The sequence below is a fragment of the Dreissena polymorpha genome, chromosome 7 (genome assembly GCF_020536995.1).
Source record: "Dreissena polymorpha isolate Duluth1 chromosome 7, UMN_Dpol_1.0, whole genome shotgun sequence".
Classification (NCBI taxonomy): domain Eukaryota; kingdom Metazoa; phylum Mollusca; class Bivalvia; order Myida; family Dreissenidae; genus Dreissena; species Dreissena polymorpha.
In genome coordinates this window covers 47,691,079-47,746,078 of record NC_068361.1, presented here as the reverse complement: position 1 = coordinate 47,746,078, position 55,000 = coordinate 47,691,079, and the positions used below count along the sequence as shown (strand labels likewise).

At 36.3% G+C, this 55,000-nt stretch overlaps 2 protein-coding genes and 2 long non-coding RNA genes across 14 annotated transcripts in view; 3 read left to right on the top strand and 1 right to left on the bottom strand.

Moving 5' to 3' along the window:
• Positions 1-9,211, top strand: part of LOC127839032 (uncharacterized) — a 9,268-nt gene extending 57 nt beyond the window's left edge. Inside the window, exons 1-2 of the mRNA XM_052367168.1 lie at positions 1-70; positions 675-9,211. The exon at positions 1-70 is cut by the window's left edge and continues 57 nt beyond it. Coding sequence (XP_052223128.1) covers positions 706-2,019 — 1,314 coding nt within the window. The 5' untranslated portion in view covers positions 1-70; positions 675-705 and the 3' untranslated portion in view covers positions 2,020-9,211. The remainder of the gene's footprint in view (positions 71-674) is intronic.
• An 18,707-nt stretch (positions 9,212-27,918) lies between these two features.
• Positions 27,919-36,432, top strand: LOC127838028 (uncharacterized). Of its 11 annotated transcripts, none has more exons than XM_052365534.1 (6): positions 27,919-28,152; positions 28,971-29,100; positions 30,261-30,387; positions 34,258-34,291; positions 35,166-35,303; positions 36,342-36,432. In XM_052365534.1, the coding sequence occupies exons 2-6, from the start codon at positions 29,079-29,081 to the stop codon at positions 36,423-36,425; spliced, it is 405 nt and encodes a 134-aa protein (XP_052221494.1). In that variant the 5' UTR covers positions 27,919-28,152; positions 28,971-29,078; the 3' UTR covers positions 36,426-36,432. The 11 variants fall into 11 exon arrangements, with proteins under 11 accessions (XP_052221494.1, XP_052221492.1, XP_052221498.1 ...); XM_052365532.1 differs by having other exon boundaries at positions 30,236-30,387; XM_052365538.1 differs by having other exon boundaries at positions 27,921-28,152; positions 28,971-29,088.
• Positions 34,747-51,087, bottom strand: LOC127838031 (uncharacterized). The gene is made up of 3 exons (XR_008029616.1): positions 50,941-51,087; positions 50,624-50,719; positions 34,747-35,262 (listed from the first exon to the last, which is right to left on the bottom strand). It is a non-coding gene; the product is annotated as an uncharacterized LOC127838031 (long non-coding RNA).
• LOC127838030 (uncharacterized) lies at positions 36,430-41,177 on the top strand. The gene is made up of 2 exons (XR_008029615.1): positions 36,430-38,310; positions 39,167-41,177. It is a non-coding gene; the product is annotated as an uncharacterized LOC127838030 (long non-coding RNA).
• Positions 51,088-55,000: the final 3,913 nt, after the last annotated feature.

The following is a 55,000-nucleotide window of genomic DNA, read 5'->3' as shown; positions in this document are numbered from 1 at the left end:
TTTGCTGAAAGACGTTGCAGCTAATTTTATAGTCAAAACAATGACAAAGGCTTTATAATGTCATATCAAGGTATGTTGTTAACTTTTTTTTATAAATCTTTATGTTGTGCACAAATGCATTATAACGTCCGTCTTATTTTGTGTAGGAATTTGTGTTTGCCTGAAACATTACAATTTTCGGACATAGTTCGTTCAATCGGATTCCTGCTAATTGTTGGCTGTCACGAAAATTTATCATGTGTTACAGTACTGAAAATTTATCATGTGTTACAGTACTGAAGTCTTGATTGTTTTCATTAAAAAATTGCTGGAACTTTGAAAATATATGTATATGATTTGCACAGTTACTGAATATCTTGATTTGTACCTTATATTTTGACATAACTTCCTGAAAATAAATATTGACTTTTATTCAAGGTTCCTTTAACGGTCTCACAAGTTGAAAACATTTCATGTCCCCAGGGGGTTGATGTTTTAAGTTACATTAAATCACAAAATGGTCTCGGCACAAAATTTTCCATCTAGAAGGAGTGCTGCATCTGCAGATTTTTTCCTTAATCTTTTTATTTTTGATACAGAGTAAGCAAAGTTAACATAATATTTCTGCCATTTATTTTTATTATGTTTACCTGCCATGCATACACGTACATAAACATGGTTTTGTCTTTTTTCAGAATACTGGTGTAACAGAAATATATTCTGAAAATGACTGTCTACCTGTATGTGTGCACAATATGCAGGGTGATTTCAAATGGATTTGCTACAGCGAAAGAGTTCGTCAAAGATGTCTTAGAAATTAACCACTCATTAATGCTGCAACTGATAAAATTTGGGGTGACATTATTTTCATATTTGTGTACTGCTCTCAATTTTGTGTTCATTATTACTTACACAGTGGTCATCTGTGTCAAAGATTTCTTTTTGGACTTCCTTAATTTCTTGACTGCATTGGCATACTTGCTGTGGAAGTTTGTGGTTTTGCTGTATGGAGTTTTTGATTTAATATTCCGTTTGCTAGAAAGCCTAGCTTTTTTCTTGTGGACAGGGGGAAGATGGACTGCTCAAACCATTAAAACATCCGGGCACAATTTGGCTGAAAATGGTCTTGTAACCTGGAAGTTATTTGTTGCATCACTAAAGGAATTTACGCAATCAGTAATTGAGGGTGTTTCAATGGTTGGTTATGGTTTTAAATGTGGTGCTATATTTTTTTATGAAAATCTGTGCATAGTATATTCTGTTGTTTGTGATATCATTTATAGCATTGATGGTATGACGAGAAGTGTCATGCGCTATTGCTATGATGCATGTTGCTACTTTGTCAAAGAATGCCTGCTCAACTTGTCACAAGATGCATATATTGGCATTATAATTGTCTGTCTCACATTCTACATTTTCAAGAGCATGTACAAGATAATGACCACAGAAGGTTTAACATTCCCAGTACCTAGGTGGCGTGGAAGAAGTGTAATTGTTATTGACGACAATCATGATTACATTGATGATGGCTCAAGGGCAGAATTTTCAGATGACGAAGATGTGATAGATTTGACAGTAACAGATGACAACGATTTTGATGAAGAATATAGTGTAGTCTCTGACTATAGCGATGATTCAGATGGCAGTATGGATGAAATATCGACAGACGGTGAACTAGAAGTGGACTCTGAGAGTGATAATGAAAGCAACGCTCAGAGCGATAGTGAAGTGAGTGAGATAAATATTCAGTTACCAGACATTGGCAGCCATTATGATTTGAGGAGATCAATTACACCATCTAGATGCAAGCCGAAGGATATGAAGGCGGAAGATTCGGAAAGATTGATTGAATCAGAGAAGGAGCGTCGCATGTGCGTTGTGTGTCAAGACAGAACCAAATCTGTGCTCATTTTGCCGTGCAGACATATGTGTCTATGTATTCAGTGTGGAAACAATATCGCAAGAACGAGAAATCGAGATAGACGAAAATGTCCCCTCTGTCGATCAAAAATCAATACTATCATGAATGTTTATGTTTGAATTTTAGGCTTTGTGTAAAATACAGATACTACTGCACGAACCACTGACTCATCAGCTGGGAACTGCCCATCAACAAGTGTTTCTATGGAATATGTTTATGTGGAAACCTTAATGTTGTAACAATTTGTCGAATCAAACATGTCATATGTACCACATGTAATAAATTAATGTTTGGCATAACTTCCTACAGTTTCTTTATCAAGAGATATGCAATATAATAGAGACATATTATGTGGTCATGCAAAGATTGTTATAACCACTAAATAAGTTTGGGGTTTATTGTAACAGCGATGAAAGTTTATGTTCGATAAGGTGAGCGATAGCTATGAATCATGCGGGTTGTATTGGAGTATAGTGTGTATGGATAGATCTATATGATAAAGAATAGATAGAGTTCATTGTAGGGCTTTATAATGATAAGTACCAAAAGGAAGCTATTATACAAGACATGTTAACAGTGTATCATTTATAATTTATCAGTTCTCATGCCATTGGAATGGTATTGGTTGTGTGTTATGCGGTTTACAATTTGTGTGGGTGTCTGTTTTGACTTCAAATATTTGCATAAATTTTAAAAGCAAATCAATTGCTATTATGCTTTTGGAATGGTATTGGTTTTTGTTTTGCTATTTTGTTGAGCAGTTCCTGATTTTTGGTGGATGTCCGTTTTGACTTAAATATTTGCTTAAATTGGGTGACACTTTAAAAGCAATGCTAACAGGCTAGACGATCTGTCTTTTCTCATTGGATTTGTAAGAGGAAGGTTACATTTGTGAAACTTTTGCTGGTGCTGAATGAAATATGTTTTGCTAACTCATTCATAATTGTATTTGAATTATGTTCATAAAATATTTTGCTTAACACTGCGACAAAATTACAATGTGCCAGTTTTGCCTCAATTGTACATTTTTGTCATCACCATATTCTCAGTAAATAATATTGTATTAGTGTTAAGCCTTTACAGACATAATGATATTTGTTAAGCTTGAATTTATATTCTTTAATTTTTTACTTCAATCTTTTTTAATACTTATTACCCAGTTTATAAGTGACATGAGACAGTAGAGTTTTGATAACCATTTCGCAGTGGTTTGGGAAAGCCAGGCTAAAGGCATGTGCATAAAGGGTTGTTTCAGATTAGCCTGTGGATTCAGCACAGGCTTACGAGGTGCAACACTTTTATGGTATTTTTTGTTTAATGGAAGTCCCTTCTAAGTCAATATCTTGTTGAGGCAGACAGTGTGATCCCTTTTAAGCCTGTGTGGACTGCAGAGGCTAATCTGTTACGACATGTCACATATATGCATTAGGCCCGGTTTTCACAGAGCTCTGCTAATTTATAACGTGTTTTTTTTTTTCGCTATGAGAGGTATTTCAATAGAAGTAAATTCAGCTTAATATTAGCTGGGCTGTTTTCGGAGAAAACCCGAGGTATTGTCATAGTCAGCTCGTCTTGTCCGTTGTCGTCCGCCGTCCGCATTGTGCTAAAACCTTCACATTTTGCTCTAAAATCAAAGTGCTTCCACCTACAACTTTGAAACTTCATATGTAGCTGCATCTTCATGAGTTTTACATGCCACACCCATTTTTGGGTCTCTAGGTCAAAGGTCAAGGTCACTGTGACCTCTAAAAAAGAAAAATTCTGGCAAGCTTTCGCAGCCAAGCGTGGCACCCGTTTTGCGGTGCACTTGTATGTCATAATTGTTTATAATTATTTTACTATTTCTGTGAGTGTTAAGTAAGGGACCATACATTGTTTTCTTTCTATATTTTTCTGGTTAAAGAACCAATTCTGAAGGCCAATATGATAAAATTGTTGATCATGAAACAACTATTCACCAAAGGTGGTATATTAAGACTACCGTATGTAAACACATATTTGTACCAATATCACACTAAATATGATTGTTCATTATTTAAAACATTATTTGCTAATTGAAATAACATGTACTACCCGGTATTTTTATTAAGTGTTTCTCAATGTTTGTGTTTTCACAAGGTGGAATTCCATATATTCATGAGAATCAGAACAAATTGTTGCAAAAGCAGTTTCAATTTTGTGTAAATACTGTAACAATTTAGTTTACCCTAACCCCTTTCCCGCTCAGCAGCTCAGTGGAAAGGGCTTATGAAACCAGTGCAAATCAGAACAGCCTGGGAGTAACTGTTCAGGTTGTATGTTGTTTGATGCTCATCAGTATCTTAGGGTTGGAAAAGAAGCCTTTAAAACAAATTGAATCAAGTAAGAGAGGTCTATAATTTAATTTAATTAGATTTTCTAAGAGACTTTAAATGTGTAAAAGTGTGTATCTGAGTAGTGAAGGGTTTATCTATCAGATAAGCCTAAGATATATCTAGGCTCTTATATTGAGGAAAGTAAATATTAACAGTGCAGATCTGCATACATGTACAGTAGAAGACTAAAAGCAAACATTATTGTTTACTTCTATGTTTGATTGAAACATTTATGTATCTATTTTGACTATTATTCTCAATCACTTATACTTGCAGATATTTATAATATATCCATACTTGCTTATTTTTTTATGCTTTTTATTTGACGTGATCATTTCATTATTTCATGATTCATATTCTTGCAATATCTGTTGACATTATCATAATTAATGTTTGTTTCATGCAGATATCATCAAATCTTGCAGCAATGCTTTACATTTACTGTTTTAAAGCCTGCCTTCTTAATCATATGAGCCTCAATCTGGGAAAACTGGGCTTAATACATTTGCGTAAAATATTGCCCCAGATTAGTTTGTGCAGTCTGCACAATGTAATCAAGTATGACATTTTCAGTATTTACTGGAATTTTTTGTTCAGTGTTAGTCTCTTCAAATGAAAATCCACTGCACAGTCATCCCTGATTAGTGTGTGCACACTGCACATGTCATCCCTGATTAGTGTGTGCATACTGCAATGTCATCCCTGATTAGTGTTTGCACACTGCACCTGTCATCCCTGATTAGTGTGTGCACACTGCACATGTCATCCCTGATTAGTGTGTGCATACTGCAATGTCATCCCTGAGTAGTGTGTGCATACTGCAATGTCATCCCTGATTAGTGTGTGCATACTGCAATGTCATCCCTGATTAGTGTGTGCATACTGCACAGATGTCATCCCTGATTAGTGTGTGCATACTGCACAGATGTCTCATCCCTGATTAGTGTGTGCATACTGCACAGATGTCATCCCTGATAAGTGTGTGCATACTGCACAGATGTCATCCCTGATAAGTGTGTGCATACTGCACAGATGTCTCATCCCTGATTAGTGTGTGCATACTGCACAGATGTCTCATCCCTGATTAGTGTGTGCATACTGCACAGATGCCATCCCTGATTAGTGTGTTCATACTGCACAGATGTCATCCCTGATTAGTGTGTGCATACTGCACAGATGTCATCCCTGATTAGTGTGTGCATACTGCAATGTCATCCCTGATTAGTGTGTGCATACTGCACAGATGTCATTCCTGATTAGTGTGTGCATACTGCACATATGTCCTGCCTGATTAGTGTGTGCATACTGCAATGTCATCCCTGATTAGTGTGTGCATACTGCACAGATGTCTCATCCCTGATTAGTGTGTGCATACTGCACAGATGTCTCATCCCTGATTAGTGTGTGCATACTGCACAGATGTCATTCCTGATTAGTGTGTGCATACTGCACAGATGTCATCCCTGATTATAGTGTGCATACTGCAATGTCATCCCTGATTAGTGTGTGCATACTGCACAGATGTCATCCCTGATTAGTGTGTGCATACTGCACAGATGTCTCATCCCTGATTAGTGTGTGCATACTGCAATTCATCCCTGATGAGTGTGTGCATACTGCACAGATGTCATCCCTGATTAGTGTGTGCATACTGCACAGATGTCATCCCTGATTAGTGTGTGCATACTGCAATGTCATCCCTGATTAGTGTGTGCATACTGCACAGATGTCATCCCTGATTAGTGTGTGCATACTGCAATGTCATCCCTGATTAGTGTGTGCATACTGCAATGTCATCCCTGATTTGTGAGTGCATACTGCAATGTCATCCCTGATTAGTGTGTGCATACTGCACATATGTCATCCCTGATTAGTGTGTGCATACTGCACAGATATCATCCCTGATTAGTGTGTGCATACTGCAATGTCATCCCTGATTAGTGTGTGCATACTACACAGATGTCTCATCCCTGATTAGTGTGTGCATACTACACAGATTAATCTGGAACAGCACTTTAAAGAGGCCTTTTCACAGATTTTGGCATGTATTGAAGTTTGTCATTAAATGCTTTATATTGATAAATGTAAACATAGGATCTAAAAAGCTCCAGTAAAAAACATAAATACTATTAATGAAAGAAAAAAAAGGTTCCCAGCTCAACAGGGCTCGAACCACTGACCCATGGAGTAAAAGTTGAACCCTTAGACCAATCGGCCATCCATTCTCATAGAGAAAATGATATATATTATACTTAACATAAACAATCCTTGTAGTGTCACAAAATTTAACGACAACAACAGAACTCTCCAAATTATTAAATCTACAATGAAAATTTGCGAATCTTAAACATTTTTTTCAATTTTGTCAGTTTACCAAAACGTGTTAAGGTCCCTTTAAGCACAGTTTTCTCAGAATACAACTCTTATTAAAAATCATTGATATTTTTTCTTGGCTTTACATAACTTTTGTCCAACTTATTTGTTTATAAATGTAAACTGGCAGACATGATATAATAATTAAATGAAAATGCCAATCCAACTATGTTCAAAGGCTTGCTGATTCTATCTGCTGTTGCTTTATTTAAACTGAGATACACTTTCCATACCTTAATCACCATGATTGAGCAACAAGTTGTTTCCTGGTTTGTCTGCATTATACTGTAGGCCACTTTATAGCCTTGTGTAAACAATAGCACCTCAAACTTTGTCAATATTGAACTTCGACCTATACACTTATGACCACAGGTTCAGCCATTATTTAAAGGGACCTTTTCACATTTTGGTAAATTGACGAAATTGAAAAAAGTTTCAGATTTGCAAATTTTTGTTGTAGTTATGATATTTGCGAGAAAACAGTAACACTGAACACTAGTCATGCTCTTAAATATCCCATTATGTGCATCTTTTTACGATTCAAAAACCATAAAATTATGAAGCGTTATAAACGTGAAACCATTGAATAATTTGAAGAGTTCTGTTGTTATTGTTATATTTTGTAACATTACTAGCATTGCTTATATAGAGTATAAAATACAATAGCAATTGTATGAGCACAGATGGCAGAGTGGTTTCAGTGTTAGACTTTTACTCCAAGGGTTAGTGGTTTGAGTCCAGTTGTGGAGAACTTTTTTTCTTTCTTTCATTTTATTCTTGTATTTAACTTGAGAGCTATTTAGTTCAAATGTTTACATTTATCAATTAAAAGCAATTAATGAAAACTTCAATACATGCCAAAATCTGTGAAAAGGTCCCTGTAAGCTGTTTTTATGACAAGTGAATGAACAAAGACATGTTTTGCCATTTTCACAATTAATATGCGTTTCAATTTAAGTTATAGGAATAACTAATTGTAAGATCACTCCATTCACAAACTGTTCGATGTTATTTTCCACTGTTTTCTCAGCAAAATTCTGAGTTATTTTCTTCATAATGTAGTAAAGGTAGTAAATGTAGTAGTAGTAGAAGTAGCGGTAGTAGTAGTAGTAGTAAAAGAAGCATTAGCAGTTGTTGTAGTATAAATAGAAAAACAAGTATAAGCTTCAGTAATAGTAGCAGCAATAGGAGAAGTAGTAGTAGTAGTAGCGATAACAGCAGCAGCATTAGTATTACTTGAAACAGAGGTAAAATCAGCAGAACAAAAATAATTGGGCCGTGCTGTGTGAAAAAGGGTTGTATACATGTGCGTGAAGTGTTGAACCAGATTAGCCTGTGCAGTCTGCACAGGCTAATCAGGGACAACAATTTCTGCCTAATCTGGATATTTTCTAAGAAGAGACTTAATAAACGGAACAAAACATAAAAGTTGAAATTGTCGTCCCTGATTAGCCTGTGCGGACTGCAGAGGCTAATCTGGTATGACACTTTACGCACATTCATTAAACCCCTTTTTCACAGAGCAAGGCTCAATTATAAGAAGTAGGTACTGGTATCATAAACCAGATCAGTTGTACAAAGTCTAGAAAAGAACTACAGTAGAGATGTAGATATGTTATCTAGTGGTAAGTCACTTTTGTTGACAACTTAAAGGACCCTGGCTCAGCGGCATCACCTTCTTACCCATTTTTTGCACAAGACAAATAGTTGCTTCATTGACCTAACATAATGGATATAGGCATACTTTACCTTCTGACTCATTCACATGGGTCTTTAACAAAAATACCTTTTAAATATGTTAAAAGTATGTTACATGTATTGGGTATTTTTGAATAAGGCCTCTGTGATCACAACCCTGACTTATCATGTATATTGCATCATTTCTTCCCTTGGAACCCTACAAACAAGTGTTTTGAGAATAAACTAGATTAAACTCCCTCATAAACTCACAGAGAAAATACTGTCAAGGAAGTATATTTATTTATTTATCAAAATTTGCAATAAGGGCACAGTTATGTAGAATAAGTGTGGTAACCATCGGCTAGAGAAATATTAAGCTGTGCTCTGGCAAAATGAGGCTTAATGCATGTGCTTAAAGTGTCGTTCCAAATTAGCCTGTGCGTACCGCAGGGACTACACCTTCAGTTCTGCTGTAATTGGATTTTCATTTAGAAGGGACTTCTTTTAAACTTACAATGCCTTACAAGCGGACAGTGTTGTCCCTTATTAGTATGTGCAGACTGCACAGACTAATCTGGGACGACACTTTTCACACATGCTTTAAACCCCATTTTCCAAAAGAGAGGAACTTATGTTTGTGCGTTTTGATTTTATTTGAAATGCTTGTTCATCCAAGTTTTGACCATTTTATGTTTATAGTTGGTTACATTGGTTATAGTTGGTGACCTGTTATAGAAAATGGGAATAAGAAAAAGAATTTCACTCCTGATAAAGTTTCTGGAGTTTCTATGTTATCTATATTAATATTTATAACATAATTATATACTTGTATTACTCTTGTATTATCTGTTGATATTATGTGTGTCTCATCCAGTTATATGTTAACCGCACACTTTATGACAATAAAGGCATTTTTTATTTCCCGCATTATGTTTACTATGCTACATGTATGTGTAAATGATATCTGCAATACGTTATGCTGTGACTTACTAAAACATAGCTTACTATTATTCCTGTTTAATAGGGTCTATAATATATATGTATGTGCATTGTTTTGTCCATGTATCAAGGGAGGTAAAACAATAAGAACACTACATTTCATCATCTGCGTAGTTTCCTCCCTTATAACATTGATAACGTGTGTTCGGTAGCGGGTTTGTCGCAAAAAACGTAAATGGACGTTAAATTATATCAAACATATCATGAGAAGCTTGGAATGGGACCTTGCTCACAAGTCGGGCACAGTACACTAAAGTAAACTAGATTAACTTTTTGAAAATGAACTTAAACAAAGATTGTGTCGCTTAAGAAATGTAACCTGTGACTTAAACCCAACCCTAACCTCGATTGCAATTGAAATCTGCTCATTGTTGGGGGAGGGGGTAAAGGTCATTGCTACATGACATCGAACAAATGTTATGAAGTCCATCCGCGCATTATTTTAGGACCCGGGGTGTTTCCTAACACTCTACATAATTAACTTAAGTAGACTCGAAAGTAGCGACACATTTTGAAGTTTAGCTGCAATTTACGGCTATTTAGTTCTTACTGTAAGAGTTTCAACTTGTGTGTGGTATTGGATTGCGGGGGTGGGGGTGGGGGGGGGGAGGTTGGGCGGAGTACTTGGACAACGAAAGTCACATGCTTCCGGAAACGGGGCTGGAATTCTGGTCGCCTAGGTGAGAAGCTCGTGTGTCAACCACTGAACTAAGCGGACAGCCACTGTGTAACTCGGGGACAAGTTCAGCCACTGTGTAACTCGGGGACAAATTTTGGAATGGTGCTCTAAATTATAAGGTCACTGTCTTTAAATTCAGTGAAATGCAATTCACTCATCTTTTATCTATCATGGTCTCTCAGGTGACTTACCAATGGTTTACTGTTTACTATGCATCCATGTATTGCTCACTGTAAAGGGACGCTGTGTGTTGGTCTATCATAAAATAGTATTATTAGTTATGAAAATGTTTATTATTCTCTATTCTCAAAATACTTGGAAATCATCATCATCACCAACACCATCATCATTTTCAATCATCATTATCATCACTTCAATAATCATAATAATCATCATCCTTGATAGTCAACTTTCTCCTCGTATATATAATTAAACAAAAACAATTTAGACATGGGTGTTTGTGTTAACGAGTTTTATTGCATATACATTCAAAAAGCAATTCTTCTGTCGCTCTAATGCTTTGTATTTGCAACGGGGATTAACTTCCATCGCATCGCTCAGGGCGTCCGTAAACGTTGCGTCATCCTCCTTGAGAAATGGAGCATGATCGGGTTGAGGTCCCATCTGACATGAACTTGTAATAAGTCAGAACTGAAAATGAACTAAAACGCAAATTAATTGATTATTTATCACCCTTTCTTTCTCCTTATCCATATCTATCCGCAAAATACACACATAGGATGATGAATCAAACGACTAACAATCATATAACCGAGAAAAAAAGAATGTTAAACCCGTGCATTTCAGGGGAGCATGCGTATACGGGAGCTTACCGCGTTTAAGTGAGAAAGTTGGAGCAAAACTTCAAAGATGGCGTTGTTTGTTGGGTTTTCTTTAAGGAAGGGAGGATATTTTTACCCGGTAAGCCCCTTTGTATTTATAATTATTTTAAATGAATACGCCGTTTCGACTCTCCGGTGTTTGTGCTTCCCTCGGTTTTTTGTTTTAAGACCGTAGACGTCGGGATAAAAAAGTTATTGAAGGAAAACCGTCCACAAATCTGTTGTCTCCTTACGTGACGTTCGAGAAATGGGATGTACAAATATCATTTTCTCTTATAATACACAGTATTGGCGCACGTGTACGGTAAAATATAACTAAAATCATGATTATTTCATTTTCCCTACGTCGTTTTTGCTCTGATAACTAATTGATTGCCAAAAACTATTTGTTTAACCCCTCTTTTTGGAACTTTACTGCCTTTAAGCACATTTTGGGACATGACTTCTAAATGACCAACACAGCTCATTTCCTTGTAAGAAGGTAATACACGAACTTTCTGTCGTGAATGAATTTTCCATTGATATGAATGTTTTAAAGAACGTTTCCTCTGTTTAAATGTATACCTCTTTCATACTTTTCAAAGATACGAAACCTCAAGCTACATAACAAAAGATGAAACATATTAACTTATATTGTTATAAACTGTATGTGGGGAGCTTCACTTTTTTGCAATATACATGTACTTTTAAGCAGCATAGCGCCCTTTTTGGAAGGGATATTTTATGTTCTGATGTTATGAAATCGACTTACCGGTTCGGAATCCATTTTAAACTAATTGGCGGGTGCACACAGCAGCGGATAATATGCCAGGTTAAAAATAGATTTTACATCCGGTGATGCTGGTTTTGACACCCGACGCATATATACATTTATGAATGAAAGGCTTCATAACCGTTGACGTCGCTCTTGGTTACAAGAAAAATTCCCACGCACGGATTTCAACCGTCATTGTTTACAATCAATTAAGTGCACAAGTACTGGAATTGGAATAGCGTTTTTTAAAGGTGTATGTCCAGCGCGTGTGCCGGGAAAACAGGGCTTAATGTATTTTTTTGTTCAGCTCTATAATATTTATATCAAATCAGTATGGAAAAATGTCGTTGAACATTAATCCGGTGTTTATTTTTCCGGTGTTTATTTTTGAAAATATTCGTTCATTAATTATGGATCTAAAACGGAGCATTAATCCGCATATACAAAAACACCGGGCGTATTGCATATTAGTTCGGAGACATGAAATTATTTCGAAAGAAAGCAAAACGAGGTTCAATTCTATATGAGCAAGTCTCGCTGCGCACGATTACGATCTTGCTTCTCGTATATATTTGACTCTTATGAATCTTGGCAAATACTTAGAGTTTTATTTTGCTTAATCTAAATTAAGTAATGCATCTATATGTACTTTAAGCAGCATAACATGACTTCCAAATGACCAACAGCTCTTTCACATGTGAAAGAGATTGACACGAAATACCTACCCATCTATAATAAACTTTATACTGGTCATGTACGTAATTCCGGCCTGTACGTAAAAAATCGGCCACCTGTGTAAAATCAGTTTCATGATCTTAACGCACATATTTTGTTTTTATTTAGAAAAATCAACATGAAAACCGTCCCCACACTCAATATTTTGCAAATGTAAGAACCATATCACTGTAACCTTTTGTGTTAGAATGTCACAAATATAGCAGGAAATATTTGGCTCATGGGGAAAGTGATGTCATCATATGTTGCAACAATTATATTGATATAAGAAACAAATATATTTGATAACATTATTTTTATTTTATCTAATAAACTTTAATTAAAGTTTTACCAATTAATTGTACAAAAACTTATATTCAAAACATACAATTCAGAACCTAAATATAAATTTTTAATATATGAATTACCTCCCTTTATAAGAATATTACTAGATTACATGTTTTAATATTATATATAAGCGTTTACTAATAATCAACACTGAAGTCAACTTTTCAAACAAAATGTGTTTACTTTTTTAGCTATGTTTGAAAAAATTTATTAAACACATTAAAAACAAATATTTTTTAATGATTAAGAAGTTTCCCATTGTTTATATTTATTAAAATAGGTAGGGGGAGTAACTGGTATTATAATTTCGCATTTATTTTAAATTTCAAGTAAAAAATTTTAGTAGTATAAACATTGATTAATACTCTGAAACTGAGGACATTTGTCAAAAGATATTGCTTTGTAATTTTATCTGCAGATCAAACTGAAAAGTGGCCGATTTTTTAGGTACATTTAACCTACGAAAATGCATAGTTTACATGTCATCATTTTCTGTTCATTAAGTAACATTCACCGATCTAATTCTATTTAAATTTTCATGCTAGGTGAGTTTTGAACCCAGGATTATATATGTGAAGTTTAGTTTCAACCAGTTGCCTAACACTAAAGATTTTTCTTAAATAGTCCCAAAAGTGGCCGGAATTACGTACATGACCAGTATGTGTACTTCAATATTATAGTTTGATAGCATTTTATGTGGTGCAATATAAGTGTTTTCTTAATCATTTAACTGTAGCATTAAAAAATGCTGTACAGAAAACATGCCGACCAACTGAATCAATTCACCGATTTTAAAGAAGATGGGTTGTGGGGTGGCTGATGTACGAGATAATAGAATGTTTATCAGCTCCTTCAGTAATATCTTAATTAATTAAATGTATTTTATGACGTGTCCACCTTATTCTGATATGGAATTTTAACCATTCTTTTACTGTCTTTTCAGATGATGAAGGTTAAAGGGCGATAATAAGTGCATGTTTCGTTGCAGTATATGTAATTAGGAATTAAAAATTAGCGGAGGACTGGGATACCTTTCCCCATTCATGTACAACATGAGTTTAAATGTAGAATATGCAAAAGAGAGTCCTTCAACAGAGCCGGACTAAAACAGCAAATAAAACAAACGAACCAAACAAAAAACGTACAGCTAATGTATTATGTGTTTTTTGTTTGTTTTATTTTATTATTTCTACATAGAAAAGTAAGACATTTAATTGCTATGAGTGCTACTTAATTACACGTTTTGTTCCGTATATGTCATGATGCTAGTTTCTCATTTTTTATGAAAATAAACCATTATCTGTGTTACGTCATTTCTTCCTACGATGTCTCTGCATATATTTTCAATTGTATTCAGCACTTACATACATGATAAAAAAAGATTTGGGTCGGAATGACAAATCTGTTTTGTAAGTTGATAAACTCGTATTTGTTTATTGTACTAATGCGGATTATGTGCGGTAGCTGGCGTATTTCGATAGTTTTACTCCTGTAAATTCGGCACTGATCTTTCGGTCAGATCGCAGCCGACCCAGAATATTTACGAGTTCGAGAAGTGTTTTTTTGTAGTTTGTTTTGGCAAGTAGCCGTTTTTAGTCATTTTTCGTCACGAGGCAACCTTTTCCAACAAAATGGTACATAGTTTACGAAAATCGACCGCCATTTAGGCAATTAATGGTATAAAAATGTTGATGTAGGTGATTTTCCTGTATCAAGAGATACCTACCTTGTATATATATTATATCGGATTTTTTTGTTGTTGGTCAAAATGATTTGGCCAAGCGCCCAATACCTGTGTTAACAACAGTTTATATAAAAAAACTTAATTTAGTATAAACGTCACGCTTACCTTAAAGCCACACACCTTGAAATGAAATACACTTTAATTAATACATATGGATGCAATTTGAAAGTGTGCAAAATTGTCGTTTAATCTATAGCCTTGTTAGCAAGTAATTTATTATTTTTCAAACGGCTTTTAAAACCGAAAGTAGGATTTCCATACGTATACATGTGTGCGTCAATTTCGAAAAACGTGATTATTTTTAAGTTTTAAAGCTCAAAAAAGACGGATTTCTTCCTTGTAACCACCAGATATATTATAATTGGCTTAGATAAAATTAAATCTATAGCCTAGTTAGCAAATAATTTATTATTTTTCAAAGGGTACCGCTTTTAAAACCGAAAGTAGGATTTTCGGACGTATACGTCCGTTTCGACAAACGCGATTATTTTTAAGTTGTTAATCGCAAAAAAGACGGATTACTACCTTGTAACCACCAGATATATTCTAATTGGCATATATAAAATATGATTCTTATTTATTCTTAAATTAACTATTTCAAATAAGGTGTGTGGCTTTAAAGGCATCGTTTATCCATTGTTTATAACAATTAAGTTGACAACTTTAATCCAAAGTTAATAACATACACCTTGAAACGATATGCACTTCGACTTATATTCTTCCATGTCTTTATCGAAACTTGGTTAAAACCACACTATTTTATGGTATTCCTATCAAGTTTACATTTATGCATAACACACAATCCGAAATACGTTTTGCATTAGTTCGAAGCTTTAAACAAATAGTTTACTGTTAAAAAACACCATGTCCGACATGTCCTTTATTCCAGATAGTTAAAATAAAACTATTTTGTTTCGTCACAGAAATGACGTCACACGATTTACTACGTAATGCATTTCGTAATATAAAATCAAAGCGCTGAAGGCATTTAAAAATGAATTCAACACTATCTTATGAAAATGTATGATGATGTTTCCATTAAAATACCAAGAAGTTTGTAAATACAGAAAAGGGCTTAATGCTATTCTATTGTGTTTTGGCTAAAGGTGGGGATGCCCGACAAACTGCAGTTGTTTGCTCTCTTCATCTTTTTAATATTATAGTTAAGGGAGATGAAGCTCTAATTTTTAAGGTAGCTAATCAAGCGGCCACGAAAAAAATAAAAAATTATGCAAGCATTATGGTTACCATCCACTAATGCACAGAAAGAATCGGCTTTCAATTTGATTTGATCTCCCCACTCATTCCATCCCGCGAAACCCTTAATTTTCCTAAGCAAGGTAATCATGCTATTATACAGCATTGCAGTTTACCTATATATTTTTCAAAAGGTAAGATAGCTTAATTGGTAGAGCAACCCAGGCCGGTATCAGTAGATGGCTCATGGGTGGTTTCGGGTTCGAATTCCGATCTGACCTTCGTAGATAAACTTGTGGTTGCAAGGCTGGCAACTGATAGTCTGACAATCTGTTTTGGGCGGGATTTTGTGCTAACACTTCAGTTCATCAGGTCACAATAAACCCTTTGATATGGCCCGTTTGTTGTTCAATTGCTGATTAACATAATAATTAAAAGTTTTTTCCTTATTTTTGATACCAGTCTTTACGAACTCAACGTTCTTCTGCTAGGAAGCGCCTTTAATAATTTAATTCAAAAATTATCTTTATTAAAGTTTTTGTAAGTTTCTTTTTATAAACATTAATCGAGCTCGCTTTGAGACTTTGCCTTATTTCATATTATGTTTTCACATAGGTATAAAAGAGAAAAAAATACATGTATGTATTGATCACTTCTACTGAAATCATATCGTGTATTGCATTTACACAAATCTTTCTATTCACTACAATGTCACTTTTTGCGATTATAATATAGTAACCAACTCAGAACTGGTTTAAAAGAAGGTCGTCCAAAATGTGTCACATCAAAGTGATAAAGACGTATTATATCGGATGACAACAGTTTCAAATCGTCACTTCAAGACCTCAAGCATCATTTCAAAGAGCGAGATTATCCGGAAAAAGTTATCGATTGCGCGTTTGAAAAAGTTTCTGCTCTATCTCAAGAAGACGCATTACAGTCCTGCTATAAAGCAAAATCAAAAGTTATCCCATTTACAGTGGAATATAATCCGTCATTGCCAAGTATTGGGATATACTTAACCTGTCATAGAAAGAAGAAGTGAGAAGTGTGTATGAAACTTATAAGCCAATACTGGCGTTTAAAAGGTCTTATAATATAGAAAACTACATTACACGGGCTCAATTTACGAACAGTTTGAACTGTTCACGTGCGTCCAGTGCCTGCGGAAGAACACGTTGCTCCCATTGTAAATCCATACACGTTGGAGAAAAATTTAAAAGTACATTAACAGGCGAGCAATTTAATTTACAGAAGAATATAAACTGTGCATCTAAAGATGTAATATACTTCATTATAAACAGTGTAAGAAGCAGTACGTTGGACAAACCATGCAAGCGTTGTCAAAGAGAATGAACAGTAATCGATTTGACATAAGAAACTTTTCTAACCCTGAATTTTCAACATTGGTCGCATTACATTTTAATGAAGATCACCACAGCGCAAATGACTTTTCCTTTATGCCAATTGATGTTGTTAGTAACAACATATATCGTCTGTGTAAAGAAACTTACTGGATACATAGACTTAAAACATTACACCCTAATGGTATGAATAACAAAGTTCTTTTTAATATAAAAGACTAGCTCTGCAATTTAATTAAGCTTACTTGTGTTTTTTTCCTTTAGTATTTTAATATATAATTTTATAGGAAATTGTGTATTCTTGAATCCGAAAGTTAAGCTTAATTTAATTTACGTTCATTTTAATCTTCGTACATTTTCCCGCAATTTAATGTACGTTAAGTCAATGACGTAACATCCGCTTTTTGTTATCATTTGTATTATCCTGATGAAGGCGTAAGCCGAAACGTTGATCAAAAAGGAAAGAAAAACATGTGATTTTGTTGGATTTATCATACTGTCACATCAAAGTCACATACATGTATCAGTATCGTTATGGTAAAACACGTCAAATGTCATTGTATTAAATAAACAATTAATATATAAGTTTTCATTAAAAAAGAATCCACCGATGTGCATCTTCTAAGCAGATGTTAGGTATTCCAAATTGCTTCATGTATTCCGAATCGCAACAATGGCAATATTTAATTACAGCAACCTTAAACTAGTATCGAACCGGCTTTACCCTTTTCTGTTTTTCATTACACTTATATTGCACGTATATGTGATTGTTTGGCGTGGTACTTCGAAGTATTTTTTTTTGTTTGATTGGTGGGTTTTCAGGTACCTATCGCTTTCTAGAGCGGTACACACTTCGTTACGCCGTCTTTTTTAATATTGGCATCCTCAACATATATAACTGGCGTCTTGGTTTCTGGAAATAGTAGGCATAGTATTCCGTTTAGTAGGCATAGTATTCCGTTTAATGCATATTGAAACATAAGTATGTCCATATGTGTTAAAGTAAAATTGTAAGAATTACACTGTGTTAATAATACCGTCGAATGTCTTATATTACACACACTAAATATTAGCGTTAAGTACGCGATAAAACATATAATAATAAAAATTAATAATAAATTAATAGAAACAAGAAATATCTTTAAAAAAGCTATACGGCGTTGATAGTTCCATGAATGAAATCAAGGATAGCGAATGTCTTTTTTGCAGTTCTTAGCTGCATCACACGCAGTACGGGATGTTACGCGGAGTTTTCGCGGCTTATTTTACATTATTACATATTGCTGGTCATAAACCTATAGATACAAAACAGAAAACCAAAAGAAGAATGGAAGTGAAATTAAAACATACGAGTCAACCGGCCACACGAGAATTATCCGCATTTATAGGCGCGTTCTTCGAACAAATCTGTTTCAGTGGTTTGTCGGGCATTGCTATTTGATTCGATTATTAACAGTATCGATAATCATCGCGCTCATGCTTAATACATTGGTCAATATGGTGGAATAATTATTGTTAAATTAATCAAAAACAATATTTATCATTGTATTGTTGAAAACACATTAAGAATCTACATATTTCTGGTCTAAAGAAAATTCCAGGTCACCTAGTTCACGGATAGCGTATTTATTATATAACTATTATTTTACTGGCCGCGAACTCCGGTGATGACCTGTATATAAACTTTGATATTCATACACTGGCCGCAAATTTACCCGGGTTGAAATGCAATGTATTAAAGTGAGGCCTCGCTTCCACTGCTCTTTATACTTTTACATGTTAACATGTTGACAAGAATATGGAAGTAAGTACTAAATATGAGAACATAGCCTTTAAATATAAACGCGTTGCGCTGGTAATGCTCTGCAAAAAAAAGTTGAACGCACAAACTGTATTGATGTAGAGAATTGAGTGTAAAACTGTTCTATCTATTAAGCCTTTTCCTTAGAAATAAAATTGTTTCATGCAGTAAAGCAGTGTTACAAAGACGCGGATATGTTTCCAATGTTCTGGTGGAATACTCAAATCAGCCAATGGAATAAATGAAGTGTATTTATTCGTACCTAGCCGCGGGAAATTTTATTTGAATTTTATTGGACACTTACAAAGGTCAGTAGAGATGAAAAGCTGGCTTAATACAGCTTACGCCGAAAAAGATAACTCTTGATTTCCTAAAATGAAAATGTTTTCCAAAACATTCGCACCAATGCGGAATTCATTCACGAAAGTTATTTCGCATAAAACTTCTAACATAGGAAAGAGCTGTTTATCATTTGGAAGTCAGGTCCCAAAATGTGCTAAAAAGGAAGTTTAGTTCCAAAAATGGGGTTTAACCCGTTATAATTCGGCATTAAATGAATAAATGGACATAAAAACGCGTAGAGATAATGAAATAATCGTGATTTATGTTATATTTTACTGTAAGCATGCACACAACTGTTTATTATGAGAGAAAATGATATTCGAACATCCAACATCTCGAAGGTCAAGAAATTAAACAACAAATTTGTCGACGGGTTTGCTTCAATAACTATTTTATTCCGACGTCTACGGTATTGAAACAAAAAACCGAGGGGAGCACAAACACCGTAGAGCCGAAAGGGCTTATTCATTTAAAAGAAATACAAGATAAGTATTGATGCAAAGCATCAAAGGGCGTCGGGAATTTCAGTGTAAAAGGCACTCAATTAAGTTACATGGAACGATTTTTTTCTACTGTAAATATTAATATATTGGCCGATTATTTTAAACAAAATAGAAAAAGAAACTGGTATAACCATTATCTATTATTTTGTGTTATAACCCCCAAATGACCATTATTTATGATGTTGTGTTATAACCCCCAAATAACCATTATCTATGATTGTGTGTTGTACCCCCCAAATATTTCGTAGTTCATTTTATTTACACTGGTTTCCTCTTTTTTACTGGTATCCGTGTGCAGTTTTCATTAATGGAACAGAACTGTGTAGGTTTTAAAAATCTGCTTCATCTTGTAAGCGTAATTTCATATTTTTCTCAACTTCAAGGGGAGATGATTCTGAACTTATTCTTACGTTGCTCATTTACGATAGGGGTTGAGTACAAATTGATATGAAAACACTGTAAAAGTTTGAAAAAAAAAATGAATGAAAACTGTAAATTGTATAAAGAAGCTGCATTTCACAATACTTTGAAATACAGTAAAAGTTCATAATAGATTTATTGCTCCGATATTCATCATTTTCAATAGGGTTCGAGTAATACTGATATAAACACTTAACAAGTTTGGAAAGATTCAGACGAAAGTTGTGAAATCTTTTAAACAAGTGGAAATTGTTTATTTTGTCAAATTTAAAAGAAAAAAAAAATCTGGAGTTATTGTCCCAATGTTTCTCATTTTAAATGAGGTAAAAATGCTCATTGATATGAAGACACTTTAAGTTTGGAAATAATCTGATGAAAAAATGTTGACAAAATCACCTAACCAAGCAGTTTTTCACTTTTATTTTTAAATTCAAAGGGACATAATTCAGGACTTATGGTCCGATATTGCTCATATAGAGTTTGGGTTTGGTCCTCATTGATAAAAAAAACCCTGTGAAAGTATGGGAACAATCGGATGAAAATTTTGGACTTCGAACAAGGATTTCAAAATTTCTCAAATTCTAAGGAAGATAACTATGGACGTAATGGTCGGATAATGCTAAAGGGCCCATACCACCTGGATAGTAATACGTGTCTTTCTTCGAGCTCTATATGTGGTTCTTAAAAAAACTCCGAGGAGTGCTTGACTCTAGGGAAACGGGCTGCTGGGACACAGCTCCTCTTTGATAAGCGGCTGCTTCCTTTATCGCAACTCATTGTTACAATCAATAATACGTGTCGCGCTTCGCACTCTATATGTGGTAGGGATAGGCCTATGATAGACAACCATAAAAATACATGGATAATAGATAGACATAAAATAAAGCTTTATTATATTTATTAACCTGACTGAAAAATTGTCAGCCGCCGAACTGTTCCGTTCGTGCCGGAACCAGAGATTGAACCGGGGGGGGGGGGCTTTAGATGACTGTTGCGTAAACAACTTCAGTCTAACGCTCTCCCAACTGAGCTATTCCGGCTGACATTCACTTATGTACTGCTATTTGGTGAAGTTGTGTATGCGATCGTTATTATATATCTATTAATAAACTAATACATTGTACGTTTTCGTACCACTACGCCTTCCAATAAACTTGCTTGCGCGATAGGTCGACAAATATCGTACTACATTGATTCTCCACTTAATTAGCAAATTAGAAAAACCACACAATAAATATATTTTGATTATGTTTTGTTTTTATACAAAACATCATTTGTTTTTATACAAAACCAGAAAGTTCCGCGTATTTGCCCAGTCCCTGTGATCTTTCCCCTGTGATCAGTTGTGGATCAGTTATTAATTAAAACAAATAGCTTTGCATTATTGGCAATAAATGTTGTAATAAATGTAATAGGCACAAATGCAGTACTTATTTACAGTAATTTACACAAAAAATCACCACTATGCAAGATATTCTTAAAACTAAAATATATACATTGATCCGTAAAGTAACTTCTCCTCCCATAAGCGAAAAAAAAGCATTACATACTAGTCGCCGCCCTCCAGGGCGACGCCAATAAATATAAACTGGCTTACCCGTTGAAAATATTCGCTACTTCTTCACGAATAACACTTAAACGACGCCAACTTTGAAGTTTTGCTCCAACTTTCTCACTTAAACGCGGTAAGCTCCCGTATACGCATGCCCCCCCCCCCCCCCACCCCCGATTTTTGGAGCTAAACGATTACCGTACTGTCTCAGCTAAATAGTACGCACAATACCAAACAGAATACCGTATTTTTCTTAACGATAATAATGTCATTTATCTATGATCTTCTATACGAGTCACATGGCCACGTACAGGTGAGTCGACCGTCAGATCGTTTATGCTGCCTAGGTTATGTCTTATATCTCCATGTTTGCTTATTAAAAGTAGACAATTCTATGATGCCCTTTTAATAATAACCACCGAGCAGACGAAATGTATTGATATTGATCTTTATTGGAAACAAAGCGCCCTGAAATTAATTTCTCTACAGGTCGAGATAGCGATATTGAATGTTTGAGGACTACGCGAAAACCCTGTCTTCCGATAGGGACGTTAAACGGAGGCGCAGTGTATTGGTGCTATACACTTGGCACTATAACGAACCAGGGTTGCCTCTGGAACCTGGGCGTATCTATCTCGAACCACAGATAACACTTTAATTGGGTCGGAGGGCACATAATCAATACCAAAGTACAGTATTCAACTTATTACGATGATGAAATCGTATTTAATAATAATACAATCACTTTAGAATTATAAACCTTACCACGGCATAACTACTGAACATGTATTAAAGCACATACCTGTATACAGGCGATACATAACTATAACGCATAATCAATTGTCATACATAACGCATGATTCGTCGTAATTTATTAACATTGATCACATATTTGGGTTTCAAATAATTATATATATAAATGTAAGGTTATCTGGGACATATTGTTTTTGCCCTGTCTGTTTGTTGGTTTGTTTGCGTCAAACTTAAACATTGGCCATAACTTTTGCAATATTGAAGAAAGCAACTTGATATTTGGCATGCACGTGTATCTCATGGAGCTGCACATTTTGAGTGGTGAAAGGTCAAGGTCATCCTTCAAGGTCAAAGGTAAAATATATGGGGGGACATAGTGTTTCACAAACACATCTTGTTTGACATCTAAATTGTCCACCTGATGAAGAACAGATTAAACTATCTACCAAAGCACATTAGGTTCTAATTGCCCACCGTGCACTGGTCTATTTTCCAAAATTTTACCTTTGGCAAGTACACATGCAGCCCAGAGTTGGTTAGCGTGTGGCTATGATAATAATTAGATAAAACATCATTTTTAATGATAAATAATCAAATTATAACGAAATTAAACTTTTCTGGAAAAAAATCACTATCAAATGTTATAAATAAATAAATAAATAAATAAATAAATAAATAAATAAATATATATATATATATATATATATATATATACATTTGATAGTGAAAAATTTATTTTTCAGAAAAGTTGATTTGTCGTTGTAATTTGATTATTTATCATTCAAAATGATGTTTTCACTAATCAATATCATAGCCACACGCTAACCACCTGTGATACAGCCGGGATACATTTGATCTATTTTCGTCAACATTAACATTTCCCCTGAAAGGTCACAGGGACAGGTCTTCTCATGGAAGCAGTCTTGAAGACGCAGCGGGACCTGTAAAAAATCTCTGTATTGCACATACATTCGTGGACCTGCCACAAATATTAATGATTTTACGATATTTCAAATATCTTAATGAGTTTCTGTTAAACGTGATCGAGCTTGTTTGGATCTTAATCACCTTTAACGCGTTTTGCACGAATGCTTTTCATTGTGTGTTTTCATTGGCGGCCGTGAACTTAATACGAAGTGGCCATGGTGGCGCAACTATAAATTCGGCGGATAGGACATCACGCAACAACTCGTTCCATAATTTAGAACCGTCAGAATGTCAGTTTTCAACGTATTGAATCCAGTTGTGGGTCACCCGATCCTGTATTATTAGCTACTTCTAGTAGAAACTTTTAAGCGTACTACTACTACTAATAAAAGATGCGGTAAACTTTTATTAGTACTGCCAACTCTAATAAAAGATGATGTCGCTATACGGTGCTTGTTCATTTGGCGGACAATGTTGTGCCACTTGTAGGGAATTATGCCGTTATTTCATAGTTTTAGTATTTTCTGCCTTTAAATTGCACTAACGAATATGAACTCTGGATGTTGAATTTCAATAAATTTTAGCAGATTAAACGATCTAAGCACTATTTGATACCAGTGACGAGAATTCTGTTTAGTGCCACTTTTAAAATAACTACATTGTATATTACATATATATAGTTTCCTGGTATGTAGTATTATGAATAATTTTTTTCGAGATATGGCTGTTCTTTTTTATAAATGATATTATTTTTCATTAAATTTGTCTGCGCAGTGATAAGCGTTTAAAAGCTGATCGTGTTGTTCGATTGCGCATCAGCTTTACTATAAGTCTTATCTAGCCGCAAATTGAACCTTTCTGAAAGGCACTTATACAGTCAATCGTCTGATAATGCTGACGTACCGGCGTTCGCGGGAGAAACGTTTTTGTGTTATTATAATTATAGAATAAAAATAGTTATGGATAATAAAGTGATCAGCCTAAATTAACATCATGCCAATGATTCGGAAACGAAAGCTTCATTCTGTCCAAACTGTGTGTACGGGGAAAAGACGACGAACAGTACACATGTTACCGGGAAGTGGGGCAGCAGCCTCCAGGGCCGGCTCTACTTCAACTTCAACGAGATACTCTTATACGCCTCGAGGACATCCACTGAAGAGGACACATGTTAAGTGTAATCTGACAGGGGTGTTATCTTTGGGATGTTTAAACTAAGTTCTGGAATGCCAGAAGCATTGCATTGCCAAAATTGATTAGTGAATTGTATTTGTTATGACCTTATTTCTTAAATTGTCCTATACAAGATTGAAAAGTACACTGTCCAGCATGAACAACTCTACAGTAAAGTAGTTGTGTATAAGAATTCCACACCACGAGACGTTCCTCTAGACACTGTGTGGATTATATCGCATATTAGAATAAAGGGCTTTTTTATGCCCCCGGATTTAATGATCAGGGGTATATTGTTTTTCATAACTTTTGCAATATTGAAGAGAGCAACTTGACATTTGGCATGCATTTGCATTCGTCGGTCAGTCACATTAATTGATTGCATAACAGTGTGTACGTGCAAGTCAATGCCTTCTAATTCAAATGAATCTGCGACTGGTTGTCTGGAAAGTAGATCACTTATTGGAACTTCTTTCCCTCTAACGTGTCGCACGTCAAGGTCGTATTTCTGCAATTGTAACATCATTCTTTGCAGACGGGGTGAAGCAACAGAAAATGACTTTTTCATGATTGCTGATAATGGCTTGTGATCTGAGTCACACGTTTACCGTAAATATATTGATGGAAGCGTTTGCAACCAAACAATATAGCCAGCATCTCACGCTCTATGTTTGCGTAACCAGATTCAGTCTGTGTCAATGTTTTTAATGCATAGGCTATTGGGCGGCCATCTTGAAATATGGCTGCGCCAACACCGTGTTTTGAGGCATCACACTCAAGTGTAACTGGTTTCTTAGGGTCAAAGAATGCTAAGACAGGACTCTGTGTAATAACCTGCTTCATTTTGTTGAATGCGTCCGTCTGTGCGTGAACCCAGATGAATTTAATGTCTTTCTTAAGTAACGATCTCATAGTACTCGTTAGTTCAGCTAGATTTGGTGCAAATTTTTGCAGGTAATTGACCATGCCAAGTAGGGTTTCCAATTCCTTCCGGTTCTGTGGAATACCTAGCTTTGTGATCGCTTCGATTTTTGAAGGATCCGGTTTCAGCCCAAAGAATGTGACTTCTTGAACTGCATTTGTCCGGGTTAAACCGCACTCCATTTGCTCGTGCTCGCTCGAGACAACGTAGCAAATTAGTGTCATGTTCCTGTCTTGTCTTTCCTGTGACCAACAGATCGTCGACAAACGCTGTCAGGCCCGTCAGTCCATTAAATACTTCGTCCGTTTTATTTTGGAAAAGGTCCGATGACGCTGAAATTCCAAAAGGAAGCCTTAACCATCTGTAACGACCAAAAACGGTGCTAAATGTCGTCAACAATGAAGATTCTTCGTCTAAATGGATACTCCAGTATGCATGCGTAATGTCTAGTGTACTAAAGTACTAAGCATCAGTCAGTTTTGACGTCACGTCTTCTAGTGTTGGCATTGGGTAGTGTGGTCGTCGTATGGCGTCATTTAATGCTTTCGGGTCTAGGCAAATTCTCAAATCGCCTGTTTTGGGCTTTTCTACCACTACAATCGAGTTAACCCAGTCAGTAGGTTCGGATACCTTTGCAATTATGCCATCACGCTCTAAGCGTTGGAGCTCATTATGTAACTTATCCTTAAGTGCTTCCGGTACTCGTCTAGGGGGATTAATTACAGGTATTGCATCAGGCTTGATGTGTAATTTGCAAACACCTGGAATGGTTCCTACGCCTTGAAAAAGGTCACTGTACTCTTTCAGTACCGATTCCTTGTCTAAAGGGGCATTTCTGGGATAATTATCAACTGCGTAGGTCAGTGTAATCAGACCTAGGTCAACGGAAACTTGTAGGCTCAGTAGAGGGGAAGCATTACCGTCCCACATTGTAGCACTTTTGTTCGGTAATCTTATCTTTGTATCTCAATGTCAATTTGACCATCCCTTTCACCGGGAGAGTGTTTCCAGAATATGAGGTTAATCGGCTATCTGGCGCTTCCAACGGGGTTTTGAGATTTAAAGTGCGAAAATGTTTAAGCGGTAAAACTACGACTGCACTCCCTGTGTCTATTTTAATTTGAATCGGGACACGGGAGGGGCCAACATTTAATTGAACAAATGCACGATCAGGATGAGAATAAAGCTTGCTCACCATATCAATGTTGCAATCAATATTGTTACATGCACTGTCTGTTTCGTAACATAAGCTGTTCGTTTCTGAACTCAGTTCATGCACATTACACTTTTGCAAAATGATTGTTTTTGCCACAATTGTGACATGTCACTCCCTTCGCTGGGCATTTCGCAGTCTTTGGATGTTTTCTTCCACAAAAGTCACACGATTGTTTGAAATGTTACCGCGTCTTCACCCTTACGGTGCTTGGCCCCGAACGCCAATCTGGCTGTAGCTGTTGCCGCTGCGGTTGCACTGCACTTCCCGCTCCCCTTGTATGGATACTATGAACGTCCTGTTCCGTCATGGTCCGAAGCTGCTTCTTCGAGTACTCGAAAGACTGTGCAATCTGAATTGCTTTGTCGAGAGTTAGTTTTGCTCCGATGTTTATGAGCTTTTCACGAATCTTCGATGAATTCGTGCCAAACACAATGCGGTCGCGAATCATGTCGTCCGTGTCGCGAAAGTTGCAGTCTCTTGCTGTCAACCGTAGTATAGTGACGGATGCGTCGATTGAATCTTCGCCCTGTATTTCGTTGTAGAATTTGTATCTCGCAAATATGGGATTCAGCTTTAACTGTACGTGAGCTTAAAATCTGGTGTAATACGTGTCCAGTTTCTTTGAATCGTCTTCAGATATGTCACCCCACGTGGAGTGAATATCTCTTCCTTTTTCGCCTGTCCATAGTAATAAGTAGGACACTTTCTCCTCCTCGCATTTAGCTTTCAAAGGTCCGGAGAACATTAATTCCACGTGTCGTTTGAATTTATTCCATTGCTCTGGAAGATTTTAATCAGTCCAGTTCATACACTGAGGTGTTAATCCAGTTAATTCCATTTTCTTAGATAGTTTTACACAAAGTAGAATCCAAATTTATGAATTTTTCGGCGTAAGCTGCATAAGCCAGCTTTTCACCCTGACTTGACCTTTGTAAGTGTCCAATAAAATTCAAATAAAATTTCCCGCGGCTAGGTACGAATGAATACACTTCATTTATTCCATTGGCTGATTTGAGTATACCACCAGAACATTGGAAACATATCCGCGTCTTTGTAACACTGTTTTACTGTATGAAACAATTTTATCTCTAATTAAAAGGCTTAATAGATAGAACAGTTTTACACTCAATTCTCGACATCAATACAGTTTGTGCGTACACCTTTTATTTTCAGAGTATTACCAACGCAAAAGCGTTTATACTTAAAAGGCTATGTTCTCATATTTAGTACTTACTTCCATATTCCTGTCAACATGTTAACATGTAAAAGTATAAAGAGCAGTGGAAGCGAGGCCTCACTTTAAAGAATTGCATTTCAACCCGCGAGGTTTCGGGTCAAGTCGCGGACATTCAGAGTTTATATACCAGAGCGACTCTGGTCCCTGGCCGTCTTTACCTTATATGGTAATCATAACCATATATGTCACAACACAAACATCTATAAATAAACGTTATGAATGAGTGTAATATGACCATATATGAAGAAAGCGTAATCAAATAACGTGCGAGGGGTACCGAATGGAGAAACAAGAAAAAACATCGTTGGAATAATCTCCCCTTTTGATTGCACACGAGCTTTCAAACGGTTTGGATCCGGTATTGTATACGTTTGTGACATTGTTTTGAGATCAAGAAGTCATTTCGGCGCGTATATATTTCAGTTTTGTTTTTGAACTTGCAATAGCTATCTTTTAATTGTGATTTGGTGTATTTCGACGTTGTAAAGTGTATAATTCAAAGTGGCATTCATTTTCGCGACCTAGTCCTAGTAACTCGGTGTGAGTGAACGAAGGATTTGTGTTTACTTTTCACCTTAAGTTCAACTGTGCGTTTTATTACCCATTTTGTGATCTATTAAAAACACGTGCTTCGCGCATTTGGACACTTACAGTGTATTTTACACTAGTGCAATAATTGACACGTTTGATGTGTTTATAGTGACTGTGATATTTGCATTGATTGAACACTTACCAGTGGATTGCAATTTTGAGTGACACTTTAATACTAATTATTAAAAAAACAGGTGCTTCGCGCATTTGGACACATTCAGTGTGTTACACACTAGTGCAATAATTGACACTTTTATCATGTTCATAGTGATATTTGCACTGAACATTGACCAGTGTATTGCAATTTTGACACTTATTGATTATTGAAAACTAGTGCTTTTTAACTTGTGTGACCTTTATTTTTATTAAAGCGTGATTGATCTGTTTTGTTTATATTCTTTTTGTGTAGTTAGATACACATAAGACAAGTTTAGTCGTCCTTATTAGTCTTGTTGCAATTGTATTGTTAAGGTAGTATTTGGGTTGTTAAGACTTGTCTTTTTATAATTAGTAAATTTATTACGCAGGCTCTTTTGAACAGGATGCAGTGTTGTGTCAGGAAGCATTTTCCTTTTATTTTTTCAGGTGCCCAAGACAGGAGAAAAGTGAACCGTATTGCTGGGGACTCCAATGCTCATCGGATTAAGGATATTCTTCCTGCCGATATAGCTGTCAAATGCCTGCCAATCTCTGATGAGTATATGTAATGACAATGGTATAGAACAGTAATTACAGTTTCAGGTTTGTTTCTATTAATGGTATCACATGTACACATTTTTCTAAACGTTAAAACAAAATGATTAATGAAATAAACAAAAGGTTACCGTTTAAACGGTATCCATATGTCAGTTATAAAAGTGTCATTGACATCGCATTTCCAAACTGAAAGTAATGATTATTTCCAGAAGTTATATTCAGATCATTACCCATTTGGGCAATGACGTCATATTAAAACCAACTGTTCTTGCCGTTGTTGAGTCATTGGGTACACATTTTCTACTTACATGCCGTAGTATTTTATAACAAAGACAAATAAATATTGATCCCACATTTCTTCAATAAGACTACACCTGTGTAAATTTTTTATTGTTTTCTACCTAACAAGATGTACATAAAAACGAGTATCTGTTTATTAAATTAAAAATGAATGCGGATGAATAAATGTCGGAAAAAATGTCCTCATGCACGTTGTGCTGACGCGCGTCAAATGTTCAAGACAATTCGGGGAATGATCATGCAACAAATAGCTGGAAAATTTTCCCGAGCACTTTGTGCCGACGTGTGTCAAATATTCAAGACGTCTAGGTCGTACATGGTGTTTTGTTATGTTTACGCTGTTGTGAATAAGGGCCATCTGGCACACTTGATACAAATGTATACCAGTCTTTTTTTAACAGCTTTTAATAAGTTTTGCAACATTGTAACGTAATGAACTAAAATGGATTATGTTGATATCAACAGTCGTTTAAATGTTTACTGTTTTTGTAAACATTTTTGAGAAAACACGAAATGCCACCATTTAAACTTGATACTCATAGTTTCTATAAATGATGTAATTATTTCATTTCTTTATACTTGAACAGTTCAAATGTCAAGTCCTAAGCTTCGTATGATTACAGTATTTGTCATCAATATAAAGTTAAACTTATTATGCTGATGTCATCATGTGCAATGATTGGCATCATTGCGTTTTCTAACTAATTTGCATGGTTATATATTTTATTTAAGCGTGTGGAATATTTTACAGATTGTAGGGAATTGTAATTGCAAACTTTTCATTTTAATCTTGAGGCAAAGCATGAATTTTCCTTGTGTATTCATTCATGTATATTTGTGATTTATTTACACAGACATTCGCCAACTCTGTTTTCAAAGGTGCCAAATTTTCTTGTGATCGTTTTCGCCATGCATTGTTGAGAGACTTGCGGAAGATGGATGTTCAACAGCTGTATCTTCATCTAGGCTCAAATGACATTCTTACAAATGAAGCGGTGTTTTACCGGTACATATACAATTAAAAAAAAAGCTTTGATATTTAAATTTAATGTACATGTAGTTGTTTCCCATAACTATATAAATTTGCAAAACTAACATTTTACATGGTTTATTCCTCAATGAGTCATGGAAACTTGCAATCATTTTAGAAGTGTTATCTAGTTTCTAATTTATAAATAAAGCATTTCACAATATTTTCTATTATCCATGTTAACTTGACATTTTATGCTCCCCCAAAAAAATTTGGGGGGGGGGAGCATATAGTCGCCGCTTCGTCAGTCCGTCTGTCCGTCCGTGAACAATTTTTGGATTCTCAGCAACTAAAGGCCGGAATTCAATGAAACTTAATGGGAAGCTTCACTATTAAGAGGAAATGTGCATATTATCAGCGGGTTCTGGTCGGATGATTTGTCACAGAGTTATGGCCCTTTTAAATTTTCTATTAACTGTACATATAGTGCAATTCTTGTCAGGGCTATTTCTCAGCAATTAATGACCGGAATTCAATGAAACTTTATGGGAAGATTTACTACCAAGAGGAGATGTGCATATTATCAGCGGGTTCTGGTCAGATGATTTTTCACAGAGTTATGGCCCTTTAAAATTTTCCATTTACTGTACATATAGTGCAATTCTTGTCCGGGCTATTTCTCAGCAACTAATGACTGGAATTCAATGAAACTTTATGGGAAGCATCACTACCAAGAGGAGATGTGCGTATTATCAGCGGGTTCTGGTCGGATGATTTTTCATAGAGTTATGGCCCTTTGAAATTTTCCATTGTACATATAGTGCAATTCTTGTCCGAGCAATTTCTCAGCAACTTATTACGGGAATTCAATGAAACTTTATGGGAAGCTTCACTACCAACAGGAGATGTGCATATTATCAGCTGGTTCTTGTCGGATGATTTTCCACAGAGTTATGGCCATTTGAAATTTTCCATTGTACATATAGTGCAATTCTTGTCCGAGCTATTTCTCAGCAACTTATTACATGAATTCAATGAAATTTTATGGGAAGCTTCGCTACCAACAGGAGATGTGCATATTATAAGCTGGTTATGGTCAGATGATTTTTCACAGAGTTATGGCCCTTTGAAATTTTCTATAAACTGTACATATAGTGCAATTCTTGTCCGGGCTATTTCTCCCCAACTACTGACTGGAATACAATGAAGCTTTATGGGAAGTTTAACTACCTTGAGGAGATGCGCATGTTATTAGTGGGTTCTGGTTAGATGATTTATTTACAGAGTTATGGCCCTTTGAAATTTTTAAGTTACTAAACCATCCATTGTATTAATTTGTCCAAAGTTATGCCCCTCAAGACGTTTCCTTTTATCTGAATATATAGTGCAATATTGTGACAAAAAAACCTTTGTGGAGCATCACCCGTCTCAAACGGTTTCTTGTTTCATTATTTGCTGTCTACAATTAATTTTACATGAAATAGCAAATGTTTTATTTATGCGCATAATATTAACAATATAATTATACATATTTGTTTATGTAACTATTTTGATAGGTAAGTCAGTCTGCAAAGAAAAAGAACACATTTGTATATATTTTACTCCACATTTTTTATGCCCCCTTTCGAAGAAAAGTGGGTATATAGTTTTCTCACTGTCTGTCTGTCTGTCACACTTTTCTTGTCCCCTCTCTAATTCAAATAGTTTTCATCTGATCTTTACCAAACTTGTTCAGAAGTTGTATCTAGGCAATATCTAGGTCAAGCTCGAATATGGGCCATGCCGGGTCAAAAACTAGACCATGGGGTCTATTAGTGCATTTTAAGGTTTAAGCATGGTGTCTGCTCTCTAATTGAAGTAGTTTTCATCTGATCTTTACCAAACTTGGTCAGAAGTTGTATCAAGACAACATCTAGGTCATGTTCGAATATGGGTCATGCCGGGTCAAAAACTAGGTCACAGGGTCACTTAGTGCATTTCAAGGATTAAGTATGGTGTCCGCTCTCTAGTTTGGGACTTTGCATTTTGCATTTCTAAATTAACGTTTTTTATGCCGCCGAAGGAGGGCATATAGTGATCGCACTGTCCTTCCGTCTGTTTATCTGATGTCTGTCTGTCCGTCCGTCACACTTTGTGTTTAGGTTTCGAAAAATGCTCATAACTTCTTTTGTCGCTTCAGATGTAACATTCATATTTGATATGCATGTGTACATGGACAAGGCCTTTCCATATGCACACAAATTTTTACTCCAAGACCTTGACCTTAGGGTCCGTGTTTAGGGTTCAAAAAATGCATTTAGATTTCGAAAAATGCTCATAATTTCTATCAAAGCATTTATTGGGGGCATACGTCATCCTATGGAGACAGATCTTGTTTAACAAATTAATTAAAATAATATGTTGTCAACATGAAGTGTATATATGCAAGATCACATTCCCAGTGACAACAACTCTTTAATTGTTGACTGTATTTTAGCTGGACTATTATATATGAAATATATATAGTGGAGCTATCCTACTCACCCCGGCGTTGGCGTTTCCGTGAGCGTGCAAATGTTAAAGTTTGCGTACTACTTCAAATATTTTCAATGTCCATTGACATATTGCTTTCATATTTTGCATACTTGTTTACCAACATGATCCCAACCTATAAACAAGAGCAGACCACTGTATCAAGCATTTTGACAGAATTATTGCCCCTTTTATACTTAGAATATGCATATTATTGATAAATCTATGTTAAATTGTGCGTACTACCCCAAATATTTCCTATGTCCTTTAACATATTGCTTTGTTATATTGCATACTTGTTTACCAACATGACCTTTAACCTACAAACAAGAGCAGACCACTTAATCAAGCATTTTGATAGAATTACGGCCCCTTTTATACTCAGAATATGCATATTATTGATAAATCTATGTTAAAGTTTGCGTACTACCCCAAATATTTCCTATGTTCTTTGACATATTGCTATTATATTTTGCATACTTGTTTTCCAACATGACCCCAACCTATAAACAAGATTAGACCACTGAATCAAGCATTTTGATAGAATTATGGCCCCTTTTTTACTTTGAGAATTGGACATTTTGCTTAAATTCACATAACTTTTTTATTTATGATAAGATTTTATTAATACTTTGACAAAACAACACTTACCTGAATACCACAATGGATTCCACCCGTGCAATACCAGTGCTCCAGCTAGGCCTAAATCGAAGGGCGCCCCGCCCTGCCCTCCTGAACCTCCGCCCTGACCTTCCTAGGGCCCCCCCTGCCCTTAAAAAAAATAATTTTTTTTTTTACATATGATGATTAATAAATCTCTTATTAAAATACATTGTAATTAATTTATTCCTCATTGTAGTAATTAAATTTGAATTGTTTAATGACAATGGGAATAATTTATTCTTACAATTATTGATAACACATAAATTAACATGCATGAGGAAGCATTCTAGAAACACCCGCGCGCTCGAAAGTGCCCTTTTGACAAAATACTGCGCGTCCAAAGTGCCCTTTTGACAAAAAATCCCCCTGCCTTTTTCAAATCCTAGCTGCAGCACTGCAATACCCCACGCCCCAACCCAGAATCCCTGCCCCCCCCCCCCCAAATTTTTTGTTTTCCTTTTTTATTTTTGAAAGATCGTCAGATCGTCTAATAAATGACCACACCCCACGTTATACCCCCCTCTCAACCCCCCTACCCCCCTCCCCAAATTTTTATTTTTTTTTCCTTTTTTTATTTTTGAAAGATCATCTAATAAATTATTGAATATGAACAATTTCCCCATGATGGCTTACGTTATACTGTCAAGCATTCGAATAGTCGAGCGCGCTGTCCTCTGACAGCTCTTGTTATCTATTTTATTAATGAAAATGATTGTATTGAAATAATTTCAGAGATGTAGCTGACTTGTGCGATTTGGTGCATCAGGTCAGTCCAGACACTGAGGTTGTCTTTTGCAAAGTTTTCTGAATAAAATACATTAAATTTAGTGGTTTGATAAAAATAGAAAATGCCCAGAGCCAGTAGCACTGACACTTGCAGTGTGATATAAGAAATGGCAAAAATATTTTGAACCTTCTCCCATAACAGATATCTCCCTGTTAGCTAACAAACGTTTTTTTGACTGATAGTTCAGTCACATAAATGTGAGGGGACTGTCAGGATGTTTTTTTTTAAATAATAATTATTGATTAAGTGATAAGAAAATATTGAAATTGTGTTCATTGTTATTTGAACTAACTTTAAGAAAGTATTGAAATTGTGTACATTGTTATTTGAACTAACTTGCTTACATTACGTGCATTTCAAGGATTAATTATGGTGTCCGCTCTCTAGTTTGGGACTTATTTTGCATTTCTGGATTAACTTTTTTAATGCCGCCGAAGGAGGGCATATAGTGATCGAACTGTCCTTCTGTCTGTTTGTCTGATGTCTGTCTGTCCGTCACACTTTGTGTTTAGGTTTCGAAAAATGCTCATAACTTCTTTTGTCGCTTCAGATGTAACATTCATATTTGATATGCATGTGTATATGGACAAGGCCTTTCCATACCCACACAAATTTTTACCCCATGACCTTGACCTTAGGGTCCGCGTTTAGGGTTCGAAAAATGCTCATAATTTCTATCAAAGCATTTATTGGGGGCATACGTCATCCTATGGAGACAGCTCTTGTTTAACAATTTAATTGAAAATAATATATATGTTTTCTTATCTAAGTTAATGTCAAAGTTCTTGTTTAGTAGGTATTTATTGGTTAAAATGATGAAAAATAAATGTTTTACAAAGTTTTATATTTAAAGGAGGCGCACAATCGGTGTCCAGAATGCAGGGTTGTTTGCTCCAACGAAGACGCTTTGCTGAGCCACTTCTGCAGTCGCCACATCAAGCAACCAGAGACTGGAAAAGAGAGTAAAATTAAGCTGATAGGCTCACCAATGGTATAACTTTAAATCACTAACTTGTGTATGCTTGACAATTATTTTATGTACAAATAAAGTAACAAAAAAAGGGGGTCAACACATGCACTTTCCCATATAATGCTTTCTGTATCTTTTAGCAACTAATGACACGATTTTGTGTTGACATACTCAATATGATAGTTATAGCCCTATATAACTGGTATGTTCATTTTAGTTAATCTTTCTATTTTATTAAACCTGTTTGTTTTAGCTAGATTGCTTGAAAAACACAACCAGGATTATTTTTATGCCCCCGGATCAAAAGATCGGGGGTATATTGTTTTTGGCCTGTCTGTCATTGTATGTGTCCATGTGTGTGTGTGTGTGTGTGTGTGTGTGTGTCCCAAAACTTTAACCAAAACTTTAACCTTCATCATAACTTTTGCAATATTGAACATAGCAACTTGATTTTTGGCATGCATGTGTATCTCATGGAGCTGCACATTTTGAGTGGTGAAAGGTCAAAGTCAAGGTCATCCTTCAAGGTCAAAGGTCAAAAAAAATAATTCAAAAACTTTAACCAAAACTTTAACCTTCTTCATAACTTTTGCAATATTGAACGTAGCAACTTGATATTTGGCATGCATGTGTATCTCATGGAGCTGCACATTTTGAGTGGTGAAAGATCAAGGTCATCCTTAAAGGTCAAAGGTAAAAAATAATCAAAGTGGCGCATTAGGGGGCATTGTGTTTCTGACAACCACATTTCTTGTTAGCATTGTCTTACCCCTGTTACATGCAATGTACATGTGGCTTATTAAATTGGAAACCCTGGTTTGCATGAGAATATTTTGCAAAACATAGTTGAAAAAACATACATGTATACAAACTTAGACATTACTGTTAGTATAATGAGCACCTCTATTTCTGAATATTTTGATTGGATGGTTATGGGCCTTTATGCTTGTGTCACATTTATGTATGTGAAAGTGTGTAATTAGACAAAAGAATTTATATTTTTTTATTTTTTGGGTAACAATCACTTATTTTAGAGTTATTTATAAGTAAATCTTACAGATTGCATCTGCTAATCATGAACTCAACGAAGTCAGCTCAAGGAAGTGGAAGGCATGCTTGGAAAATAGAAGTTTCCATTATTAAGGCAAATTTTAGTATATTTCAAATTTGTAACCAAATGAAGTGACAAGATCTTGAATGAACATTTGATTGAACATTTGTTATCTGTCTAGAGAAACAGTTTGAAGCGAATGAATTAAGTATTGCCTATTGTCTATAAGTTAATTGTGTGACCTGAACCCTGTGAGGGATATTACTTATTTTTATACGCCGGTTTTGAAAAAACGGGAGGTATTATAGTTTCACCCTTGGCGGGCGGCGGCGTCCATAACAGTGTCCACTCTCTAATTCAAATAGTTTTCATCCGATCTTCACCAAACTTGGTCAGAAGTTCTACTAGACAATATCTAGGTCAAGTTTGAATATGGGTCATGCCAGGTCAAAAACTAGGTCACGGGGTCACTTAGTGCATTTGAAGGATTTAGCATTGGTGGCTTTCTAATTGGAGTAGTTTTCATCTGATCTTTGCCAAATTTGGTCATAAGTTGTGTGTAAATGATATATAGGTCAAGTTCAAATATGGGTTATGCCGGGTCAAAAACTAGGTCGCGAGGTCACTTAGAGCATTTCATGCATTTCGCATGGTGTCTGCTCTCTAATTGAAGTAGTTTTCATCCAATCTTCACAAACTTTGGTCAGAAGTTTTATCTAGACAATATCTAAGTCAAGTTCAATTATGGGTCATGCCGGGTCAAAAACAAGGTCAGGGGTTCACTTAGTACATTTCAAGGATTAAGCATGGTGTCCGCTCTCAAATTGAAGTAGTTATCATCCGATCTTCACAAAATTTGGTCAGAAATTGTGTCAAAATGTTATCTAGGTCAAGTTCAAATATGGGTCACGCCAGGTCAAAAACTAGGTCACGAGGTTACTTAGTGCATTTCAAGCATTTAGCACGGTGTCCACTCTCTTATTGAAGTAGTTTTCATCTGATCTTCAACAAATGTGGTCAGAAGTTGTATCTAGACAATATCTAGTTCAAGTTCAAATATGGGTCATGCTGGGTCAAAAACTAGTTCACAGGGTGCATTTCAAGGATTTAGCATGGTGTAAGCTCTTTAATTGAAAGAGTTTTCATCCGATCTTCACCAAATTTGGGCAGAAGTTGTGTCTTAATGATATCTAAGTCAAGTTCAGATATAGGTCATGCCGGGTCGAAAACTAGGTCACTTAGTGCATTTCCAGCGTTTAGCATGGTGTCCAAAACCTTCAAACGGGTGTATCTTGTGACAGTTTAGCACTCTTGTTTATTACATTAAAGCCACACACCTTGAAATGAAATACATGTTACTCAGTACATATAGATGCAATTTGAAAGTGTGCAAAATTGTCATTAAATCTATAGCCTAGTTAGCAAGTAATTTATTTTTTTTTATTTTAAAACTGAATGTATGATTTGTATACGTACATGTTCAATTCGAGAAACACAATTATTTTTAAGTTTTAAAGCACAAGAAAGACGGATTTCTACCTTGCAACCACCAGATATATTCTAATTGGCAAAGATAAAATATGTTTCTTATTTATATCCAAATTTACTATGCCAGATATTTCATTTCAAGGTGTGTGGCTTTAAGGAATGTTTTTTAAATGGGTATATTACCAAGATCTGCACAGCCAGGGTGATATTAACCTTCAGATGTTAAAGCTTTCTAAGAATTTTAAGGCTTGCCTTTTATACTTGAAATGATAAATCATTAACATGTTTTGTTCTTTAGGAACATACAAACATTTCCCACCCACCATGTGGATCAAGATGTTTGGGCTGATGATTCTGGGTCGTATGTGTGGACAAGGTGGTCTTCATTACATCATGATGCAGCTGTGTATTCAACAACATGTTAACCTGTCCCAGCGGATGTTGATGCTCTTAAATCTCTTAAATGATGTTGAGAAAAATCCAGGACCGGTACTTTATGACAAAATATACATCGTTTATTGAATAACTATATATATTTTTTTTAACATTAAAGTGATTTTTTTCTTGCATTTTTGTGCCTTTTGTTACTGAGAACTATTTTATCATATGTTGGTGATTGAAACCCAGGACCTGTAAGTGCTTCTTAATATTTGCAACAAATGACAAATCATGTTAAGTTTTTGAAACATCTGTTTTTTGTTCAGTTAAAGGACATATTGAACTCACTAATTGCTAAGTTAACTTAGATGCATCAAGTTTTTTTGATGATTTCTACTTTCTGTTGAATCATTATCCTTTCCAAAGCCAGAGAGATATAGTGTTGGCGTTTTCCATCGGTCAGTCTGTCAGTCCATCCATCTGTTTGTTACAAACATTTTAGGGCTTCATATCATGAATTTAATAAGATTTCAACATGGAAAAATAAGTGTATGCCATATTCATACAATAGTGCAAATTTACTTTTTTTCTTTCTTTTTAGATTAGTTATTAACAGAAAAACAGAACAGTAACATACTTTTATTACATTAACAGAGGCTCTGATTAGATGTGTATCTGCGTAAAGAACTCATAGAAAATATCAATATATAGATAAATAAAACAAAAATAGAGTTAAACAAATCATGGGGAAATCCACAATACACACCAAGAGCTATTAGTAGGCTTATCTCCATTGACTTATTTCACAGTAAATCTCTTTTTTTTTGCCTTTTCATTAACATTTTCAATCAAAAATAACATTTGTGAAAAACTTAGTCAATGATTATAACTAAAGTTAAAAATGTGGACACTGTAAGTTAATTGACTTTGGCTTCCAATCTGCAGTTTACAAAGTTGCTTGTTATAGGAGTATTCGTGCAAATGGATATCCTGCAAGGAAGACTTCCACTCCATAGGACAGCAAGATGCACATATCATCTCTCATGTGGTTCAAGAGAAATGCTGTAGATGGGGAGACTGTTCCAAAGTCCTGAGCTTTAATAGTCTTGAAAACCATGAACTTAAACATCTCTAGGATGTGAGTTTAGCACTGTGTATGAACTGGTGTTGCTTCATTTTCTGCATATCTTTATCTCAGTCTTCTCTAGTTTTGATGGTCAAATACATATTGTCTGCCAGTTTTTTCCCCCAATACTGCCGTTCATCGTTTGCTTGCATCAAGAGTTTTAAAAGAAATTAAAACTCATTTGTTTAGTTAGAATCTTATGAAAGACTTAAATGGCCATGTTTAATACAATTGTATAACAACATATATGAGCTAAAAAAAATAGTTGGAATAATTAATGTTTATATGAACATAACAAATTTGCTTAAAATCATAGGTCTTGTTTTTGTCTGCCACTATAAGAACCAGAACATATTTCGGACATTCGAGGATTGACTTGCTGTGTTAGAGGATCATCAGGTGATGGAAGAAACCAGGCTTTTTTCGACTCAATGTTGATGAAACCTGATCGACATGCTCATCTTGGTTGAGTAAGCCTGGGTTGAGTGTTTCCAAAAAGTAGGTAACCTGGTGAAATCTTAGGAAAACATTGTAACCAGATCCAGGTTTATTTGACTGACAGACCGATGGACAGTGGGTCAACCGTAAATCCCTTCATGTGAAAACGGTAGGGACAAAATAAATATCACATTGCTCTTCTGAGTTCATTTGAAAACCAAGTTTTATCACAAAATTAAAATGGTCAATGTATTATTTTGTGTATTTAAAAATTATGTGAATATTAAGTTTCATGAAATCTTACTGAGTTTTCTCAATTTTAGCTACTATTCGGACATGGACTGACGGAGAAATGGGCAACAATGTCGCAATTTGTATACCAAGTTTTATAAGAATTGTTTCATAAAAGTAACCAATGTGTCTGTTCTATGTCAAGGTAACTACTAGGATGAAATACACAAAAAGATTTTGGTTCACAATAGGGTAGGCTCCGCGTGCCGTGAACCGGGCAACAGCTTTTGTCATTTAACATTTGTTATAATGGCATAAGCTGGCAGATACCCTTTAACTTTAACGATGTTTTCCGATAATTTCTCGGAAAATACAACCTAGCAATTTTTATTTAATTTAGATTACTAAAAATTAATATTATATTTATGCCCCCCTTGGAAGAAGAGGGGTATATTGTTTTGCACATGTCAGTTGGTTGGTCCACCAGATGGTTTCCTGATGATAACTCAAGAACGCTTTGGCCTAGGATCATGAAACTTCATAGGTTTATTGATCTCGAAATAGTAAAATGGTTTCCGGATGATAACTCAAGAACGCTTATGCCTAGGATCATGAAACTTCATAGGTACATTGATGATGACTCGGAGATGACATCTATTGATTTTCAGGTCACTAAGTCAAAGGTCAAGGTCACAGTGACTCGAAATAGAAAAATGGTTTCCGGATGATAACTCATAAATGCTTACGCCTAGGATCATAAAATAAAAAAATCATTGGTACATTGATAATGACTGGCAGATGACCCCCTTCATAGGTACATTGATAATGACTGGCAGAAGACCCTTATTGATTTTCAGGTCACTAGGTCAAAGATTAAGGTCATAGTGACTCAAAACAGTTTAATGGTTTCCTGTTGATAGCTCAAGAATACTTAGGTCTATGATCATGAAACTTCTCAAGTACATTGATCATGACTGGCAGATGACCCCTATTGATTTTCAGGTCACTAGGTCAAAAGTCAAGTTCACAGTGACAAAAACGTATTCACAATGGCTGCCACTACAACTGACAGCCCATAGGGGGGGCATGCATGTTTTACAAACAGCCCTTGTTCTGTGTTAAAATTATGTACACGTCTGCGTTAAATAAATATGTTCACATTTGAAATAAAGCTAAAAATGTGTATTGTTGTTATTAGTAATTTGAACCGAATTGCTCTGTGGGAAGTATAAGTACTATCAACCAGACCTAAATACGTGGGTAATTAAAGAGCACGAGAAAAGATGAAAATTAAGTTAGCTCAACCATTTTAAGCAATATTACTGGGTCACACTTTTTACGATGCAAAATCTGAAGGGTCCCTAGACTATGATGATTACTTACACGAGGAGTGTCCTATTCATTGCTGCCGCATGATCCTATCAGTAACGAATTAACGCTTGTATCGTTAAAGCAAGTCGTATATTCACGTTTATAAATATTTAAATAGAAAATAAAGGTTTAATTGTCGCATATCCACCGCATGATGTGTTTCTTATAAAGTGCACGTATATTCAAACCGAACAATTTTGTCCTTAGATAAACATATACTACATGTGATCATATGTGGCCTCACAAGGCTTATTATGAATTTATTATATCGCCATCGCAATGAGATGTAAATAGTTCATACATGCACAGTGTTCTTTCAACACAACCAAATCACACTTATAGTCGCGTCTTGCGAAAATAGGTCTTAATGCGTATGCGGCCAGCGTAAGTCAAACACGGTCTGCGCTATTTCGCAGTGATTGTTGTTAGGTCAAAAACGTGCATGAAGAAGTCCGGATTTCCGCAGTGATTTGGCCAATGCTGTGGGTGATTTCTCTGAAATCAATAATTAAAATATTCTGATTCATTCATTCGGGTCTACAGGCGTGAAATTTCTCCATCATTTAATTGTTTGTTGATAAAGGGTATTTTATGTGAAAAGCTTGGTAAGACAGCTACGCCGAACAACCGAACTAGCATTCATTAATTTGATCAAAATATGCACACAGCAGAATGATTGTGTTTCTTACATGGCTTTTAGAAGAACAGACCATGCAGGCGAGCAGTGAACAATATGATTAGGTTTAGTTGCCCTAACCCTATATACCCTTGGTATGACTTGTGAGTGTTGAACTAATGTGCTACAGCATCACTTAAATACAAACATACGATAGTCAGGTATCCCCGCATAATGACATATAGAATATTACTGGGTAGATACCGCTTGGCAAACTTGAGCCTGGGATAGTCGGTTATACCCGCTTTGTGAAATTAGGAATATAACAGGTTTAATATAGCATTAACAGTACGTACTTGGGGGTTATAGGAAATACCCGCTATATGACTATCCTGTATATAACTAAATGACGTCAAAAATACAACTGATGTGATACGGCATTACTTATACGAGCATAGGGTAGTAAGGTATAACTCGCCTCCTACAAAAATGACCTGATTCGATTTGCTTTGAGAGGCCATGTGCCCATTGTGTATTTTCCATACACCCTGAGAAATTTCCATACACCCCGAGTAATCGGTTGAGATATAATGGATACACAGTTAGTAACTGATTGTGTATAGGATATACACCCTCAGTTCCCTTCTCGAGCTTCGCTCTCATACACCATCAGTTACAAACAGTGTAACTAATACGGTATTACTTATAACAGCATGGGGTAGTAGTATATACCGCTATATAACTCGCTAGTATAGTACAGGCTTGATACGGCATTACTTATATACGAGCATTGGGTAGTAGGATATATCCGGTATATTGCTCGCTAGTAAAGTACTGGCTTGATACGGCATTACTTATATACGAGCATGGGGTAGTAGGATATACCCGCTATATAACTCGCTAGTATAGTACTGGCTTGGTACGGCATTACTTATATACGAGCATGGGGTAGTAGTATATATCCGGTACATGACTCGCTAGTATAGTACTGGCTTGATACGGAATTACTTATATACGAGCATGGGTAGTAGGATATACCCGGTATATAACTCGCTAGTATAGTACTGGCTTGAAACGGCATTACTTATATACGAGCATGGGGTAGTAGGATATACCCGGTATATAACTCGCTAGTATAGTACTGGCTTGATACGGCATTACGTATATACGAGCATGGGGTAGTAGGATATACCCGGTATATGACTCGTGAGTATAGTACCGGCTTGATACGGCATTACTTATATACCAGCATTTGGGTAGTAGGATATATCCGGTATATAGCTTGCTAGTATAGTACCGGCTGGATACGGCATTACTTATATACGAGCATGGGGTAGTAGTATATACCCGCTATGACTCTCTAGTATAGTACCGGTTTGATACGGCATTACTTATATACGAGCATGGGGTAGTAGAATATACCCGCTATATAACTCGCTAATATAGTACTGGCTTGATACGGCATTACTTATAATGAGCATGGGGTAATAGGATATACCCGCTATATAACTCGCTAGTATAGTACCGGTTTGATACGGCATTACTTATATACCAGCATGGGGTTGTAGAATATACCCGGTATACAACTCGCTAGTATGGTACTGGCTTGATACGGCATAACTTATATAAAGGCATGGGGTATTAGGATATACCTGGTATATGACTCGCTAGTATAGTCCTGGGTTGGTACGGCATTACTTACATACGAGCATGGGGTAGTAGTATATACCCGCTATGGCTCGCTAGTATAGTACTGGTTTGATACGGCATTACTTTTATACGAGCATGGGGTAGTAGGATATACCCGGTATATGACTCGTTAGTATAGTACTGGCTTGATACGGCATTACTTATATACGAGCATGGGGTAGTAGGGTATACCCGGTATATGACTCGCTAGTATAGTACTGGCTTGAAACGGCATTACTTATATACGAGCATGGGGTAGTAGTATATACCCGCTATGACTCGCTAGTATAGTACTGGCTTGATACGGCATTACTTATACCGGGTATACGAGCATGGGGTAGTAGGATATTTCCGGTATATGACTCGCTAGTAAAGTACTGGCTTGATACGGCATTACTTATATACGAGTATGGGGTAGTAGGATATACCCGTTATATAACTCGCTAGTATAGTACCGACTTGATACGGCATTACTTTTATACCAGCATGGGGTAGTAGGTAAAAGCCGGTATATAACTGGCTAGTATAGTACTGGCTTGAAACGACATTACTTATATACGAGCATGGGGTAGTAGGATATACCCGGTATATGACTCGCTAGTATAGTACTGGCTTGAAACGGCATTACTTATATACGAGCATGGGGTAGTAGTATATACCCGCTATGACTCGCTAGTATAGTACTGGCTTGATACGGCATTACTTATACCGGGTATACGAGCATGGGGTAGTAGGATATTTCCGGTATATGACTCGCTAGTAAAGTACTGGCTTGATACGGCATTACTTATATACGAGTATGGGGTAGTAGGATATACCCGTTATATAACTCGCTAGTATAGTACCGACTTGATACGGCATTACTTTTATACCAGCATGGGGTAGTAGGTAAAAGCCGGTATATAACTGGCTAGTATAGTACTGGCTTGAAACGACATTACTTATATACGAGCATGGGGTAGTAGGATATACCCGCTATATAACTCGCTAGTTTAGTACCGGCTTGATACGGCATTACTTATATAAAGGCATGGGGTAGTAGGATATACCCGGTATATGACTCGCAGGTATAGTACTGGCTTGATACGGCATTACTTATATACGAGCAAGGGGTAGTAGTATATACCCGCTATGACTCTCTAGTATAGTACCGGTTTGATACGGCATTACTTATATACGAGCATGGGGTAGTAGAATATACCCGCTATATAACTCGCTAATATAGTACTGGCTTGATACGGCATTACTTATAATGAGCATGGGGTAATAGGATATACCCGCTATATAACTCGCTAGTATAGTACCGGTTTGATACGGCATTACTTATATACCAGCATGGGGTTGTAGAATATACCCGGTATACAACTCGCTAGTATGGTACTGGCTTGATACGGCATAACTTATATAAAGGCATGGGGTATTAGGATATACCTGGTATATGACTCGCTAGTATAGTCCTGGGTTGGTACGGCATTACTTACATACGAGCATGGGGTAGTAGTATATACCCGCTATGGCTCGCTAGTATAGTACTGGTTTGATACGGCATTACTTTTATACGAGCATGGGGTAGTAGGATATACCCGGTATATGACTCGTTAGTATAGTACTGGCTTGATACGGCATTACTTATATACGAGCATGGGGTAGTAGGGTATACCCGGTATATGACTCGCTAGTATAGTACTGGCTTGAAACGGCATTACTTATATACGAGCATGGGGTAGTAGTATATACCCGCTATGACTCGCTAGTATAGTACTGGCTTGATACGGCATTACTTATACCGGGTATACGAGCATGGGGTAGTAGGATATTTCCGGTATATGACTCGCTAGTAAAGTACTGGCTTGATACGGCATTACTTATATACGAGTATGGGGTAGTAGGATATACCCGTTATATAACTCGCTAGTATAGTACCGACTTGATACGGCATTACTTTTATACCAGCATGGGGTAGTAGGTAAAAGCCGGTATATAACTGGCTAGTATAGTACTGGCTTGAAACGACATTACTTATATACGAGCATGGGGTAGTAGGATATACCCGCTATATAACTCGCTAGTTTAGTACCGGCTTGATACGGCATTACTTATATAAAGGCATGGTGTAGTAGGATATACCCGGTATATGACTCGCAGGTATAGTACTGGCTTGATACGGCATTACTTATATACGAGCAAGGGGTAGTAGGATATACCCGCTATGACTCGCTAGTATAGTACTGGCTTGATACGGCATTACTAATATACGAGCATGGGGTAGTAGGATATATCCGGTATATGACTCGCTAGTTTAGTACCGGCTTGATACGGCATTACTTATATAAAGGCATGGGGTAGTAGGATATACCCGGTATATGACTCGCTAGTATAGTACTGGCTTGATACGGCATTACTTATATACGAGCATGGGGTAGTAGGATATACCCGCTATATAACTCGCTAATATAGTACTGGCTTGATACGGCATTACTAATATACGAGCATGGGGTAGTAGGATATATCCGGTATACGACTCGCTAGTATAGTACTGGCTTGATACGGCATTACTAATATACGAGCATGGGGTAGTAGGATATATCCGGTATATGACTCGCTAGTATAGTACTGGCTTGATACGGCATTACTTTTATACGAGCATGGGGTAGTAGGATATATCCGGTATATGACTCGCTAGTATAGTACTGGCTTGATACGGCATTACTTATATACGAGCATAGGGTAGTAGGGTATACCCGGTATATGACTCGCTATTATAGTACTGGCTTGATACGGCATTACTTATATACGACCATGGGGTAGTAGGATATACCCGGTATATAACTCGCTAATATAGTACTGGCTTGATACGGCATTACTTATATACGAGCATGGGGTAGTAGGATATACCCGCTATATAACTCGCTTGTATAGTACTGGCTTGAAACGGCATTACTTATATACGAGCATGGGGTAGTAGGATATACCCGGTACATAACTCGCTAGTATAGTACCGGCTTGATACGGCATTACTTATATACGAGCATGGTGTAGTAGGATATACCCGGTATATAACTCGCTAGTATAGTACTGGCTTGATACGGCATTACTTATACGAGCATGGGGTAGTTGGATATACCCGGTAAAAGACTCGTTTACCAGCATGGGGTAGTAGGATATACCCGGTACATAACTCGCTAGTATAGTACTGGCTTGATACGGCATTACTTATATACCAGCATGGGGTAGTAGGATATACCCGTTACATAACTCGCTAGTATAGTACTGGCTTGATACAGTATTACTTATATACCAGCATGGGGTAGTAGGATATACCCGCTATATTACTCGCTAGTATAGTACTGGCTTGATACGGCATTACTTATATACGAACATGGGGTAGTAGGGTATACCCGGTATATGACTCGCTAGTATAGTACTGGCTTGGTACGGCATTACTTATATATAAGCATGGGGTAGTAGTATATACCCGCTATGACTCGCTAGTATAGTACCGGCTTGATACGGCATTACTAATGTACGAGCATGGGGTAGTAGGATATATCCGGTATATGACTCGCTAGTATAGTACTGGCTCGATACGGCATTACTTATATACGAGCATGGGGTAGGAGGATATACCCGCTATATAACTCGCTAGTATAGTACTGGCTTGATACGGCATTACTTATATACGAGCATGGGTAGTAGGATATATCCGATACATGACTCGCTAGTATAGTACTGGCTTGATACGGCATTACTTATATACGAGCATGGGGTAGTAGTATATACAATGGCTGTTTGTAAAACATGCATGCCCCCCATATGGGCTGTCAGTTGTAGAGGCAGCCATTGTGTGAATACGTTTTTGTCACTGTGACCGTTGACCTAGTGACCTGAAAATCAATAGGGGTCATCTGCCAGTCATGATCAATGTTCCTATGAAGTTTCATGATCCTTAGTTTCATGATCCTAGGCCTAAGCATTCTTGAGTTACCTTCTTGAAAACCATTTTATTATTTGGAATAACTGTGACCTTGACCTAGTAACCTGAAAATCAAGATGGGTCATCTGCCAGTCATGATCAATGTACCAATGAAGTTTCATGATCCTAGGCCTAAGCGTTCTCAAGTTATCATCCGGAAACCATCTGATGGACGGACCGACCGACCGACATGTGGAAAACAATATACCCCTTCTTCTTCGAAGCGGTGCATAATTAGAGAGCGGAAACCATGCTCAAAGTTTAAAACGCACTAAGTGACCCCTTGGCCTTGATTTTGACCCGGCATTACCCATATTCGAACTTGACCTAGACATCATATAGATACAACATCTGATCAAGTTTGGTGAAGATCGGGTAAAAACAACTTGAATTAGAGAGCAGACACTTAATACGGACCGACAGACAAGACAGGCAGACGGACCGACAAACTTCGTTTGTGGGGTATAAAAATGTATTAATAATGCTACTGGTATTTCATTTCTGCGTATTTTAGTCTTATATACAATATGTTAAGTTTCTATTAAGTGCATTATTCCAATTTACTATTCATGACACTAACTTCTACGTTATAAACAAATACGTTCAGATCATTTGCTGTTATTTGTAACTGAACGAGCAAAGAAAAAAATCTTACGTTTTGAATAACTAATAAATCCTTCCAACAATAAGCATTTTTCCTTGTGACTTGACTTTCACTGGGAATCAAACCCAGATCTCCGACTTACTTAGTAAGTCGGCATGTTTTCTTTACACCATGAAAGCGATAAGTTGAAGGAAAAAGCTAATCATTATGTACACAAAATATATTTAACGGATAAAATTTTTAGAAGTCTTTTTCCTACAAGTCTGTATTTACCATTTGACCCCCATGGCATGGCCAGTTTTATGCTAACACAATTGTGTTTAGTTTTACTACATTTACACGATGCTTTGCTGAATACCAAATATCTATGCAGTCAGATTCATAGATAATTTTCCACTTTTTACATATAAGGAAAACAAGATACTACAAAGCAGGGTTAATTAAATTTGGACTTGCTCACATTTTGGCAAAATGACAATTTTCCAAAACAATCAAATTATTGAACAAGAGCCCTAAGGTGCTCAACTGTGACCAGAAGTAACTAAACTATTCTGAGAGGGTGTAGTTTAGAATAATAAATGAACTTAATGAAAAATATGTAATTTGTAGACAAATTATTATTTATAAACTTGACTTTGCTTATCATTACAGCAAATGTTTTGACAAACTTTAAACAAGATGTGTTTGTGAAACACAATGTCCCCCTATATGACGTTTGACCTTGTAGGATGACCTTGACCCTTCACCACTCAAAATGTGCAGCTCCATGAGATACATATGCATTTCAAATATCAAATTGCTAGCTTCAATATTGCAGAAGTGACATTACATGATCAATTTTGACCCATATATTTGACCTTGAAGGATGACCTTGACCTTTCACCACTAAAAATGTGCAGCTCAATGAGATACACATGCATGCCAAATATCACGTTGCTATCTTCAATATAGAAAAGTATTCATAAAATAAGCGATTTGGGCCACATATATTCGACCACTGACCTTGAAGGATGACCTTGACCTTTCACCACTCAAAATGTGCAGATCCATGAGATACACATGCATGCCAAATATCAAGTTGCTATCTTCAATATTGCAAAAGTATAATAAAATGAGCGATTTTGGACACATATATTTGACATCTGACCTTGAAGGATGAACTTAACCTTTCACCACTCAAATTGTGCAGCTCAATGAGATACACATGCATGCCAAATATCAAGTTGCTATCTTGAATATTGAAATACTGCAAAAGTGTACATTAAATGAGCGATTTTGACCCATATATTTGTCCTTTGACCTTGAAGGATGACCTTGACCTTTCACCACTCAAAATGTGCAGCTCCATGAGATACATATGCATGCAAAATATCAAGTTCCTATCTTCAATATTGCAAAAGTTATTGCAAATGTTAAAGTTGGCGCAAACCAACCAACCAACAGACCAACCAACAGACAGGGAAAAAACAATATGTCCCCCACTACTATAGTGGGGGACATAAAAAAGGAACACAATTTTAAATGCAACTTCCAGTGTTTACAAGCTTTTTTTAATTTGACATTTTGACCCACTTTTTGACGTTATGTGATCCAGTTTCAAAGTCAGCTGAGATTACATTGGGCCAAATGCTCTGATCATCTTTCATGAAAAATGCACATAAAAAGGGCCAATTGTGTGTTAACAAGGTTCTACTCTTGCACATTAAGAAAAACTGTCATGTCCACTGGCAGCCATGTTAGTCTACAAACCGGAACCAGTTACAAACTCGACAACTGAGCTATCATTAGAATAAATATTCTGACCAAAATTTATGGAGATATGGCTAAAAATGTCACTTCTAGAGAATTTACAAGGTTTCATTATAGCCATATAAAGACAATTGCCTCGTGCTCTAGTGGATATGTTTTTTGAATAGACATAAAAATTTCGAAACTGGACTGAGCCATCATTTGAACAAATATTCGACCAAAATGCATGAAGATTGGAAAAAAAACAGTGACTTCACTAGTGTTCAAAAGGTTTCACTATAGCTATATAAGGAAACTGCCCAGCCCTGTTACATACGGTCATTTATGAAGTTCCAAAACTGTTGTCGTACGTTAAACAGTTTTCTAGATAGTAATTTCCCACTATTTTTTCCATCAGTGCAGCTTATGATCAACAATTAACTAGTCACTTCCACTTTAAACCTGTCCACTGTAAACACAAGGTTTACTGTTTTGACCTTTTTATACTTTTATTTCTTATTGCTTTGAAATATCATCTTATATATAATGTTATAATGTTCGCATGTATCTCCAATTATATTCTACAAACACCGGTTCAATACATTGAGCTGTACACTATAAATGTAGGGACTAAAATATGATGATAACATTTCTCATCTCTTCTTCTCCTTGTCAATCACTCAAATGGAAACACTGGCCCCTGTGGTACACATTCTTTTTGATCAGCATGTTTTGTCTGCCAAACTGAAAAAAATAATAATCACAAATAAACATTTTAAAGAGAAGTGTAATGCCCCAACACTAATCTTTAGTTTCAAAACAATTGTAATGTCCAAACAAAATTAAACTAAAATACCAAAGTGTGCAAATTCAAATGCTTTTACTTTGAGCTAATAGAGAGAGTTATACAGACAACAAGACATTTGCACATGGTGAATACTTGTGTTATTTGGATAAGGCATTACCATGATATAGTCTGAGCAGTAGTAGGACGCAATGCATGCCTCTCCAACCGCTCAACTATTGTGACTGCTAGATGATGATTTCAGCTGAGGAGCTAAACAAAAATGAGCAAGGGCCATAGTTCTGCAAAATTTGGGCTCATACATAATTTATTCCTTAAGATGCCAATGTTTCCAATGTTGACTAGAAATGGCGCGGCAGAGACCGACGCACATCCCCACGCCGCATGTTTGACCCAGGGGCGCCCCAGGGTTGGTAATGGGGCCATGCATAGTTGACCGTATTGTCATAAGAGAAGTTCAGTATCAATTAGAAGTGAATCGGTGTAGAAATGAAGAAATTATAGTAAAAGGCAATTTTGGGTGGGCGTGGCCTATGTGGGAGGGGCACCCCAGGGTTGGTAATGGGGCCATACATAGTTGAGATTGACCGTATTGTCATAAGAGGGGTTCAGTATTAATTTGAAGTAAATGGGTGAAGAACTTTTAAAGTTATCGAAGGATCCAGAAAGTGTCAGACTGACAGACACAGAGCGCAAACCGTAAGTCCCTCTCCTTTTTCAAGGGTAGGAAACTAACAAGTTTTGATAATAATGTAAAAATAATGGTCAAAACAAGAAACTGATTGAAATACAAAGTTAGGTCGCCCAAAGGGTGTTCTCATTATGTTATATGCACAAACAGGGATTTCAGATATTAAAGGGATCAGGACCATGGATAATTAATAAACCCTCATGTCAATTTCATGTGAATTGCCAGCATTTAATTCTTACGTTCACCTACCATTACTAACATCAAGAGTGTCTTGGTTTGGGTAAAGCTTTCGTATATTGTTTGGAGGCATAGTGTAATAGCTGTGATATTTAGGAATAATGAACCTAAACACAAAACTGAAGCAAATCTGCACCTTTCTAGGTATATTTTGACCTTTGACCTTGAAGGATGACCTTGACCTTTCACCACTCAAAATGTGCAGCTCCATGAGAAACACATGCATGCCAAATATGAAGTTGCTTTCTTCAATATTGCAAAAGTTATGGCAAAATATTTAAGTTGGAGCAAACAAACCAACAGACAGACCAACAGACAGGGCGAAAACAATATGTCCCCCACTATAGTTCATTCCAACGCTCACGGACACTGGAACCCCGGGGAGAGTAGGAAAGCTCCACTATATATATATTTCATATATAATAGTCGAGCTAAAAACCCTATTTTACTATGATTCAAGGGCCATAACTCAGGGGTGTCTGGGTCTATTTGGCCCATTATCTAACTTGACTTAGATGTTATTGCCTTACACATTTCATGAAGTTTGGTGAAGATCTGATGACAATTGCTTGACTTATTGAACGGAAAATAATCCGGACGGACTGACAGACGGACTTACTAACTTACAGACGGACGGATGGACTAACAAACTAAAGGACGGAGCGATTTTAATATGCCCTCAAAATCACTGGTTCGGGGGCATAAAAAACGACATTGTATAAAATGTATTGTATTTCTTAAACTGTATGAACTGTTATATCATACATGCCATACGTCCCGGATTTTCCGGGACAGTCCCGGAAATGAAAAACTTGTCCCGCTGTCCCGGAAATCTGTCAAATGTCCCCGAATTTACAAAATCCATATATACATGTACCTTATCTTAGGCTTAACTGCACCTCAATCTGTGTATATATGCAGCGTCTCCATGACAATGCCTACCCGAATAGGCAGACTACGCTACATGTCAAAATCGATCAATTAACAGGGGTCCTGTTATCATATTGATTGTCTCACGTTCGCTGTCAAACCGGAAAAGGCGGCATTGTTTTGGTTGTTAATTGACTTATATCTACATCGAAACAAGAGTGCAACTAATGTGTGACTGTACGGATTTTAAGTTGACGATCTACCGGTACTGTTTTGTTGTATTTGTTTTATGTGATTGGGTTGTATGTATTGTGACTTGATTTGAGTTGACAATCTAACGGTACTGTATTGTTGTATTTTTATTATATAAATGTGATAATGAAAAAAGGCGTATCAACAACTACGCGTTACACACCGGTCTTAATACAATAACGCAGTGACGTCACCATCTATGTTTAGAACGATTACACTGAAAACACATGGCCTGTAATCTAGTAAAGGAACTAGTAATGTTTAATTTGACGTTAATAGATCAAGTATATTTCGGATAGGCTTTCGAACTTTTGCAATTACGATGCGAAACAAAACAAAACGTACCAAAAATGCATATGTCTATAAATATCGCTACATTTTATACATGTCCCGGAAAAAAGTCCCGGACAAAACAGTCCCGGTCATGTATGGTTATATGTTTTTCCATTTAACATTATCATTACATCTTCTCACGCTAGATTGGAAGTCTCTGAACTGTTATATACAGACAGATCAATCCCTAGTTTATCTTCCAGGGATCAGAAGATGTCTTGAAATCATTATGAACTGTTCCATCATTTAAAATACTGTATGAAATAAATGACAAAGTTATGGCCCAGACAAACTTCAGGTTTAAAACACATAAGTGACCCCATGACCTAGTTTCTGACCGGGCATGATCCATATTCAAACTTGACCTATACATCATCTAGATACAATTTGTGACCAAGTTTGGGTGAAGATCTGATGAAATTTCGGGACAGACTGACGGACCGACAAAGTGGTTCCTATATAGCCCCCATTACCAAAAGATAGTATTACCAGCAGTTGGTTTCAATGGAAATTTCTTACCAGACAAGAGGTTTGATGCAAATTGTTGTGAGGGGAAACTGGAAAATATCTGAAACAAAAATAAAGTCTTATATAATTTGAAGCGCTATATTGTTAAGTCAAATTTTAATATTTGATAATCATAATACTGCTAGCTGTCTGATTACAGAGTCTTCACAACATAATGCGTTAACAGTTTTCCTGCAATAAGCAAACAGGACAAAATCAACAACACGAGTATTTATAATATATTCAGAGACAAAGATGATCCATCCATGTCTTTGGAAATAAACAAAGGGCATTTATATTTGGCCTCATTTTAGCCATGTTGATAAATATAATGGGTCATACTGCTTGGTGTGTTACAAGTGAAACACCATCAAAACCAGTGCTCCAGCTTGGCATGAATGGAAGGGCGCAGCACCCTGCCATTCAAAGATTCCAACCTGTCAACCTTGGACACCCTTCATGCCCTTTGATGAAAATGCCGAGTTGGGAATAGGGAGTTACAGTTGTAAGATCGTACGCGAATATCATTTGCCATTTAAAAGGAATCATGATGTTCAAACTTAACCTTTGACCTAGAAGTTGGCAAAGGGTTTGTTTTTAGTTGGTCGCATTTTAGAATTTACAGAGCATATTTTGCAAATCAGTGTGTGCTTAGAAGCCTTAGCTACGGAAAGAACCGCAACTCAATTTGCTTAGAACGATCACCACTGCCTGTCTGCAACAGATGACAAATGATTCTGCTCTAGCAGTGATGTATATACCAGCTTGTAAGACGACATTGGCCAGACTAGTGTTTATCATTAAAGTCTGTACGTATTTGTACCATTTTTGACCTCATCCAAGATATCATTGGGACAAATCTTCGGACAAAGTTTCATGATGATCAGACAATAAATGTGGCCTCTAGAGTGTTAACAAGGTTTTACTATATAGCCATAAAAGAACAAATGCAGAGCCCACTGGCAGCCATGTTTTTCAACCAATCAGCATCATGTTTGAACTCGTCCAAGATATTATTGGGATGAATCTTCTGACCATTTTTCATGAACATCGGAAAAAAAAGTGGCCTCTAAAGTTTTAACAAGACTTACTATAGCCAATAATGAAAAAATGCCCCGCCCCCGGAAGTCGTGGTTTCTTCCCCAAGCAAATGTAACCCCATTTTCAAACTCTTTCAAGATATTATTGAGACCCATCTTCTGACCAATTTCAATGAACTTGACAAATAAATGTGGCCTCTAAAGTGTTAACAAGGTTTTACTAAGCCATATAAGGAAAATGCCCCGCCCCCTGGTTTGCCATGTTTTTTATAGCAACCATACCCATTTTT

Coding starts and splice junctions, on each gene's coding strand:
- LOC127838028 (XM_052365531.1), top strand. CDS start 30,209: ATGTATATTTGTGATTTATTTACACAGACATTCGCCAACTCTGTTTTC. Junction 30,388..34,257: donor AATGAAGCGGTGTTTTACCG/GTACATATACAA, acceptor AAATAATTTCAG/AGATGTAGCTGACTTGTGCG. Junction 35,304..36,341: donor AGCTGATAGGCTCACCAATG/GTATAACTTTAA, acceptor TAAATCTTACAG/ATTGCATCTGCTAATCATGA.